Genomic DNA, 72,089 nt, shown 5'->3' on the forward strand with positions numbered 1-72,089 from the left:
ATGTGTGTGTGTAAAGGCAGGTGTCCCAATACTTTTGGTAATATAGTGTATATCACATAAGCAACATAAGATAAAAATCAACTCTGTGAGCAACCAATGCCTTTGCAAACCCAAATAAAAAAAAAAAATGGTGTGGAGGTCCCCCCATAATTCATAGCAGGCCCTTTACTAGCAGATATGGATTTTAAAGGGGACCCAACACATTTGTTTTTTAAATAAATTCCATGATATCCCCCCAAATTCTATACCACACCCACTGGGTCTGAAATATTATTATTATTATTATTATTATTATACAGGATTTATATAGCGCCGACAGTTTACGCAGCGCTTTACAACATTGGGGTAGACAGTACAATGCAATACAATTCAAGACAAGGGAATCAGAGGGCCCTGTATATACTGTATATACACTCACCGGCCACTTTATTAGGTACACCTGTTCAAGTGCTCAGTCACACAAATTACTAACCAGCCAATCACATGGCAGCCACTCAATGCATTTAGGCATCTAGACGCGGTGAAGACAACTTGATATAGTTGTTCAAGCCGAGCATCAGAATGGGGAAGGTAAAGGGGATTTAAGTGACTCTGAACGTGACATGGATGTCGGTGCCAGGCGGGCTGGTCTGAGTATTTCTGTGATTTTCACACACATCCATCTCTTGGGTTTATAGAGAATGGTGAGAAAAAGAGAAAATATCCAGTGAGCGGCGGTTGTGTGGAGGAAAATGCCTTGTTGAGGTCAAAGGAGAAATGGGGCAGACTGGTTCCAGGTGATAGAAAGGTGACAGTAACTCAAATAACCAGTCGTTACATCCAATGTATGCAGAATACCATCTCTGAACACACAAAACATCCAACCTTGAAGCAGATGGGCTACAGCAGTAGAAGACCACACAGTGTGCCACTCCTGTCAGCTAAAAACTGGAAACTGAGGCTACAATTGGCACAGGATCACCAAAACTGGACAATAGAAGATTGGAAAAAACGTTGCCTGGTCTGATGAGTCTGGATTTCATCTCCGACATTCAGATGGTGGGGTCAGAATTGGGCGCATGGATCCATCCTGCCTTCTATCACCGGTTCAGGTTGGTGGGGGGGGGGGGATATTTTCTTGGCACACTTGGGGCCCCTTAGTACCAATTGATCATGGTCTATACACCACAGCCTACCTGAGTATTGTTGCTGACCATGCCCATCCCTTTATGACTACAGTGTCCCCATCTTCTGATGGCTCCTTCCAGCAGGATAATGCACCATGTCACAAAGCTCCAATCATCTCACCACTGGACAATGAGGTCCCTGTCCTCCAATCATCTCACCACTGGACAATGAGGTCCCTGTCCTCCAATCATCTCACCACTGGACAATGAGGTCCCTGTCCTCCAATGGTCCTCCACACTCACCACATCTCATCTAATAGAAGACCTTTGGGATGTGGTGGAATGGGAGATCGGCATCATGGATGTGCAGCCGACAAATCTGCAGCAACTGTGTGATGTTATGATGTCACTATGGAGAGAAATCTCTGAGGAACGTTTCCAACACCTTGTTGTATCTATGCCACCAAGAATGAAGGCAAAAAGGGGGTCCAACCCGGGACTAGCAAGGTGTACCTAATAAAGGGGCCGGTGAGTGGATATATACAGTGCCTTGCAAAAGTATTCACCCCCCGGGCATTTTTCGTGTTTTGCATCCTCACAACCTGGAATTAACATGGATTGTTTGAGGATTTGCATCATTTCATTTACAGAACACGTCCCACAACTTTGAAGATTTTTTTTTTTTTACTATGAAGCAAACAACAAACAGGACAAAATAACAGAAAAAGTCAATGTTTATAACTATTCATCCCCCTAAAATCAATACTTTGTAGAGTCACCTTTTATCGCTATCACAGCTCCAAGTCACTTTGGATAAGTCTCTATGAGTCTTGCCACATCTTACCACTGGGATTCTTGCCCATTCCTCCTTGCAAAACTGCTCCAGCTCCTTCAAGTTAGATGGTTTGCGCTTGTGAACAGCAATCTTTGACCACCGATTTTCTATTGGATTGAGGTCTGGGCTTTGACTAGGCCATTCCAACACATTTACATGTTTCCCCTTAAACCACTCAAGTGTTGCTTTAGCAGTGTGTTTGGGGTCATTGTCCTGCTGGAAGGTGAACCTCCGTCCTAGCCTCAAATCACACACAGAGGGGTACAGGCTTTGCTCAAAAATTTCCCTGTATTTAGCACCATCCATCTTTCCCTCAACTCTGACCAGTTTCTCAGTCCCGACTGCTGAAAATCATCCCCACAGCATGATACTGCCACCACCATGTTTCACAGTGGGGATGGTGTTCTTTGGGTAATGTGATGTGTTGGGTTTGAGCCAGACATAGCGTTTTCTTTCATGGCCAAAAAGTTCAATTTTAGTCTCATCAGACCAGATCACCTTCCTCCATACATCAGACCAGATCACCTTCCTCCATACATCAGAGCAGATCACCTTCCTCCATACATCAGACCAGAGCACCTTCCTCCATACATCAGAGCAGATCACCTTCTTCCATACATCAGACCAGATCACCTTCCTCCATACATCAGACCAGAGCACCTTCCTCCATACATCAGACCAGATCACCTTCCTCCATACATCAGACCAGATCACCTTCCTCCATACATCAGAGCAGATCACCTTCCTCCGTACATCAGAGCAGATCACCTTCCTCCATACATCAGAGCAGATCACCTTCCTCCATACATCAGAGCAGATCACCTTCCTCCATACATCAGACCAGAGCACCTTCCTCCATACATCAGAGCAGATCACCTTCCTCCATACATCAGACCAGATCACCTTCCTCCATACATCAGAGCAGATCACCTTCCTCCATACATCAGAGCAGATCACCTTCCTCCATACATCAGAGCAGATCACCTTCCTCCATACATCAGACCAGATCACCTTCCTCCATACATCAGACCAGATCACCTTCCTCCATACATCAGACCAGAGCACCTTCCTCCATACATCAGACCAGATCACCTTCCTCCATACATCAGACCAGATCACCTTCCCCCATACATCAGACCAGAGCACCTTCCTCCATACATCAGACCAGATCACCTTCCTCCATACATCAGACCAGAGCACCTTCCTCCATACATCAGACCAGAGCACCTTCCTCCATACATCAGACCAGATCACCTTCCTCCATACATCAGACCAGATCACCTTCCTCCATACATCAGAGCAGATCACCTTCCTCCATACATCAGACCAGATCACCTTCCTCCATACATCAGACCAGATCACCTTCCTCCATACATCAGACCAGATCACCTTCCTCCATACATCAGACCAGATCACCTTCCTCCATACATCAGACCAGAGAACCTTCCTCCATACATCAGACCAGAGCACCTTCCTCCATACATCAGAGCAGATCACCTTCCTCCATACATCAGACCAGAGCACCTTCCTCCATACATCAGAGCAGATCACCTTCCTCCATACATCAGACCAGAGCACCTTCCTCCATACATCAGAGCAGATCACCTTCCTCCATACATCAGACCAGAGCACCTTCCTCCATACATCAGAGCAGATCACCTTCCTCCATACATCAGAGCAGATCACCTTCCTCCATACATCAGAGCAGATCACCTTCCTCCATACATCAGAGCAGATCACCTTCTTCCATACATCAGACCAGATCACCTTCCTCCATACATCAGACCAGATCACCTTCCTCCATACATCAGACCAGACCACCTTCCTCCATACATCAGACCAGATCACCTTCCTCCATACATCAGACCAGAGCACCTTCCTCCATACATCAGACCAGATCACCTTCCTCCATACATCAGACCAGACCACCTTCCTCCATACATCAGACCAGATCACCTTCCTCCATACATCAGACCAGATCACCTTCCTCCATACATCAGACCAGATCACCTTCCTCCATACATCAGACCAGAGCACCTTCCTCCATACATCAGAGCAGATCACCTTCCTCCATACATCAGACCAGAGCACCTTCCTCCATACATCAGAGCAGATCACCTTCCTCCATACATCAGAGCAGATCACCTTCCTCCATACATCAGAGCAGATCACCTTCCTCCATACATCAGAGCAGATCACCTTCTTCCATACATCAGACCAGATCACCTTCCTCCATACATCAGACCAGATCACCTTCCTCCATACATCAGACCAGACCACCTTCCTCCATACATCAGACCAGAGCACCTTCCTCCATACATCAGACCAGATCACCTTCCTCCATACATCAGACCAGATCACCTTCCTCCATACATCAGACCAGAGCACCTTCCTCCATACATCAGACCAGATCACCTTCCTCCATACATCAGACCAGACCACCTTCCTCCATACATCAGACCACAGCACCTTCCTCCATACATCAGAGCAGATCACCTTCCTCCATACATCAGAGCAGATCACCTTCCTCCATACATCAGACCAGATCACCTTCCTCCATACATCAGACCAGATCACCTTCCTCCATACATCAGACCAGAGCACCTTCCCCCATACATCAGACCAGATCACCTTCCCCCATACATCAGACCACAGCACCTTCCTCCATACATCAGAGCAGATCACCTTCCTCCATACATCAGACCAGATCACCTTCCTCCATACATCAGACCAGATCACCTTCCTCCATACATCAGACCAGATCACCTTCCTCCATACATCAGACCAGAGCACCTTCCTCCATACATCAGACCAGATCACCTTCCTCCATACATCAGACCAGATCACCTTCCTCCATACATCAGACCAGATCACCTTCCTCCATACATCAGACCAGATCACCTTCCTCCATACATCAGACCAGATCACCTTCCCCCATACATCAGACCACAGCACCTTCCTCCATACATCAGAGCAGATCACCTTCCTCCATACATCAGACCAGATCACCTTCCTCCATACATCAGACCAGAGCACCTTCCTCCATACATCAGACCAGATCACCTTCCTCCATACATCAGACCAGAGCACCTTCCTCCATACATCAGACCAGATCACCTTCCTCCATACATCAGACCAGATCACCTTCCTCCATACATCAGACCAGAGCACCTTCCTCCATACATCAGACCAGATCACCTTCCTCCATACATCAGACCAGATCACCTTCCCCCATACATCAGACCACAGCACCTTCCTCCATACATCAGAGCAGATCACCTTCCTCCATACATCAGACCAGATCACCTTCCTCCATACATCAGACCAGATCACCTTCCTCCATACATCAGACCAGAGCACCTTCCTCCATACATCAGACCAGATCACCTTCCCCCATACATCAGACCACAGCACCTTCCTCCATACATCAGAGCAGATCACCTTCCTCCATACATCAGACCAGATCACCTTCCTCCATACATCAGACCAGATCACCTTCCTCCATACATCAGACCAGAGCACCTTCCTCCATACATCAGACCAGAGCACCTTCCTCCATACATCAGACCAGATCACCTTCCTCCATACATCAGACCAGATCACCTTCCTCCATACATCAGACCAGATCACCTTCCTCCATACATCAGACCAGATCACCTTCCTCCATACATCAGACCAGATCACCTTCCTCCATACATCAGACCAGAGCACCTTCCTCCATACATCAGACCAGAGCACCTTCCTCCATACATCAGACCAGATCACCTTCCTCCATACATCAGACCAGATCACCTTCCCCCATACATCAGACCACAGCACCTTCCTCCATACATCAGAGCAGATCACCTTCCTCCATACATCAGACCAGATCACCTTCCTCCATACATCAGACCAGAGCACCTTCCTCCATACATCAGACCAGAGCACCTTCCTCCATACATCAGACCAGATCACCTTCCTCCATACATCAGACCAGATCACCTTCCTCCATACATCAGACCAGAGCACCTTCCTCCATACATCAGACCAGAGCACCTTCCTCCATACATCAGACCAGATCACCTTCCTCCATACATCAGACCAGATCACCTTCCTCCATACATCAGACCAGAGCACCTTCCTCCATACATCAGACCAGAGCACCTTCCTCCATACATCAGACCAGATCACCTTCCTCCATACATCAGACCAGATCACCTTCCTCCATACATCAGACCAGATCACCTTCCCCCATACATCAGACCACAGCACCTTCCTCCATACATCAGAGCAGATCACCTTCCTCCATACATCAGAGCAGATCACCTTCCTCCATACATCAGACCAGAGCACCTTCCTCCATACATCAGAGCAGATCACCTTCCTCCATACATCAGACCAGAGCACCTTCCTCCATACATCAGACCAGAGCACCTTCCTCCATACATCAGAGCAGATCACCTTCCTCCATACATCAGAGCAGATCACCTTCCTCCATACATCAGAGCAGATCACCTTCCTCCATACATCAGAGCAGATCACCTTCCTCCATACATCAGAGCAGATCACCTTCTTCCATACATCAGACCAGATCACCTTCCTCCATACATCAGACCAGATCACCTTCCTCCATACATCAGACCAGACCACCTTCCTCCATACATCAGACCAGATCACCTTCCTCCATACATCAGACCAGAGCACCTTCCTCCATACATCAGACCAGATCACCTTCCTCCATACATCAGACCAGACCACCTTCCTCCATACATCAGACCAGATCACCTTCCTCCATACATCAGACCAGATCACCTTCCTCCATACATCAGACCAGATCACCTTCCTCCATACATCAGACCAGAGCACCTTCCTCCATACATCAGAGCAGATCACCTTCCTCCATACATCAGACCAGAGCACCTTCCTCCATACATCAGAGCAGATCACCTTCCTCCATACATCAGAGCAGATCACCTTCCTCCATACATCAGAGCAGATCACCTTCCTCCATACATCAGAGCAGATCACCTTCTTCCATACATCAGACCAGATCACCTTCCTCCATACATCAGACCAGATCACCTTCCTCCATACATCAGACCAGATCACCTTCCTCCATACATCAGACCAGAGCACCTTCCTCCATACATCAGACCAGATCACCTTCCCCCATACATCAGACCACAGCACCTTCCTCCATACATCAGAGCAGATCACCTTCCTCCATACATCAGAGCAGATCACCTTCCTCCATACATCAGAGCAGATCACCTTCCTCCATACATCAGACCAGATCACCTTCCTCCATACATCAGACCAGATCACCTTCCTCCATACATCAGACCAGAGCACCTTCCTCCATACATCAGACCAGATCACCTTCCCCCATACATCAGACCACAGCACCTTCCTCCATACATCAGAGCAGATCACCTTCCTCCATACATCAGACCAGATCACCTTCCTCCATACATCAGACCAGATCACCTTCCTCCATACATCAGACCAGATCACCTTCCTCCATACATCAGACCAGAGCACCTTCCTCCATACATCAGACCAGATCACCTTCCTCCATACATCAGACCAGATCACCTTCCTCCATACATCAGACCAGATCACCTTCCTCCATACATCAGACCAGATCACCTTCCTCCATACATCAGACCAGATCACCTTCCCCCATACATCAGACCACAGCACCTTCCTCCATACATCAGAGCAGATCACCTTCCTCCATACATCAGACCAGATCACCTTCCTCCATACATCAGACCAGAGCACCTTCCTCCATACATCAGACCAGATCACCTTCCTCCATACATCAGACCAGAGCACCTTCCTCCATACATCAGACCAGATCACCTTCCTCCATACATCAGACCAGATCACCTTCCTCCATACATCAGACCAGAGCACCTTCCTCCATACATCAGACCAGATCACCTTCCTCCATACATCAGACCAGATCACCTTCCCCCGTACATCAGACCACAGCACCTTCCTCCATACATCAGAGCAGATCACCTTCCTCCATACATCAGACCAGATCACCTTCCTCCATACATCAGACCAGATCACCTTCCTCCATACATCAGACCAGATCACCTTCCTCCATACATCAGACCAGAGCACCTTCCTCCATACATCAGACCAGATCACCTTCCCCCATACATCAGACCACAGCACCTTCCTCCATACATCAGAGCAGATCACCTTCCTCCATACATCAGACCAGATCACCTTCCTCCATACATCAGACCAGATCACCTTCCTCCATACATCAGACCAGAGCACCTTCCTCCATACATCAGACCAGAGCACCTTCCTCCATACATCAGACCAGATCACCTTCCTCCATACATCAGACCAGATCACCTTCCTCCATACATCAGACCAGATCACCTTCCTCCATACATCAGACCAGATCACCTTCCTCCATACATCAGACCAGATCACCTTCCTCCATACATCAGACCAGAGCACCTTCCTCCATACATCAGACCAGAGCACCTTCCTCCATACATCAGACCAGATCACCTTCCTCCATACATCAGACCAGATCACCTTCCTCCATACATCAGACCAGATCACCTTCCCCCATACATCAGACCACAGCACCTTCCTCCATACATCAGAGCAGATCACCTTCCTCCATACATCAGACCAGATCACCTTCCTCCATACATCAGACCAGAGCACCTTCCTCCATACATCAGACCAGAGCACCTTCCTCCATACATCAGACCAGATCACCTTCCTCCATACATCAGACCAGATCACCTTCCTCCATACATCAGACCAGAGCACCTTCCTCCATACATCAGACCAGAGCACCTTCCTCCATACATCAGACCAGATCACCTTCCTCCATACATCAGACCAGATCACCTTCCTCCATACATCAGACCAGAGCACCTTCCTCCATACATCAGACCAGAGCACCTTCCTCCATACATCAGACCAGATCACCTTCCTCCATACATCAGACCAGATCACCTTCCTCCATACATCAGACCAGATCACCTTCCCCCATACATCAGACCACAGCACCTTCCTCCATACATCAGAGCAGATCACCTTCCTCCATACATCAGACCAGATCACCTTCCTCCATACATCAGACCAGAGCACCTTCCTCCATACATCAGACCAGAGCACCTTCCTCCATACATCAGACCAGATCACCTTCCTCCATACATCAGACCAGATCACCTTCCTCCATACATCAGACCAGAGCACCTTCCTCCATACATCAGACCAGATCACCTTCCTCCATACATCAGACCAGAGCACCTTCCTCCATACATCAGACCAGATCACCTTCCTCCATACATCAGACCAGATCACCTTCCCCCATACATCAGACCACAGCACCTTCCTCCATACATCAGAGCAGATCACCTTCCTCCATACATCAGACCAAATCACCTTCCTCCATACATCAGACCAGATCACCTTCCTCCATACATTTTGGGAGTCTCCCACATGCCTTTTCAAAAACTCAAAACGTGGCATTTTGTTTTTTACTGAAAGTAATGTCTTTCTTCTGGCCACTCTGCCATAAAGTCCAACTCTCTGGAGCGTACGGCTTATTGACGTCCTATGTACAGATACTCCAGTCTGTGCTGTGGAACTCTGCAGCTCCTCCGGGGTTCCCTTAGGTCTCTGTGCTCCTCTCTGATTAATGCCCTCCTTGCCCGGTCCGTCAGTTTTGGTGTGCACCCGTCTCTTGGCGGGTTTGCTGTTGTGCCATGTTCTTTCCATTTGGTTATGATAGATTTGATGGGGCTCCTAGGGATCATCAAAGATTTGGATATTTTTTTATTACCTAACCCTGACTTGTACTTCTCAACACCATTGTCCCTTTACTTGTTTGGAGAGTTCCTTGGTCTTCATGGCAGTGTTTGGTTAGTGGTGTCTCTTGCTTCGGTGTTGCAGCCTCTGGGGCCTTTCAAAAAGGTGTGTGTATATGTAATGACAGATCATGTGACACTTAGATTGCACACAGGTGGACATCATTTCACTAATTATGTGACTTCTGAAGGTAATTGGTGGCACCAGGGCTTTTTTATGGGCTTCATAACAAGGGGGGGGGGGGGGAATACATACGCACATAGGCATCGTTAAGGGGTGGCTAATGAGGCTTGAACCCTGAATGTGCGTCCAATAGCCCAGAGTGTCTAAGCGCCGGGTCCTGCAATAGGTTTGCCAGCTGTCCGGTTTGGACACGTGCCCGGTTTTCAAGCCACCTTTCTGTCAGCACCCCCCCCTCTCCGTCAGCACCCTCCTCTCTGTCAGCACCCTCCTCTCTGTCAGCACCCCCTCTCTGTCAGCAGTGCACCCCCCCTCTCTGTCAGCCCACACCCTCTGTCAGCACCCCCCTCTGTCAGCAGTGCACTCCCCTCTGTCAGCACCCCCCCCCCTCTGTCAGCACCCCCCCTCTCTGTCAGCACCCCCCTCTCTGTCAGCACCCCCCTCTCTGTCAGCCCCCCTCTCTGTCAGCACCCCCCTCTCTGTCAGCCCACACGCTCTGTCAGCACCCCCCTCTGTCAGCCCAGACCCTCTGTTAGCACCCCCCCCTCTCTGTCAGCAGTGCACCCCCTCCCCCCCTCTCTGTCAGCACCCCCCACTTCTGCAAAGAAGCCAATCAGCTTCCAGGTTTGATTGCCAAAGCTTAATTGAACAAGCCAAACAAGGTTAGAAGCTAATTGGTTTCCTTGCAGAAGTGAGCCAGATTTTGCACTCTCCAGCTTTAGTAAATCAGCCCCTATGTGTTCTACAGGAATCCCAAAGACATGGCACATACAAACTTACTTTGGTCCAAGCTGAAGCGATGTAGCTGTGCTAAAACTGCCATACCTGGAATTCAGCTTTCAGTAGAATTATAAAAAAAAAAAACAGCGAGCGCTTCTCTGCTACATAATCACTGATTTTGTTATGTTCTGTTAACCACTTGCTTACTGGGCACTTAAACCCCCTTCCTGCCCAGACCAATTTTCAGCTTTCAGCGCTGTCACTCTTTGAATGACAATTGTGCGGTCATGCTACAGTTTATCCGAATGACATTTTTATCATTTTTTTTCACACAGATAGAGCTTTCTTTTGGTGGTATTTAATTGCTGCTGTTTTTTTTATTTTTTCCAAAATAAAACAAAAAGTGACAAAAAATTGGAAAAAAAAAAACTGTTTCATAGTTTGTTAACATTTTTTGAAAACAGGTAATTTTTCTCCTTCACTGATGTGCGCTGATGAAGCTGCACTGATGGGCACTGATAGGCGGCACTGATGGGCAGTGATAGGAAGCACTGATAAGGAGGCACTAGTGGGCACTGATAGGTGGCACTGATAAGCACTGATAGGTGGCATCAGGGGCGGACTGGCAACTTATGGGGCCCCCAGGCAATCAGAGATTATGGGGCCACACAATATACACACACACACAGTGTACAATCACACAGTATACACAGACATGTTTCTATTGGCTGAGAAGGTACTGGAGAGGCGGGGCAGCTATAATCTCAGGATTTTTAGACCAAAAGGATGTTGGTAAGGGACATTTCAGAGACAGATATGAAAAAGAAAAACAGATTTTTACATACTGTCCCTGGTTTTACTGAGGCTGGCAACCCTGATGGGGCTCCCTAGTGGTCCGGGGCCCTCGGGCGGTGCCCGAGTGGCTGAATGGTCAGTCCTCCCCTGGGTGGCACTGATAGGTGGCACTAATGGCTGGCACTGATAGCTGGCACTGATGGCTGGCACTGATGGGCTCTGGTAGGCACTGATTATTAGACAGTGATGGGCATTGATTGGCAGCACTGGTGTGCATTGATGGGTGGCACTGTGGGCACTGGTAGGTGGCACTGGTAGATGGCACAGTGGGCACCAGCAGATGCCATTGGTGGACACAGCCACGGCTTTCTGAGTGAGCGGCCGATGTCCCTCTGACAGAAGCTAGCGATCAGCTTTTTTTCCCCCTCAAAAAAAATAACGATTATCAAGCTTCTGTTTAGATCACGTGATCAGCCGTCATTGGCCGACAGCTGATCACGTGGTAAGGGGCCGGGATCGACCCCTTACTCATCTCATAGACTCAGTGATCACAGCACGCTCTGCGCTTGCTCGGGAGAACGTCCAGGGACGCTCTCCCGGCAATTAAGGCCCACGCTGCAGCCGTCTTTCGGCTATAGCGCAGGCGCCAAGTAGTATGACCTGTAACAAGCCTTATACCGTCTGTTGATAAAGCTTTGTTAGTTCAATTCGTGAAGCTAACGTTTGAATGCATGTTTTTCCACCTGCACCAATAAAAAATTTGTGAAAGAAAAATCAACCACTGCACGACATTGCATGACGACGCATGCTCACACCGCATGCCGCCCGCTGAACCCTCAAACACAAGACTCTTCCGGTGTGACACAAGAATTGTAAAATGTTTATGACTCACTTCAGCTCCCCGTATGTGTTGTAAGTCCTATTTATTTCCCTTTTCTATTTATATTTGACCTTTTGAATGAGAAGCGTCAGACTCTATGGTGTCAAAGAACGCGGCGTCACTTCATCCTTCGCCTTCCCACAATGCAGCTCTGCAGATTATGAAGCCAATTAAGAGCTGAGGAATGACAAACAAGTCATAAAATCTTCTTTCTGTCAGAGTGGAATTATGACGTCTCAGGCGTGTCGTGTAATGTCCCGTCCCAGGAATGTGGGAAATTGTCGCAGCGCGGCGACTGCGGACACCTCAACGAGAGCCCTCACCTGGGAAAAATGCAGGCAGCTCTGGACAGCAGAGATAAGCACCAGTTTAACCAAGAACCAGAAGGATTTGCTCCCTTAAAGTGGTGTTCCACACACCAAAAAAAAAAAAAAAAGCTTAAAATTCCTAAAAAAAAAAAAATGTGGACATTTATTTTTTTTAACTCACCTCTAAATGACTGTTGCTAGGGGGTCCCTCGTAGTCTGCCTCCTTCAGTGCCTGGGCTGGTGACGTCACTTCCCCTTGGCACAGGAAGGGCTCAGCTCTGCCCCCTCCCTCCTGTCAGTCATCTGGGACACGTGACAGGTTCCAGATGACTGCGCTGAAAATCACAGCACGCGGCGCCGCTCGCGCATGCGCAGTGGGTGCTGTGAAGAGGAGGGGGGACGAGCGGGACTTCGTTCCCCCGCATCGCTAGACACTGGGACAGGTAAATGTCTGATTATTAAAAGTCAGCAGGTGCAGTATTTGTAGCTGCTGACTTTTTTTTTTTTTTTTTTTTTTTTTTTAGGGGGACTCCTCTTTAATGACCAGGCCAATTTTTTGCGATTCGGCACGGCGTCGCTTTAACTGACAATTGCGTGTGAAGCTGTACCCAAACAAAATTGACGTCCTTTTTTTTCCCACAAATAGAGCTTTCTTTTGGTGGTATTTGATCACTTCTGGGGTTTTTATTTTTTGCGCTATAAACAAAAAAAGAACAAAAATTTTGAAAAAACATTTTTTTATACTTTTTGCTATAATGAATATCCAAAAAAATAATAATTTCTTCATCACTTTAGGCCAAAATATATTCTTCTACATATTTTTGATAAAATAGCGCATATTGATTGGTTTGCGCAAAAGTTATCGCATCTAAAAAATAGGGAATAGATTTATGACGTTTTTATTATTATAATTTTTTTTTTTACTAGTATGTGATCAGCGATTTTTAGCGGGACTGCAATATTGCGGTGGACAGATCAAATGCTTTTGACACTTTTTTAGGACCAGTGACATATATACAGCGATCAGTGCTATAAAAATGCACTGATTACTGTATTAATGTCACTGGCAGGAAAGGGGTTAACACTAGGGGGTGATCAAGGGGTTAAATTTGTTCACTGGGAGGTGTTTTTAAAGCGGAGGTCCGCCAAATTTGTATTTTTTTAAGTCAGTAGCTACAAATTCTGCAGCTGCTGACTTTTAAAATATGGACACTTACCTGTCCAGGGCGCCCAAGATATCAGCGCCCGAAGCTGATCTGTCGCTCGGCTCTCGGGTGCTGCCCCTGCCATCTTCGGTAAGGGAATCAGGAAATGAAGCCTTGCGGCTTCACTTCCCTGTTCCCTACTGCGCATGTGTGAGTCGCGCTGCGCAATCCGGATGGTCCCTGCTGTCTCTGGGACCTGCATATTTTCCAGCAGACAGCGGGGGGGGGGGGGGGTCAGAGGCGTAGGCGCGGGAGTCTATGCCCGGAAGTAGGTGCAAATACCTGTATTATACAGGTATCTGCACCCCCCTCCCCCCTGAAAGGTGCCAAATGTGACACCGGAGGGAGGGTTCCGAAAAGCGGAGGTTCCCTTTTTGTGTGAACCTCCGCTTTAACTGTGGAGTGGATGGGACTGACTAGAGTAGGAGAGAGATTGTTGTTCCTGATCGCTAGGAACAGACGATCACTCTGTACTCCCCTGACAGAACGGAGATCTGTTTGTTTCCATTGACAGATCCCCTGTTCTGCCCCTCTGTGGAGTGATCGTGCATGGCCGGCGGCCGCGGTGTCCACCGGCCACGCGCGATCACTCCACAGAGGGGCCACGTGCATCAGTTCCCCCGCCGGGTAGCGGTCTCCTCCAGAGTCCACCTGCTCTCTAGTTTCCTCATCACCTCCCATGCTCAACCTCTAGGACTACTCCAGAGCTTCTTCCATCCTCTGGAACTCCTTATGCCGCGTACACACGACCGGACTTTTCGACGGACTAGGTCCGACGGTCTTCCCGACGGACTTTCAACGGAGTTCCGGCGGACTTTGCGAATGAACGAACTTGGCCACACACAATCACACCAAAGTCTGATGGATTTGAACGTGATGACGTACAACCGGACTAGAATAAGGAAGTTCATAGCCAATAGCTGCCCTAGCATCGGTTTTTGTCCGTCGGACCAGCACACAGACGAACGGATTTCTCGGTCTGGCGGAATTCCGGCCGGAAAATTTGAAACATGTTCTATTTCTAAAGTCCGTCAGATTTTTGGACAGCAAAGGTCCGATGGAGCCCACACACGATTCGTTCCGTCGGACCTTTGCTGTCGAAAAGTCCGGTCGTGTGTACGCAGAATTACCCCAATCTGTCCAGCTATCTCCTATCCTATCCACTTTAATGCCGCGTACAAACGATCGGAATTCTCGTCGGAAAAATCTCTAATGGTTTTCCCCGACGGAAGTCGGCTCAAGCTGTCTTGCCTAAATACACAGTCACACCAAATTCCGATATGTTTATAACGCGGTGACGTACAACACGTACGCCGGAACTAGAAAAAGGAAGTTTCAATAGCCAGTAGCCAATAGCTTCTGTCTCGTAGTTGAATCTGAGCATGCATGATTTTTGGCGTGTGGGAATTGCATACACAATTTCCGATAGAATTACCGATAGAAAGTTTTTCCTTCGGGAAAATTGAGAACATGCTATCAATTTTTGGCTGGCGGAAATTCGGACAGCTAAATTCCGATGGAGCGTACACACAGTCGCATTTTCCGATGAAAAGCTCTCATCTGTCTTTTTCTGGTCGGAATTCCGATCGTGTGTACGCGGCATAAGGAAATCTCTGAAAACTCATCCCGTCGGGAAAGACTATACCACATCTACTGAGCAGATTAACTTTTTATCCCCATGCAGTTAAGCTGCCCAAACACTAGTAGGATTTAGTAAATTTAATGTTTCATTTTCTAATGTTTACTAGGGTCAAATTTGATGTTCGTTTTGACCATAATGAGGAGAAAATTTGAAGGAGCGGGATGGAAAAAAATTTCTCACAGTGAATGCGGGGAAGTCCATTTGCCTCAAAACCAAATGTTAACCGCTTCCCGACTGCCTCACGCGCATATACTGTGGCAGAAGCGCACGTACAGGCAGAGTCACGTACCTGTACGTTGCCCTTTAAGAGACGGCTTCTGGGCGTGCGCCTGCCAGGAGCTCCCTGAGCATGATCGCGGGTCCTGTTGACTCGATGTCCGCGGGATACCCACGATCATCTCACAGAGAGGAAGAACGGGGAAATGCTAATGTAAACAAGCATCACCCCGTTCTGCCTAGTGACACTGTCACTGATCAGCTCTCCCTGTAATCGGGAGCAGAGATCAGTGTCATGTCACACACAGCCCCTCCCTCCCACAGTTAGAATCACTCCCTAGGACACACTTAACCCCTACAGCGCCACCTAGTGGTTAATCCCTTCACTGCCAGTCACATTTACATAGTAATCAATGCATTTTTAATTGCACTGATCGCTGTATAAATGTGAATGGTCCCAAAATCGCGCCAAAAGTGTCCGATGTGTCCGCCATAATGTCGCAGTCCCGATAAAAATCGTTGATCGCAGCCATTACTAGTATAAAAAAAATTAATAATAAAAATGTCATAAAACGATCCCCAATTTTGTAGACGCTAAAACTTTTGTGCAAACCAATCAATAAAAGCTTATTGTGATTCTTTTTTTTAACAAAAATATGTAGAAAAATACGTATCGGCCTAAACTGAGGAAAAATATTTTTTTATATATTTTTGGGGATATTTATTATAGCAAAAAGTAAAAAATAATGTGTTTTTTTTTTTTTCAAAATTGTCTCTATTTTTTTGTTTATAGCGCAAAAAATAAAAACCGCAGAGGTGATCAAATACCACCAAAAGAAAGCTCTATTTGTGGGAGGAAAAAAAGGACATCAATTTTTTTTGGGAGCCACGTCGCACGACCGCGCAATTGTCAGTTAAAGCTACGCAGTGCCGAATCGCAAAAAAAAGTGCTCTGGTCTTTGGCCAGCCAAATGGTCGGTTAAAAGCAAAATTTTTTGAAGTACTTCTGAAAGTCATTCGTCAAGTTGTTGAATGTACTGATAACAGTTTTTATAGAACTGTTCGTTTCAAAAATTTGTTATTATACGGCCATCATTATTACCTCTTGTACCACTCGCCCCTCCCTATTAGATTGTAAGCTCTTATGCCACGTACACACGATCGGAATTATGGTCGGAAAAAGGTCTGATGGTTTTCCTGACGGAATTCTGCTCAAGCTGTCTTGCATGCACACGCTCACGCAAAATTCCGACCGCCAAGTGACGTACAACACGTACGACGGGACTAAATAAAGGAAGTTCAATACCCAGCAGCCAATAGCTTCCGTCTCGTAGTTGAATCTGAGCATGCGTGAGTTTTAACGCGTCGGAATTGCATACACACGATCGGAATTTCCATCGGGAAAATTGAGAACATGCTCTCAAATTTTTGCTGGCGGGAATTCTGCCTTCCTATATTATAAAGCATTGTGCAATATGGTATATATATATATATATATATATATAAATAAATATATTGTCAATAATAATAATAATAATAAAGTGGCCACATTTCCCAGTGAAGGGAGGGAGCTGGTTGCCTCCTTTGGACCAAAACCGGTGGAGTTTGTCATACAATCAGTTTATGGCTGTGAGGCTTTTTCAGCCTACTTAATTTAGCAAGAAAATCACAGTAATAGCTCATCGGAAGGGGGATTTTCCATAGCTGAGTGATGGGTGAACGCGTTTGTACAAGAAGTGTCACCAAACACCTCACACCCCATAATGACTGAACTGGTTTACCTGCGATTAGGCTGTCACATCACACCCTCGTAGTGCCAGGATTTCACTGACACACTGCAGTCAGGAATGAATTCAGTAGGTCGTTAAACTCTGCCACTCTCATCCATGGAGCCAGCACGGAGTGCCGGGGCCACCTCGCCAGGCTCTTGTCTGATCTGTGTCCTGGCCTTCTTCATCGCTGGAGGTGAGTGCCCCCCTTCTTCATCCCTTTGTAGAGTCCAGAAATTCCCACCTCTTTGGTCTAATATACACCGGTCCATGATGGAGACAGGAGAAGTCTCCCCAGAAAAGTGTAGATTTAGGGCTAAAAAATTGCAGCTCAAATTTTGGTAAAATTATCAGCTTTGCTAGTATGGTGCGTTGCCTGGGCCATCTCGCCAGGCTCTTGTCTGATCTGCGTCCTGGCCTTCTTCATCGCTGGATGTGAGTGTCCCCCTTCTTCATCCCTTTGTAGAGTCCAGAAATTCCCACCTCTTAGGTCTAATATACACCGGTCCATGATGGAGACAGGAGAAGTCTCCCCAGAAAAGAGTAAATTGAAGGCCAAAAAATGTCAGCTCAAATTTTGGTAAAATTATCAGCTTTGGTATTATGGTGCGTTGCCTGGGCCACCTTGCCAGGCTCTTGTCTGAGCTGCATCCTGGCCTTCTTCATCACTGGAGGTGAGTGCCCCCCTTCTTCATCCCTTTGTAGAGTCCAGAAATTCCCACCTCTTTGGTCTAATTTACACCGGTCCATGATGGAGACAGGAGAAGTCTCCTCAGAAAAGTGTAGATTTAGGGCTCTGACAGACCTAGCCAGGACAGAGGCTGTTGGAGGGGACTGAATGCCAGCCTCTTGCCTTGCGATTATGGGCCCTGGCATTTGGGGGAACAGGGCTCTTTGTGAGCTGTATGCCTGGGGACCCCTGAGGTGTTACTTGGATTCAGGTCCATGCCGCCCCCCAAGACACACAGACTCTGGATATGTATTTGCCATATTAGCAATAGACTGAATCACACTGTTGGGACACAAACTGTTAGATGCTAATATCATCAACTCCAGCCACCTGTCTGTTGTGTAAATTAGTCTAGTCTGGCTTGTAAGAATATTCTACACAATGTTGTTATGCTAATTAACCCTATGTTGATGTTTATGGTAATGTGTATTGTTCAGAATTAACAACCTAAGAATAGTCTTTACATATATCCTGGGAGATACTGTGGATAAATATTACTTACATTTTACGTAATCCAAGATACATTTTCTCACTCACCCTGTACCAGGATGGCACAGGGTGACTTAGACATAAGAGTTGTATGGGGAGCTGAAACACGGGTTTTCCAACCTTTCCAAGGGATTCTGGGTTCCATGTGCCCTCCCGTCACAAGGGCCAACAAATTGCAGCTCAAATTTTGGTAAAATTATCAGATTCGGTAGTATGGTGCGTTTTTAGAAGCATGGCTGTGTGAAGTGTAGAGACCTTTATACTATTTGGTGGTATCACTCAGTTGTTCATTATAGGATGGTTATGTTATGTTGGCATGAGCGTAATGCCCTGTACACACAAGCAGACTTTCTGACAACAAAACCCTGTATTTTTGTTCGAAGGATGTGTGCTCCAACTTGTCTTGCATACACACGGTCACACACATGTTGGCCAACAATTACGAACGGCTCATCCTTGATTCCGAGCATGCGTCCGACGGACTTGTGTACACACGATCAGAAAGTCCGACAACAAACATTTGTTGGCGGAAAATTTGAGAACCTGCTAGCCAACATTTCTTGGTGCAAAGTCCGACAACAAATGTTTGATGGAGCATACACACAGTCGAACTTTCTTCCAACAAGCTCACATCCAGCATTTGTTGTCGGAAAATCCGATCGTGTGTACGGGGCATTAGTCTACAGAGGAATGGATTATACAGTATATGATCATGCTTGGGTATGCACATTGTAATTAGGTGGCATCTTATTTTTATGATGTAATCAATTTTTCAATGCTTCGCATATAATAAAATTTGAGAATATTATTTTATATATACAACGTTGTGCTGTTATGGAGTTTTTGGTAATTAATCTTAGATAGGATGAAAAGAATCTTGACTGATAATGAATGCAGGATTTTTTGTTCTGTACTTTTAATGAACTGCTCATACATTACTTGGTGGTTGGCAAATGATTCCTCAAAGGGGTCCCTTTAGTCCAGCAGACATCAAGTAGTCAATAACCATGAGAAAACCTTAGAAAGCTATCCTGCAAATGATTCAGAGTGGAGGGTGTGATTCACTCTGCTGGTGTATAATTAAATGGATCTCTTTATCTAGTTTACCCAACGAGCCCACTCTCTGTTCCACCAAGAGAGCTTCCCCTCTTTATTACTTCCTGTAAAATGGTGGACAAAGTCTCCCACATTGGTTGTGGGAAAATATGCTACAGGTTGTCTTAATTCTGCTTATCACTAATGCCAAGAAATGTATGTGTCCAGGAACTCCCCACAGTCCCAAGTTCCATTCCAGAAGGGACAAAACAGATCACATTCAATAGGGTACCTCTTCTGCTGACACAACACCTGCCCCCGAGGGAGAGAGATCCTCTATACCAGGGACAGACAGCCTGTCATATAGGGACAAAACACCTTCCCACTAGGGAAAAAGTATCTCCCTCTAGGGAAAGAGCATCTTCCTACTAGGGACAGAGACGCCCCACTAGGAAAAGGGCATCTTCCCACCACTAACAGATCACCTACACAACTAGAGATTAAGAGTCGCCCCCCCCCCCCCCCCCACTGGGGACAGAGGATCTCCTCTCTAGAAAGAGCCCCCCCACTAGGGACAGAAAGCCTCCCCACTAGAGACCGAGAGCCCACCCCCACTAGAGACTGAGAGCCCACCCCCCACTAGGGAAAAAGAGCTTCCTCACTAGGGGCAGAGCATCTCCCCTCTAGAGACAAAGAGCCTCGCCACTAGAGACCGAAAGCCCCCCCCCCACCACGCACATACACACACTAGGGACATAGAACCTCCCCACTAGAGACAGAGATCTTCAATACTAGGGACTGAGAGACCCCTCCCACCAGGGACCGATAACCCACCCACTAGGGACTGAGAGCCTCCCCTCTAGAGACTAAGAGCCCCCAACTAGGGACAGAGAACTTCCCAAATAGAGATAGAGAACTTCCCCTCTAGGGAAAGAGAGCCTCCCCACTAGGGACAGAGAGCATCCCCACTAGGGACAGAGAACCTCCCCACTAGAGACAGAGATCCTCAATACTAGGGACTGAGAGACCCCTCCCACCAGGGACCGAGAACCTCCCCACTAGGAACAGAGAGCCTCCCCATTAGAGACCGAGAGCCTCCCCACTAGGGACAGAGAGCCCCCAACTAGGGACAGAGAACTTCCCCACTAGGGACAGAGAACTTTCCCACTAGGGACAGAGAACCTCCGCACTAGGGAAAGAGAGCCTCCGCACTAGGGACAGAGAGCCTCCCCACTAGGGACAGAGAGCCTCCCCACTAGGGACAGAGAACCTCCCCAGTAAGGACAGAGAACCTCCCCACTAAGGACAGAGAGCCCCCAACTACGGACAGAGAACTTCCCCACTAGGGACAGAGAGCTCACTACTAAGGACAGAGAACCTCCCCACTAGGGACAGAGAGCCTCCCCACTAGGGACAGAGAGCCTCCCCACTTTGGACAGAGAGCCTCCCCACTTTGGACAGAGAGCCTCCCCACTCTGGACAGAGAGCCTCCCCACTTTGGACAGAGAGCATCTCCGCTAGGGACAGAGAGCCTCCCCACTTTGGACAGAGAGCCTCCCCACTTTGGACAGAGAGCCTCCCCACTTTGGACAGAGAGCCTCCCCACATTGGACAGAGAGCGTCTCCGCTAGGGACAGAGAGCCTCCCCACTAGGGACAGGGAGCCTCCCCACTAGGGACAGGGAGCCTCCCCACTAGGGACAGGGAGCCTCCCCACTTTGGACAGAGAGCCTCCCCACTAGAGACAGATAGCTTCCCCACTAGAAACAAAGAGCCTCCCCACTAGGGACAGAGAGCCCCCCCACTAGGGACAGAGAGCCCCCCTCCTACTAGGGACAGAGAGCCCCCCTCCTACTAGGGACAGAGAGCCATCCACTAAGGACAGAGAGCCTCCCCTCTAGAGACAAAGAGCCTCCCCACTTTGGACTGAGAGCCTCCCCACTAGGGACAGAGCCTCCTCTCTAAAGACAAAGAGCCTCCCCACTTTGGACTGAGAGCCTCCCCACTAGGGACAGAGAGCCTCCTCTCTAGAGACAAAGAGCCTCCCCACTTTGGACTAAGAGCCTCCCCACTAGGGAAAGAGAGCCTCACCACTAGAGACTGAGATCCCCCTCCCACTAGGGACAAAGACCCCCCCCCCCACTAGGGAAAAAGACCCCCCCACCAGGGGTAGAGAGCCTCCACACTGGGGGCAGAGAGCCCCCCCCCCCCACTAGGGACAGAGTATCTTCCCTCTAGAGACAAAGATCTCCTCCAATAAGGACAGAGAGCCTCCCCAATGAGTACCTTCCCATTAGAGACACCTACCTTCACTGACATTCGGAAATTCTTTTATTTCAATGGGAAAAGGTGCACACAGTAAATTTTTTTTTCATAACCTCCATGCACATTCACCTGACATTTACTGAACTCATTTAACCCTTTCATGACTAAGCCTATTTTTGGAATTTGGTGTTTACAAGTTAAAATCCATATTTTCTACTAGAAAATTACTTGGAACCCCCAAACATTATATATATTTTTTTAACAGAGACTCTAGAGAATAAAACGGCGATTGTTGCAATATTTTATGTCACACGGTATTTGCGCAGCGGTGTTTTAAATGCAACTTTTTGGGAAAAGGGACACTTTCATGAATTAAAAAAAAAAAAACAGTAAAATTATCCCATTTTTTTTGCATAATGTGAAAGATAATGTTACGCCGAGTAAATAGATACCAAACATGTCACACTTTATAATTGCACGCACTTGTGGATTGACGACAAAGTACGGTACCTAAAAATCTCAATAGGCGACGCTTTAAACATTTTTTACGGTTACCAGGTTAGCGTTACAGAGGAGGTCTAGTGCTAGAATTATTGCTCTCGCTCTGACGATCGCGGCGATACCTCATATGTGTGATTTGAACACCGTTTACATACGCGGGCGCGACTTCCGTATGCGTTTTCTTTGCTTTGCGAGCTCGCGGGGACGGCGGGCGCTTTAAAAAAAAATTTTTTATTTTTTTATTTATTTTATTTATTTTAAAATTACTAAATTGTTTAAAAAAAAAAAGAAATTTTGATCACTTTTATTGCTGTCACAAGGAATGTAAACATCCCTTGTGACAGTAATAGGTGGTGACAGGTACTCTTTATGGAGGGATCGGGGGTCTAAAAGACCCCCCACCCCTCCTTTACACTTCAGTGTATTCAGATTGCCGAAAACGGCGATTCTGAATACCGGATATTTTTTTAAAACCGGCGCCATTGGCAGCCGAGTAAACGGGAAGTGACGTCATGACGTCGCTTCCGTGTTTACTATGAGGAGACTGGAACGAAGCCGATTACGGCTTCGTTCCAGTTCCTCCCCAGCGGCCGGAGGCATCACAGCAAGAATCGGTGCTCCCGATCGAGCGGGAGCACCGGTAACAGCGGCGGGAGGCGGCGGGAGGGGGGGACGTCCCCTCCCGCTCCTCCGGCATAACAGCCGAGCGGCTTTTAGCCGCATCGGTTGTTATGGCTGGAAAGCCAATCGCCCGCTGTAAAAAACGGTACCGGGATGATGCCTGCAGGTGCGGGCATCATCCCGGTATACCCCCCCGGAAGCCGAGTACGCAGATCTGCGTACGCTCGGTGGGAAGGGGTTAAAAATATAATTCGCCAGGTTTGACATGTTGAAACATTGCATTTTAAAATGACACAAAAGACAAGAGTAATGGCGCGTACACACGAGCGGATTTTCAGTAGGGAAAAATCTTGGATGGTTTTTCCGACGAAATTCCGCTCAAGCTTGGCTTGCATACACACATCAAGAACGCGGTGACGTACAACACTACGACGAGCCGAGAAAATTAAGTTCAATGCCTCCAAGCATGCGTCAAATTGTTTCCGAACATGCGTCTGAATTTTTGTGTGTCGGAATTGCCACAGCCGATCGGAATTTCCGATCTAAACTTTTTCTGTCGGAAAAATAGAGAACCTGCTCTCAATATTTTGCTTGCCGAAATGCCGCTGGCAAAAGTCAGATGGAGCGTACACACAGTCGCATTTTCCGACCAAAGGCTCACATCGGTCTTTTGCTGGCGGAATTCGGGGGGTAAGAATGTATAGACTACAGTTGACTGTAGTCTATACATTCTGCAGCTCTGACAGCCTCATGTTTCACATACCTGGTTGGGTTAAGTGGTGAGAAAACAAGGCACACAAATGGAAGGCATGGCAGGGAAGACACTTTTCGTAGGCAGCTTGTGGCCTTTATAATTGCTATATAATATTTATTTGCCTGTACAATAAACCAATATTAATAATAATTAACCAATTAACCAATATTAATAACATTTCTTCTATTTCTACTTATGTAAGTGGAGTTTTTATGGATGATATTGATCTGAGTTTTCCATTCTTCAGGTAATGCATTGAAATGCTTTGAATGTAAAGATCTTTCTGGAAATCCCTGCGTGGGGGAATCTGTGCTCTGTCATAGTGGATCCAATGTGTGTATCTCCAGCCTGGTCCAGTACCAGATAGGTGAGTCCAGACCATCTTCTAATAAACTTCTGATGGAAGTCACAAGAGGGACTCAAAGCTCAACTCCAGTCTAAACTTTATTTAATTAAAACATTCCCCCAGAGATTTTAAAGAAAAAGATGCAATTTTGACTGCAATATCCACATTCAAGCTAAAGCTGGCCCCAACACTACCTCTTCTTTGCCACAAGATGTCCTCAGTCTTCCAGGATGAATGATGATCAGCAATCACTCAGCTCAAAAGACTGAAGAAAACCAGGGTGTCATAGCCAGGGCTGGTGCAACCATAAAAGCAGCTTGGGCAGCCGTCTTAGGGTGCCAGCATGGGGGGGGGGGGGGGCAGTACAATCTTAATCCCCAGACAATTTCTGGGGATTTTGATTTTTAACATGCTCCAGACATGTGCTTTTAACAAGCCGACTCTCAGCTTTCAATTTAGAAGTAATACGAGTATCTGTGAAGCCATTGATCACTTCCACAAGCACCTCAATTTGCCCCCCATGTGACCCCCAGCCATGTTCACCGGGCTCCGCTGTCCCACCTGCGGGCCCTCAATGGCAGGAAATGGCGTGTATGACCAACAGACCCTGGATGTCTCATAAAAAGATCCTGTCACATATATACCATTTTATATAGGGGCTATTGTTCCCCTAGGTCAGGGGTCTCCAAACTTTTTAACTAAAGGGCCAGTTCTTTGTCCTTTAGGCTTTAAAGGGGCCGGACTTTGGCCAGTGGGAGTAGATAATGTCGTAGTGTCAGTTGGAGTAAATAAAAGGTAAAATACTGCCCCATTATTGGTGTCACTAGGGGGAATTATGCCCCATTGTTGGTGTCAGTGGAACGAATCGTGCCCCATCATTGGTGTCAGTGGAACGAATCGTGCCCCATCATTGGTATCACTGGGATGAATTATGCCCCATTGTTAGTATCAGTGGAAGCAGCGGCGGCCAATCCATGCGGGGCATCGGACACATGGATTTTTATGGGGTTTTTTTTGTGAAGCACATTAGAGCCTGAGGCTCTAATTGGCTTCAAAATGGTTGGGCTCGGGGCCACCGAGCCCACCCACTTGTGACATTATGGAATGTTGATTCGCTATTGTCTTCCTGCTTCTCCTCCCAGTCTTGGGACCCGCTTCCGATTGGCCCCGGGGAAGCCGCCGAAGCCATCCACGAACTGGATGGTGCGAGTGGGCGTGGGGGGTGGGCAGTTTGTTTTCTGCCCACCCCACCCCCCCCCAAAATGAGAGCACCAGCTGCCACTGAGTGGGAGGAATAGTGCACCATCATTGGTGTCAGTCAGAGGAATAGTGCCCCATCACTGGTGTCAGTGAGATGAATAGTGCCCCATCATTGGTGTCAGTGGGAGTAGTAGTGCCCCATAATTGGTATCAGTGGGATAAATTATGCCCTGTTTTTGGTGTCAGTGGGAGGAATGGTGTCAGTAGGGGGAATAGTGCTTCATATTGGTGGAAGGAATGATGCCCCCAAGGGCCAGATAAAGGCAAGAAAAGGGCAGCATACAGCCAACGGGCCATAGTTTGGAGACCACTGAAAATGCACCAGCCCTGGTCATAGCCCCACCCCCTGATCATGGCATCCTGCACACACAGTCTATTGTTGCAGAGAGCAACCTGTCACATGACCAAGGTACCCCAGATGCACCCAACCCTTTTGTATAACTGCATGCTGCACCACCAACCTGTTACCCCAACTAGACCTTACCCAAAAAAATACCCTGACACAACCATTGGAGTAAGTTTATTTAAAACAAATAACAAATTATTTAACCATTATTTACCAAATAAAAAACATAACAATTTTTAAAGTTGCCGATCCTTGGAGGCATCAAGTATCAAAATTTTCCTTGTATCTGCGTAATTACTTTCACGGTCCCTGCCACACTGCTCCGTCTCGGGGACAAATCACAATCTCCAGATACCACCATTGTAACTACCAGTTAATCCCCCATAACTGGCATTCCACCGGGGACTCCATACCTTAGATGGGTCCCTAATAATCTAACGACAGCAGGTTGTTTTAAAAGGCCTCCAAAGACCCAACCGCCACAGGGCAAAGTGTGAAAACCTCACCCCTTTGTGCCCCGCCAAAAACGCAATGCCCTCTGTACTCCGTTTTGCAAACCTAGGGACCACAGATCCGTGGCCACCGCGTTTAGATGAACCCCGCCACTGCGGAGATACCGCCACGTAGCCACCTACAGTTCCCGGTGCCGTACTACGAAGCTGCCGTTTTGCGCTATGAACTTCCCAACCTCCTTGTTAACCTTTACTCTGGCCCTGTTCAACTTATCCACAGACCTGACAAAATGGCAAGTGCGACCTACAATGTCAGACCAAACCACCACAATGTGAGGAAAGGCCATCTGCAGGCGGAGTACATCAAATTTGACGTCTCAAATGAGGTCTCTGCTGGACTGAACCCCTAGATCAGCCTTTCTCAACCTTTTCAACACAGAGGAACCCTTGAAATAGTTCTCCGGTCTCGGGGAACCCCTGCTAAAAATTAGAAATCTACAACTCATGATACATTAGTGTGATGGTCAGTGGGAAGAATGTTCCTTACACTTGTGGTCATTGGGAAGAATTACCTCCTTAAAGATAGCTAAAAAGATCAGTGGTGTCAGTGGGAACTTATCTGAGAGGCAGAAATTGCTCAATGCTGAAGGAACCCCTAGCAACCTTTGGAGGAACCCTGGTTGAGAATCACTGCTCTAGATCATTGCCTCCAGCATGCAATACCAGGACGTCAGGGGTCCTGTTCACCTTCGAAACCACCCTGCTCCATAACAACCCCGGGACCCCTATCTACCTGATGCTGGCCTCTGACCTGGGGAATCCCAGCTGATGGCCATTGGGCCTGACATCAGCTTTCATGGTGATTACAGGAGGCACACACTGGTTGGTCTAAGCCCTTGTACACACGGTCGGACATTCCAACGGAAAATGTTCGATCGGACCGCATTGTCGGATAATCAGACTGTGTGTGGGCTTCATCGGACAAAGTTTTAGAGCTGGGCTATAAAACTTTCCGACAACATGGTCCGATCGGACTTTGTCCGATTGTGTGTAGAGAATTCCGATCGGACAAAGTGCCACGCATGCTCAGATCAAATTCCTAGACCAAAGCTATTGGCTACTAGCCTGAACGTAGTCCCGTCGTAACGAAATAATGTTGTCACGTTACGTACGATCGCATTTTCTGACAGCTTTGTCCGACCGTGTGTATGCAACACCAGTTTCGGACAAACGACGGATTTTGTTGTCGGAATGTCCGACCCGTATGTACAAGGGCTAAGACCTTCAGCTGTCAATGACATTGCATTTTCTGAACTAGCAGCTCAAGAAGAGGTCAGCTTTCTGGTATCCACCAAAAATTGTAAGCTTTCACTATTGAGCGAACTAAACCTTTATTGCCATCTTTATGCAAAGTCATTGTATGGTTTATGTATATAGGGATGCTTTATGATGATAAGAATAATACATTTAATGTAATGCATTGCCACATATCGTGTTTTTTGCATCTCACGGGAGATTTTACTTTTTTTTTTATACATGGTGTCTATTTTGAGATACAGGATCTTTGTGTTGAATTATGATGATGAGAACTTCTCATTTTGTAATTTTATTATTTTATCATATATCTAACCTGTGATGGTGTATATAATTTTTCTGTCCGTTTCTGAATATACAGAGCATCCAGAAAGTATTCAAAGTGCTACACTTTTTTCCACATGTTACAGCCTTATTCCAAAATGGGTTCAATTAATTATTTTCCTTAAAATTCCACAAACAAGACCCCATAATGACAACGTGAAAGAAGTTTGTTTGAAATCTCTGCAAATTTGCCTTTGCTCCATACCTTGGTGAAGCACATTTGGCACCAATTACAGCCTCAAGTCTTGTTGAGTATGATGCTACAAGCTCGGCACACCTATTTTTGGGCAGTTTCTCCCATTCTTCTTTGCAGGACATCTCAAGCTCCATCAGGTTGGATGGGGAGCGTCGGTGCACAGTCATTTTCCGTTCTCTCCAGAGATGTTCAATCGGGTTCAAGTCTGGGCTCTGTCTGGACCACTCAAAGACATTCACAGAGTTGTCCTGTAGCCACTTCTTTGTTATCTTGGCTGTGTGCTTAGGGTTGTTGTCCTGTTGACAGATGAACCTTCACCCCAGTCTGAGGTCCAGAGTGCTTTGGAGCAGGTTTTCATCAAGGATGTCTCTGTACATTGCTGCGTTCATTTTTCCTTCGATCCTGACTAGTCTCCCAGTTTCTGCCACTGACAAACATCCCACAGCATGATGCTGCCACCCCCATGCTTCACTGTAGGGATGGTATTGGCCAGGTGATGCCTTTTAGCAAACTCCAGGTGGGCCGTCATGTGCCTTTTACTGAGGAGGGACTTCTGTCTGACCACTTTACCATACAGGCCTGATTGGTGGAGTGCTGAAGAGATGGTTGTTCTTCTGGAAGGTTCTCCTCTCTCCATAGAGAAATGCTGGAGCTCTGTCAAAGTGACCATCGGGTTCTTGGTCACCGCCCTAAGGCCCTTCTCCACTGATCACTCAGTTCGGCTGGGTAGCCCGCTCTAGGAAGTGTCCTGGGGGTTCCAAACTTCTTCCATTTACAGATGATGGAGGCCACTGTGCTCATTGGGACCTTCAATGCTGCAGACATTTTTCTGTACCCTTCCCCAGATCTGTGCCCCTATACAGTCTTGTCTCGGAGGTCTACAGACAATTCCTTGGACTTTATGACTTGGTTTGTGCTCTGACATGCACTGTTAGCTGTGGGACCTTCTATAGACAGGTGTGTGCCTTTCCAAATAAAGTCCAATCAACTGATTTTACCACAGGTGGACTCCAATCAGGTTGTAGAAACATCTCAAGGATGATCGGTGGAAACAGGAGGCACCTGAGCTCAATTTTGAGTGCCATGGCAAAGGCTGTGATTCTTAAGTACATGGGATTTTTTTCATTTTTTATTTTTAATAAAGTTGCAAAGATTTCAAACAAACTTCTTTCACTTTGTCTTTATGGAATATTGTTTGTAGAATGTTGAGGAAAATAATGAATTGAATCTATTTTGAAATAAGGCTGTAACATAACACAATGTGGAAAAAGTGAAGCGCTGTGAATAATATCCAGATGCACTATATATGGGGCTGCTTTATGATGCCAATTCAATGTAATGTATTGCCGCATATCATGTTTTTTGCATCTCATGGGACATGAAACTTTTTTTTATACATGGGGTCTATTTTGAAACACAGGATCCTCATGGTGAATTGTGATGATGAGAACTTATCATATTGTAATTTTAATATTTTATCTAACCCGTGACGGTGTATATCATTTTTCTCTCAGTTTCTATACATACTGTATCTATAATCATTATATATCTTATATTGTTTTCATTGCTAAGTATTGTGAGAGTGCTTGTCACAGTGTTATGCCGCGTACACACGATCGGAATTCTCGTCGGAAAAAGCTCTGATGGTTTTCCCGACGGAATTCTGACGGGATTTCGCTCAAGCTGTCTTGCATACACACGGTCACACCAAATTCCGACCGTCAAGAACGCGGTGACGTACAACACGTACGACGGGACTAGAAAAAGGAAGTTCAATACCCAGTAGCCAATAGCTTCCGTCTCGTAGTTGAATCTAAGCATGCGTGATTTTTGGCGTGTTGGAATTGCATACACACGATCGGAATTTCCGATAGAAAGTTTTTCCGTTGGGAAAATTGAGAACATGCTATCAGTTATTTGCTGGCGGAAATTCGGACAGCTACATTCCGATGGAGCGTACACACGGTCACATTTTCCGATGAAAAGCTCTCATCGGTCTTCTTCTGGCCGGAATTCCAATCGCGTGTACGCGGCATAAGAGGAACTTGGGTGTCACCCAGGGTTCTCACCCATGCAGGTTGAGGAGCACTGGGACATGTATGTCTTTAGAAGAGAGCTGCACATAATCAATATTATGCAGCTATGTGGGTATTGAACACATCGAATGTTCATGTTTATATGTTTATTCTTTTGTTAAAACTTTAATAAAAACTATTAGAAAGAAGAGAGCTGAACTTCGAGTTTTCTCCAGAGTTGGTAAATCCTGGCATGGGTTCTGGAACCCGGAGGCTTAGTAGAGTATCCACTAGGACAGGTGTAGGTAACCTTGGCACTCCAGCTGTGTTGAAACTAAGAATCCCATGAGATATTGCAAGACTCTGGCAGCCACAGGTGTGAGTCCCAGAGCCAGAGGAATGATGGGATTTGTAGTCTCACCACAGTTGGTGTGCCTAGGTTGCTCACCCTTTTGGTAGGATGAAGCTTCTAACCCTGACTCCATCTTTTACTGGCAACCAGCATCCTGATTGTGCAGAAGGCCCATAGGTCAGGGTATGGACCAGTGATACAGTTAGCTGAAAGAGTTTTAGGCTCCATGCACACTGGAGCTCATAAACTGCAGTTTATTGGAGTTTGGGCGTTTTTTTAAAAAGCCCATAAACTCCACTCTATGTTAGCCTATGTGTCCATGCACACATGGACGTTTTTCAGCTTTATTGAGCAGTGGAGTTTATGGGCTTTTTTCTGAACGCCAGAAATTTGCGTTCAAAGTGCCGTTTTTCACCGCCAAAAAACGACAAGCGCTGATAAACGCTCATAAACGCTTATAAACGCTCATAAACGCGCGTTAATTAGTGTTCGGAATTCTATTTTTTCAATGCATTGTGGGAGTTTGGAATGTACTGTGGGATTTTTGGAGTGTCCTCTGTGTATTTTTATTGAAAACACCCATAAACGCTAACGCTAATAAACGCTCATAAACGCTAGTACAAAACGCTGTTAAAAGCAAGTTTTTCAACCAGCGTTTTCTGCCAGCAATCTGGCGTCCAGGAAAAGCTTTTTTGAGCTTCAGTGTGCATGGAGCCTTAAGAGAAGGTCTGGAGGGAAGGTCTGTATTGTATTCTTAAAAGCACTAAACCTGAGCCGAACCCACAGTATGTACTATATGTAACAGGATCATAGACTTGCTCTACTCCAGGGAGTAGTGATGTGTCTGCCCCCAGGCCCAAACTGGCCCTTGCCAACTCTTCCTGGAGGAAACCCACACAGACACAAAGTGAACATACAAACTCCATGCAAGCAGAGCTCTGGTAGAAACCATAACTCAGCTCCACAAGACTACAGAGGCACAATAAGTAATGGAGCAATTCTACTCTGGAGCAATATGCTGGAAATAAATATTGATTTTTTTTTTTCATTTTGTTTTACCTTCAACAGACCCCTCATTACCTGGAGCTCAGAATCTTGGCGGGGGTAAGTAAATAGTAAAATCAGTACATTTTTAAATGTCACATAGAATCTGTGTTGAATGCGGGCCACAGTCAGGTGATGGAAAATATACACTATATTACCAAAAGTATTGGGACGCTTGCCTTTACACGCACATGAACTTTAATGGCATACCAGTCTTCGTCTGTAGGGTTCAATATTGAGTTGGCCCACCCTTCGCAGCTATAACAGCTTCAACTCTTCTGGGAAGGCTGTCCACAAGGTTTAGGAGTGTGTCTATGGGAATGTTTGACCATTCTTCCAGAAGAGCATTTGTGAGGTCAGACACTGGTGTTGGGCGAGAAGGCCTGGCTCGCAGTCTCCGCTCTAATTCATCCCAAAGGCATTCTATTGGGTTCAAGTCAGGCCAGTCAAGTTCCTCCACCCCAAACTCGCTCATCCATGTCTTTATGGACCTTGCTTTGTGCACTGGTGCGCAGTCATGTTGGAACAGGAAGGGGCCATCCCCAAACTCTTCCCACAAAGTTGGGAGCGTGAAATTGTCCAAAATGTCTTGGTATGCCGACGCCTTGATAGTTTCCTTCACTGGGACTAAGGGGCCAAGCCCAGTCCCTGAAAAACAACCCCACACCACAATCCCCTCTCCACCAAATGATTTGGACCAGTGAACAAAGCAAGGTCCATAAAGACATGGATGAGCGAGTTTGAGATGGAGGAACTTGACTGGCCTCAACCCGATAAAATACCTTTGGGATGAATTCGAGTGCAGACTGCAAATCAGGCCTTCTAATCCAACATCAGTGCCTGACCTCACAAATGCGCTTCTGGAAGAACGGTCAAAAACTACTATAGACACACTCCTAAACCTTGTGGATGGCCTTCCCAGAAGAGTTGAAGCTGTTATAGTCGCAAGGAAATCGCGAGGAAGTCGCAAGGAAATCGCAATCAAGTTGCACAACTTTGTGTGAACCGAGCCTTACTTTTACATGTTCTGCAGCTGGCCCCCTTCCCGCCATCTTGGTCCCCCCTCCACCTATAGTGGTTAAATGCCAAGGCCTAGTCACAAGGGAAACCTTTGCAACCCTGGTAGATTTGCTACTGATCCCAGCCTATCAACCTATCTTGGATTCCCTTGCTGCTGACCTCTGCCTTAAACTTGGCTTCTTCTATCAGATTGCCACCAGCCTTGACCTTGGACTGTTTACAGGATTACAATTGCCCACTACCTGCCTGAATCATTCTCTGGATTATGCTACCAGCTACTGCCTTCCCAGACCACTACTAGCCTCTGGACTACTCTTCCACAGTGACCATAACTCTCCCTTGGCAAATCTAGGTTTCAGGTAACCTGTTATTGGTCCCAAATCCGTCTGGCCAGGAACTATAGCATTGTGTACTAAGACATAGGGGGTAACCAAGCACTGGTAGGCCTGCCAACTATAGTTCCTTCACAAACAGGTAGGTGCGGTAGTGGACCCCTTGTCTTCTGTAAAGTGAAGACTGCAGACAGGATGAAAGTAAGCACAGCAATGTTTCCACAATTTGGGTATGATAATAGCTTTCAAAGTACACGCAAAGAAAGTCAGAAGGAAGGAAGACGTTATATTACAAAGTTGCCTCTGTACAGGTTAAAAGGACTAATGTGTTTTAAAGGTCCAATTAGCATAAAATACTCGAAAAACATAATTTTAAGGTTTGCAGTATTTTGTTAGATTTTGCTGCCAAATTTCTTCCCTTCATTTGTCAAGTAAAAAAAAAAAAACTTAATTTGGTAGATGTGTGTGAAGGTGAACAGTACACAGTGAATGTTCCTTTTTGTGTTCCCTTTATGTTTTGTGGATTTCAGTTTGCCTCTTTCATTTTCAGTGCCTACCTGGCTATTTATGAGGGCCTGCGGGAGCTCGGATCAATGTTCCAGCATCATCACACTGAGGACCTCATATACCAGAATGGTGACCAGCAACCAATGCTGCATGAGCGACAACTGCTCGCCTCCAAAACCCCCAGGTGAGGTCTGCCAACAACTTGTTGCCCCGCACTTCCACAGCATTAGCAGTCTGTCAAAGACAGTTGTATGCACACTTCCACTCTAAGTTGCAGTTCTGGTTCATCCCCCAGGATCATTTTTTGATCTCCTGTCATTAAGTTAGTGCCGTGCAGCAGAAAAAAATCATCATAGCGCCTGACATTCAGGACATTCAGTCAATCAGGTATGTAGAGAAGGTGTAAACTTGGAGCACCACTCAAAGCTGGAAGGTAACGGGTGTCCCTATCGGTACTCAGAGAGTAGGAGCAGGTATGAGACACTAATTCAGAAGCCTGTGGAATAAGATGCCACTCAAACAAACCCAGGGTGTCAGATGTCTGTATGGCCTCAGCCAGTGCTGCTCCGGCCATGTTTTGCCCTGCCTGCTGGGGCTTAGTCACCTCTGTCTAAGCCTCGGCAGGCAGGGCGAAACATGTCAGGAAGCATGGCTGGAGCAGCGCTTGATGAGGCTGTACACAGCCATATAGACATCTTAAGCACTGGGTTGGTTTGAGCAGCGTCTTATCCCACAGTTATGTGAGAACTGGCGGCTGTTGCAATACTTTCTGTCACACCGTATTTGCACAGCGGTCTTACAAGCGCACTTTACGCCGCGTAAATTGATACCCAACATTTCACTCTTCAAAATTTGGCAACAAACTTTTATCCTTAAAAATCTCCATAGGCAATGTTTAAAAAATTCTACAGGTTGCATGTTTTGAGTTACAGAGGAGGTCCAGGACTAGAATTATCGCTCTCGCTCTACCGATCACGGCAATACCTCACATGTGTGGTTTGAACATCGTTTTCATATGCGGGCGCTACTCACGTATACGTTCGCTACTGCACGTGAGCTCGGTGGGACAGGGCACGTTTAAAAAAAAAAAGAATTCTTATTTATTTTACCTTTTTATTTTTACACTGTTCTTTAAAAAAAATGTATCACTTTTATTCCTATTACAAGGAATGTAAACATCCCTTGTAATAGAAAAAAAAGTATGACAGGACCTCTTAAATATGAGATCTGGGGGTCAAAAAGACCTCACATCCCATATTTACACTAAAATGCAATAAAAAAAGAATTTTTTTTTGTCATTTAAATGTTTTTTTTTTTTTTAAATGGTCCTTTAAGTGACGCTTTGACGTCGCTTCCAATCTGCAATTATATGGAGACGGGTGGGGGCCATCTTCCCCTCACTCGTCTCCATGCCACTGACGTTAGAGGATCCGATCGGCAGTGGCGGAGGGCACCGGAGCGCAGCGGGGGGGGGGGGGAGGGTTGCACCGATAAAAGGGATCTTGCAGTGAATCCACTTACAGAAACCTCTATTACCAGAAACCGGACCGCCGGCCGAAAAAGAGGATACCGGGGTTATGGCAGCTAGCTGCTGCCATAACAACGATATTCCTCTTCCAAGTTAGGACGTATATCGGCGTGCAGCGGTCCAGAAGTGGTTAAAGGAGAGTCATCAGCAATGCAGGCTGGGTTTAGAGAATGTGAATGACTCTAGTCATATAAAATCATAACATACAAAATTCCAACATAGCGTAATCCTGTTTTCACACTTATTATAAACCAAACCCAACCCCCATACAGAACATGTACAGGCCGTTAAAATCAATAGAGCATGTAACTGAAAAACGCGTTTCGTCATATCAGACTTTAGCCAACTTCAGTGCCCTTAGTTGAAGTTGGATATGACGAAACGAGTCAGGGAGTGACCTCTACAGGGACTGGAAGTGATGTTTGCGTGTCACAGCCAGCTGGATATTATCAGGAAGAAACAGCGCGGCTGTGTAATCCACACTGACGCTCTCCTGTACGGCGGACTGGTGACTACGTTTTTCAGTTACATACGCTATTGATTTTAACAGCTTGTAGTGTTCTGTATGGGGGTCGGGTTTGGTTTACCATAAATGTGTGAAAAACAGGATTATGCTATGTTGGAGTTTTTCTTTCCATGATTTTATATGACTGGAGTGATTCACATTCTCTAACCCGGCCCGCATTGCTGATGACTCTCCTTTAACCACTTTCAGACCGGACCATTTTGCTGGTAAATGACCAGAGGTCTTTTTACACTTTGGCACTGCGCTGCTTTAACTGGTAATTGCGCGGTCATGCAATGTTGTACCCAAACAAAATTTGCGTCCTTTTCTTCCCACAAATAGAGCTTTCTTTTGATGGTATTTGATTGCCTCTGCGATTTTTATTTTTTGCGATATAAACGTAAAAAGACCGCAAATTTTGAAAAAAAATGATATTTTCTACTTTTTGTTATTAGAAAAATCCAATAAACTCAATTTTAGTCATACATTTAGGCCAAAATGTATTCAGCCACATGTCTTTGGTAAAAAAAAAGTCAATAATTGTATATTTATTGGTTTGCGCAAAAGTTGTCACATCTACAAACTAAGGTACGTTTTCTGGAATTTACGCAGCTTTTAGTTTACGACTGCCTATCTCATTTCTTGAGGTGCTAAAATGGCAGGGCAGTACAAAACCCCCCCAAATGACCCCATTTTGGAAAGTAGACCCCCTAAGGAAATTGATAAGAGGCATGTTGAGCCCATTGAATATTTTATTTTTTTGCCTCAAGCGATTGAATAATGACAAAAAAAAAAATTTTTTTTTTTTTTTACACAAAGTTGTCACTAAATGATATATTGCTCATGCATGCCATGGGCATATGTGAAATGACACCCCAAAATAAATTCTGCTGCTTCTCCTGAGTACGGGGATACCACATATGTGGGACTTTTTGGGAGCCTAGCCGCGTACGGGGCCCCGAAAACCAAGCACCGCCTTCAGGCTTTCTAAGGGCGTAAATTTTTGAGTTCACTTCTCACTACCTATTACAGTTTTGAAGGCCATAAAATGCCAAGATGGCACAAAACCCCCACAAATGACCCCATTTTAGAAAGTAGACACCCCAAGCTATTTGCTGAGAGGCATGTTGAGTCCATGGAATATTTTATATTTTGCCACAAGTTGCGGGAAAATTACAAACTTTTTTTTTTTTTTTTTTTTTCACAAAGTTGTCACTAAATGATATATTGCTCACGCATGCCATGGGCATATGTGAAATGACACCCCAAAATAAATTCTGCTGCTTCTCCTGAGTACGGGGATACCACATATGTGGGACTTTTTGGGAGCTTAGCCACGTACGGGGCCCCGAAAACCAAGCACCGCCTTCAGGCTTTCTAAGGGCGTTACAGTTTTGAAGGCCATAAAATGCCAAGATGGCACAAACCCCCCCCCAAATGACCCCATTTTGGAAAGTAGACACCCCTAAATTTAGGGGTACACTAGTGAGACTAGGTAATAAATGGCGGGTGCCCTGAAACTATAAAAAAATAACTAACCAACCAGCGTCACCTGTAACAGTTATATGGTGATCACTGGTGAAAGGGTTAACTAGGGGGCAATTAGGGGGCTTTATGCGGTAGTATATGGGGGTCCCTGGCGCTATAAAAAGCTGCAGCGAACCTAAATACCTACCTGCCTAACTAGCGTCACCTGTGACACTAATACAGCGATCAGAAAAACGATCGCTTATTAGGCTGGGTTCACACTGGAGCGATGCGGGAACGCCACGAATGCGCGGCGGGTTCCCGCATCGCATGCCTCCCGGCGGCAGTTCACACTGCCCTATGCGAACTGCTGGGAGTGTCAGTGAAATGTTACTGACACCCCCAGATCAGTTCGCATATCGCAGTGCGATCTGCAAACTCGGATCGCATGGTGTGAACACCCATGCGATCCGATTCTGCTGCGGGCCAAAAAAAGGGTCCCGTGCGAATTTGCGGCGGGTGCGGCGGGTGCGACGAATGGCTGAACTCGAATCGCACAGAGATCGGATGTGATTTGCACTGCAGTGCGGTGCGAATCACATCCGTTCTCATAAACCGCTGCAATGTGAACCCAGCCTTAGTGACACTGGCGACGGGGGGTGATCACGGGGTTAAACCTTTATTGGGGGGGTTAGGGGGGTACCTTAGAACTAAAGGGGGCTAACCCTAACTGCCCTAACAGTTATTAGTCACAAATGACACCCGCCGGGTGATCAGGGGGTTAAACCTTTATTAGGTAATAAATGGCGGGTGCCCTGAAACTATAAAAAAATAACTAACCAACCAGCGTCACCTGTAACAGTTATATGGTGATCACTGGTGAAAGGGTTAACTAGGGGGCAATCAGGGGGCTTTATGCGGTAGTATATGGGGGTCCCTGGCGCTATAAAAAGCTGCGGCGAACCTAAATACCTACCTGCCTAACTAGCGTCACCTGTGACACTAATACAGCGATCAGAAAAATGATCGCTTATTAGGCTGGGTTCACACTGGAGCGATGCGGAAACGCCGCGAATCCGCGGCGGGTTCCCGCATCGCATGCCTCCCGGCGGCAGTTCACACTGCCCTATGCGAACTGCTGGGAGTGTCAGTGAAATGTTACTGACACCCCCAGATCAGTTCGCATATCGCAGTGCGATCTGCAAACTCGGATCGCATGGTGTGAACACCCATGCGATCCGATTCTGCTGCGGGCCAAAAAAAGGGTCCCGTGCGAATTTGCGGCGGGTGCGGCGGGTGCGGCGAATGGCTGAACTCGAATCGCACAGAGATCGGATGTGATTTGCACTGCAGTGCGGTGCGAATCACATTCGTTCTCATAAACCGCTGCAATGTGAACCCAGCCTTAGTGGCACTGGCGACGGGGGGTGATCACGGGGTTAAACCTTTATTGGGGGGGTTAGGGGGGTACATTAGAACTAAAGGGGGCTAACTCTAACTGCCCTAACAGTTATTACAGTCACAAATGACACCAATGCAAAAAAAAAAAAAAAAATGACATTGGTGTCACTGTGACTGGGGGGCAGGGGTAATTGGGGGGGTGATCGGGGGGTAAAGGGGGGGTGTGAGTGTGCCTGGCATGTTCTACTGTGTGTGTAGAGTGTTGGTGCAACTCACCGATCCTCTCTCCTCCGTGTCGGAACGAAAAATACCGACACGGAGGAGAGAATACATCACTTCCTCTCCTGTGTTTACATTACAGGAGAGGAAGTGATGTCACCGGGGATTTCTATTCGTCGGGAGCGATCGCGAGGGGGTGGCCATGAATGAATGGCCGCCCCCTCGTCCCGGATCGCTCCCGGACGAAAACCGACCGCCGCAGGCACCGGGCGGGGGCCCGATCGGGCCCCCGACCCGCGGGAGGCAAGGGACGTACATGTATGTCCTTATGCCTGCCCGTGCCATTCTACCGACGTACATCGGCGTGCGGCGGTCGGCAACTGGTTAAAGTCACATAAGGATTATCTTTAAGGCCTGTGATATACTAAGATCTGGTGAGTATAACCCCTTAGGGGAGTGTGCCTCACGTGGTGAAGATCTGGGTGTTTGGTGCACGCTTTGACAACTATTATGCCGCGTACACACGAACGGAATTTCGGCCAGCAAAAGACTGATGAGAGCTTTTCATCGTAAAACGCGACCGTGTGTAGGCTCCATCGGAATTTAGCTGGCTGAATTCCCGCCAGCAAAAATTTGAGAGCATGTTCTCAATTTTTCAGACGGAAAAAGTTTCTATCGGAAATTCCGATCGTGTGCATGCAATTCTGACTTGCAAAAACTCACACATGCTCAGATTCAACTATGAGACGGAAGCTATTGGCTACTGGGTATTAAACTTCCTTTTTCTAGTCCCAGCATACGTGTTGTATGTAACCGCCTTCTTGACGGTTGGAATTTGGTGTGACCGTGTGTATGCAAGACAGCTTTGTGTGTAATGTCTATCTGTTAGTTTATAACCTACAAGTAACTTAGCGCTGAGCAGTGTAGATATGCCGGCTTGTACGCTTAGTTTAACATTAACATTAAAGTTCACCAGATGACCAGGGTATGATGTAAACTGTAAAAACTAGAGGGTTGGGGATTAAAAAAGTATACATCCAACCTTGCAGAAAAAATTGGGTTAATGTTACTTCCTATTAGGAAAGTTGTCAGGACCTGAATCACCTGCTGGTGGCACTGTGCTTCCCTGAGTGGAAGGTTGTAGTTTCACTGTCCACAAGCAGGTGTTTCTCAGTTAGCAGATCCCAGTAAACAGTTTCCACCTGATGCTGGCTGCTGGGAGGGTATTTAGGTTCTCTCCTACTAGCGCCTCTTGCTCTGATATTTTTCCAGTTTATCCCATTTCCAGGGAGGGGGTGGCAACGGGGGTCTTTTTTTGCCGCCCCCCCCCCCCCCCCAAAATATACAGCACCAGCCGCCACTGTTACTGTATTTCTTTATGGTTGCGATTTGCTGGTGTTTGGATGGGTTTTGGTTTTTGTAGTACACCCCATGTAGGAACTGCAGATGAACAGGGATCCCCACTCCTGCACAGCCAGGCACACCAAATCTTCACAGGCACAAAGGTGCGAGAAAACCATCCGTAGCTTTGTTTTGCTTGTTATTTTAGGGGGTTAACAAGTTGGATAGGGATGGGAGGTTTTGGGATGCCCACTTGACATCAGGGACAGCTTCCTATATACATTTATATACAATCTCCTCTTCACTTTCCTCCTGCACAAACTTGCCAGCTTCTGCTGATTCACTCTTTCCAGGATCTGACCAACCCCTTGTCAGATCACCAGCAGCCCTGGTAGCTCCTGGAAGCTCAGATGTAGTGAAATAGCATGTAACCTTTTCCTCCTGTTTCTTCTGTGGCCACTGATCCCAGCACCACTTCATCAGGCATTTCCAGCCCACCTGGCTGCAATTGCCTCTTTCACCAGCCCTCCTGGCTGCCTCTCTACACCAGTCCACCCAACTGACACTTCACAGCCCACCCGGCTGACTATCAGGAGATCTCTTGGGGGAGAAAAGGCTGAAGACTTAAGCCCACCGCTGTCTACAAGGGAGAGTGGCTCCATGTGTCAGTCTTCCCCCTTTGTTAGTCCCCCAACAGTGTTGAATTACTCACTCTGTCCTCTCTTGCTCCCATATCTCCAGGAAGACCTCTTTCCATGAGTTTTGGCAGGATCTCTCCAGCACCTGAGCCCTGGCCCAAGGCAGGACCCCCCCCCCCAGACTACGGGGTACCCATCAGGGCCACTGACAGCCTCCTAAACACTGTATCTCCATCTTCCACTCAACTCTCTTGCTAGCATGGCTCATGTCTACTTATGTTATCTCAGCCCCCTGCTGGGGAATGGCCAAGGCCCATAAATATTCCAGGTAGCTCCTCCTAACCCCCACCCTCAAGTTCTAGAAGGATCTCCAACCTTCCAGACCAGGGAAGGTACCAGAGAGCTGACTAGATGAGTTACCCAGCCTGAGCTCTAATAAACCCTGACGCAATTAAGACTCACCAGTTTAAAATGTGAGTCAAAGTATGGTTAGCCTGCTCTAATCCAAGCATGCACTAGAGCAGTGATGGTGAACCTTGGCACTCCAGATGTTTTGGAACTACATTTCCCATGATGCTCAACTACACTGCAGAGTTACATAGTTACATAATTACATAGTTAGTCAGGTTGAAAAAAGACACATGTCCATAAAGAGTGCAAGAGCATCATGTAGTTCAAAAACATCTGGAGTGCCGAGGTTTGCCATTGTAACGACATATTCGGCGACCCATCGCAGTTTGCTACTGAAGTGACGTTCCAGTCTCCGCCATCTTGCTACACCCCACACTCATCCACAGTAAGGATACACTAAGAAGGGGGAAAGCGGACATGTTGTTACACCCACTTGAGTTTTGCATTTTACACGTATTTATAACAGTAAAGTGATATAGTGAAATACAATACTTAGAACTCCATCTGACTAGTTAAAAATTTTAAAAGCAGCGGCATCCCTGCTCATCTCACAGGTTTGCTAATCTCACAGAAGTTCGCTGCTTTTAAAATTCAACATCCCAGTCAGACGGAGTTCTTAGTACTGTACTTTACTATATAAATGCAGTTTACTGTTATAAATACATGTAAAATGCAAAACCCTGGTGGGTGTAACAACATGTCCGCTTTCCCCCTTCGTAGTGTATCCTTACTGTGGACGAGTGTGGGGTGTAGCAAGATGGCGGCGACGGATTATCACTTCCGTAGCAAACTGCGATGGGTCGCCGAATATGTCGTTACACCATCACTGTACTAGAGGGTGCTACATTACTTTAAATATATATGGTCTGGTCTTGGTTTCTTTAAGTGTAGCCACACAGGACTGGCCATCCCTGCTGCTGATTCCTGACAAAAGTACTACTAGGTATGAAATAGAATACAGAGTTTTTCTATCCGTGGCTTTGACTGTTCTGTTCATATTATGTTCTTCCTTCCAAATATCTAACCTAAAAATAACTTGTCATGATAGGAATATGACAGCTGGGTTGCCAACTTGTTTTTTGAACGTGTACATTTCAGGGCTTTCATCTTGATCTGGTTTTGAGGAAAATAAAGAAAGTAATAACAGTTCCCATAATATTATCATTTTTAGCCTTTTCAATTTAAGACATTTTTCATAAAAAATTTTCTTAAACTAATGCAATTTTAATTTAAAGCGGAGGTCCACCCTAAAGTGGACCTTCTGCTCATTGGAATCCTCCCCCCCTCCGGCGCCACAATTGGCACCTTTCAGGGGGGAGGGGGGTGCAGGTACCTGTACAGTACAGGTATCTGCACCCACTTCTGGGATGGCTCTCTGCGGAAAGGGGCGTAGATTACGCCCCTTTCCGAAAGTCCCCCCGCAGACAGCTGGGAAACACAAAGATCCCAGAGGCAGCGGGTCCATCCTTATTGCGCAGCGCGACTCGCACACGCGCAGTAGGGAACCGGGAAATGAAGCCGAAAGGCTCCACTTCCTGATTCCCATACCCAAGATGGCGGCGGCAGCACCCGAGAGACGATCGAGAGATCGGCTTCGGGTGCCGACATCGCGGGCGCGCTGGACAGGTAAGTGTCACTATTTTAAAAGTCAGCAGCTGCAGTATTTGTAGCTGCTGGCTTTTACAAAAAAAAAAAAAGGCGGACTCCCGCTTTAATGAATTGTATTTTTATAGCAATTTAATTTTAATTAATTTACTTTTTATTTAATTTTTTTAATTTTTCATTTATTTTTCATTTTGCACCATTGATTTTATATTCAAATTTTCTTTTTTCTTTTACATTTACTCAAACTATGTCAATGTTTTCTATGCGCTCAAAGGGTTTTGACCATCATTTTGAAAAAATAAATAAATAAAAATGGGGTCTTTTGTTTTTTTTAAGATTATGAGGGATGTGCGTTCACTTTTGGGTTTTTCGAGTACTTTTACACACAAGTTGAGATTTGGGACTTGAAGACGCTGATTAGTATTGATTATGACCGAGATGAAGATCACATTCCAAGAGCCATTTATCTCATGATCCAGAAGATTCCTAATGCCCTGTACACACGGTCGGAAATTCCAATGGAAGCGGTCCGTTTGTATTATGGTGTCGGAAAATCCGATCGTGTGTGGGCTCTATCGGACATTTTCAATCGGAAATTCAGACGGAAAAAGTTTGAGAGCTGGATCTAAAATTCTCCGACAACAAAATCCGATCTGACTTTTTCCGATCGTTTGTAGAGAGTACCGACGGACAGAGACGAAAGCTATTGGCTACTGGCCTCTATGTAGTCCCGTCGTACGCAAAGAACGTCACCGCGTTCAGAACGATCCGATTTTCCGACAACTTTGTCCGACCGTGTGTATGCAACACAAGTTTCGGCCAAAATCCGTCGGAAAAAATCCGACGGATTTTGTGGTCGGAATGTCCGACCGTGTGTAGGGGGCATAAGGGTTCAAATACTTTTCTGAGCAACACCATTTTAGTAAATGCCATGGCACTGCTTCTCATTTCTCCCATGTTTTTTTTTCCTTCCTAGTGATCAGTGAGCAGTCTGAGAATGGCCTGACCTGTATGGGATGTTTCAATGTTACGTCAGACTCGTGCCAGGAATACAAGTCCGTAAAATGCCGTGGCAGCGAGCAACAGTGCTTCACCTACTCCAACAAACACCTGGAGGGCGGTGGTGAGTACAAGGCAGATCTGTAATAAAGTAATCTACGACCGTCATTCTCAACCCCCTTAACACAAAGGAACCCTGTGAAATAGGTCTCTGGTAACCATTGGTAATAATTAGGGCTGGGACAAGGGGTGGGCAGAAGGGTCGGCTGCCCTGGGCGCAATACTTTATTGCAGGGATGGGGGCGCCCTGTGCCAGATGCTTCTGTTACAAGGCTGACAGAAGTAATGCAGATTCCCCCAGTTTAGATCCCTGATATCTCACCAAAGCTCCTTAAAAAAAATGTAAAAATAAAATAAAAAAAATTAAATTGTAAAAAATAATAAAAAAAATAAAAACTACTGACACCGTCCACTGCCCTACTGACACTGTCAATATATATACACATGTGCACACACACACACACACACACACATGTGGGGTGCACACCTTAATGCAATAGGCTGTGCACACCTATGCTCACTATACATAAATGTGATGGTCAGTGGGAAGAATGCCCCTTACATCTGTGGTCACTGGGGAGAATCCCCCTCTTACAGATCGCTAAAAATGTCAATGGTGTCATTGAAAAATGCATCTAAATTGCTCCTTGCATTAGGAGCCTCTAGCAACATCTAGAGCAGGGTTTCACAACCAGGGTTCCTCCAGAGGTTGCCAGGGAATCCTTGAGCAATGAACAATTTCTGTAATTCAGATACGTTCCTACTGGCACCATTGATTTTTTTTTTTTTTTTTTTTTAGGTACAGTGCCTTGAAAAAGTATTCATACCCCTTGAAAGTTTCCACATTTTGTCATGTTACAACCAAAAAAATGTAAACGTATTTCAACGGGATTTTATGTGCTAGACCAGCGGTCTCCAAACTTTGGCCCTCCAGTTGTTCAGGAACTACAATTCCCATCATGCCCGGTCAAGTCTGTGAAATGTCCGAGTTTTACGTTGTCTCATGGGACGTGTAGTTCCGCAACAGCTGGAGAGACGTAGTTTGAAGATCCCTGTGCTAGACCAATCCACAGCTCAGGTGGGAGAATCTGTCCACAGAACAACTATTAGTCGTGCTCTCCACAAATCTGACCTTTATGGAAGAGTGACAAGAAGAAAGACATCGGTGAGAGAAAGTCATAAGAAGTCCTGTTTGCAGTTTGTGAGAAGCCATGTGGGGGACACAGCAAACATGTGGAAGAAGGTGATCTGGTCAGAGGAGACCAAAATTGTACTTTTTGGCCTAAAAGTAAAACGCTATGTGTGGAGGAAAACTAACACTGCACATCACCCTGAACACACCATCACCACTGTGAAACATGGTGGTGGCAGCATCATGTTCTGGGGATGATTTTCTTCAGCAGGGACAGGGAAGCTGGTCAGAGTTGATGGGAAGATGGATGGAGCCAAATACAGGACAATCTTACAAGAAAACCTGTTAGAGTCTGCAAAAGACTTGAGACTGGGGTGTAGGGGTGCAACGGATCGGCACCATTCCGCGATCCGAACGGGTCACCCCGCTCGGATCGGCACACGCCGCGATCCGCGGAGCGCTCCGCGGTCTCGGCCTTAGGAAAGGCAGCGGCTTCGGCCTAGTTCCGGAGTGGCAGCCATCTTGGTACACCCGTCGGCGTTTACAATGTGATCGCTCCATCAAATGACGGAGCGATCACCTGTAAACAAACTGGCGTCATGATGACGCCGGTTCCTCTCTCCCCTCTCTGTACTGATCTGTACAGTGGAGGGGAAAAATCGTATGGCAGCCACAGCCATCCGAGCAATACCCTGCCAATACTCTGCAATACATACCCTGCCAATACTCTACAATACTTACCCTGACAATACTCTGCAATACTTAGCCTGCCAATACTCTGCAATACCCTGCCAATACTCTGCAATACATACCTTGCCGATACTCTACAATACTTACCCTGACAATACTCTGTAATACTTAGCCTGCCAATACTCTGCAATACCCTGCCAATACTCTGCAATACATACCCTGCCAATACTCTACAATACTTACCCTGACAATACTCTGCAATACTTAGCCTGCCAATACTGTGCAATACCCTGCCAATACTTACTCTGCAATACTTACCCTGCCAATACTCTGCAATACCCTGCCAATACTTACTCTGCAATACTTACCCTGCCAATACTTACTCTGCAATACTTACCCTGCCAATACTCTGCAATACTCAGCAATGCCCTGTCAATAATCTGCAATACCCAGCAATAATCTGCAATACCCTGCCAATACTCAGCAATACCCTGCCAATTCTTATCCTGCCAATATTCTGCAATACCCTGCCAATACTTACCCTGCCAATACTTACCCTGCCAATACCCAGCCATACCCATCCATGCTCAGCCAATATTACATTGGGGGAGATGACGTGATATTACGGTGGGGAAGATGTATATTGCAGTGGGGACTATATGGTGGTGGCATTTTCACAGGTTTTTGCAAATTCAATTATTATTTGCTGATCGGAAAAATGATCCGATCCATGACTCTGATCCGAGGAAGGATCCGATCCGTGAGTTTTTTGATCCGTTGCACCCCTACTGGGGAGGAGGTTCACCTTCCAGCAGGACAACGACCCTAAACATACAGCCAGAGCTACAATGGAATGGTTTAGATGAAAGCATATCCATGTGTTAGACTGGCCCAGTCACAGTCCAAAATTGAAAATTGCTGTTCACAGACGCTCTCCATCCAATCTGACAGAGGCTGAGATATTTTGCAAAGAAGAATTTGGCAGAAATGTCCCTCTCTAGATGTGCAAAGCTGGTAGAGACATCCCCAAAAAGACTTGCAGCTGTAATTGCAGTGAAAGTCAGTTCTACAAAGTATTGACTCCGGGGGGTGCCATACAAATGTACCCCCCACACTTTTCACATATTTATTTGTAAAAAATGTTGACAACCTCCACGAGAGCTGGTTTTCTGTAAAATGGCGGTGGAGATCATCACCAGTGCCGGCCCTGAACCTCTAGCGGGGGCTCTGGCGATTCTACGGGAATCGGGACAGATGCCAATTTCCTGTGATTTTTCCTGGGACAGCGTAAAAACAGAACAAGGGTCTGAATCCCGTGAATGTCCTGGGAAAATCTGGACTATTGGCATGCTACTGCCCACTGGTTGCTAGGGCCTCAGTGCCTGGTGTCTGGCAACCAGTGACAGCAGTCCACACCCTAATGCAGAGCGAGGCCAAGGCCCCAACATTCAAAGCGGAGGAGACTTTAACTTCTTCCTCCTCCCCCGCTCCATGCCTAGTGCTTTGGCATACTCTGAGTGAAGAAAACTCTCAAAAGTCACACTATGGTATCATGAGTTGTAGATATAGGATTTTTTAGCAGAGGGTTTCCTGAGGCCAGAAACCTAGTTAAAGGGTTCCTCTGCTGAAATTATTGAAAATGGCTGCTCTAGAGGAACCCAGGGGTTTAATGGAACGTTGGTTGAGTAATGCTGCTCTATGCTTTGCCTCTGACAATTAAATCATAGATATAAAGTTAATTTTTGGCTTCACTGTACTCAGTGACGTGGTAATCTGTTGCTAGGCCTGATCAGGGTTTCCTAAGCTTGGTGGTTGATCTCTCCTGTCTGCGTCTGGAACAAGTTTTCAGAACATAGAATGGGAGGATCAACTATTGTGTGATGAATATTTATCAGACCCCAGCAAATCCCTGGGAAGAGGGTATCCAGGAGGGGGCTAGAGAGGTGATAAATGTTTTGGAAGTCTGGGTAAAGTGGTCTGGGTTCCTCTTTTTCTGGGGCTGCTGCCCCAGACAGCTAGCGTGTGACATGAGCTGCAGTTTGGGCCTTGGCTGGCGTTGGGCTGGGGGCCTGGAAAAGATTGCAAAGCGACCTGCTTTGGGAGTCCTGGTCTGGAGAAGGATGTGCTGGTCCAAAACATTTGGTGGAGGGGGAATTATGATGTGGGGGTTTTTTTTTCAGGGGTTGTTATTGGCCCCTTTGTTCCAGTGAAGGGAACTCATAGCCCTTGTACACACGGTCAGAAATTCCAACGGAAAATGTCCGAACTGACCGCGTTGTCGGATAATCCGAGCGTGTGTGGGCCCCATCGGACTTTTTCCGTCGGAATGTCCAACCAACAAAGTTTGAGAGCTGGATATAAAATTTTCCGACAACATTATCCGATCGGACTTTGTCCGATCGTTTGTAGAGAATTCCAATTGGACAAAGTGCCATGCATGCTCAGATCAAATTAGGAGACCAAAGCTATTGGCTACTAGCCTGAACGTAGTCCCGTCGTAACGAATGAACGTCATCACCTTCTGAACAATCGGATTTTCCAACAACTTTGTCCGACCGTGTATATGCAACACCGATAGATTTTGTGGTCGGAATATCCGACCGTGTGTACAAGGGCTTAAGGCGTCAGCATACCAAGACATTTTTGCACAATTTCATGCTCCCAACATTGTGGGAACAGTTTGGGGGATGGCCCCTTCCTGTTCATACATGACTGCACACCAGTGTACAAAGCAAGGTCCATAAAGACATGGATGAGCGAGTTTGGGGTGGAGAAACATAACTGGCCTGCACAGAGTCCTGATCTCAATCCAATAAAACACCATCGGGACGAATTAGAGCGGAAACTGCGTGCCAGGCCTTCTTGTCCAACATCAGTGGCTGACCTCACAAATGCGCTTCTGGAAGAATGGTCAAATATTCCCATAGACACACTCCTAAACCTTTGTGGACGGCCTTCCCAGAAGAGTTGAAGCTGTTATAGCTGCAAAGGGTGTGGCTGCACTACTGCTGATCTCCTGAGCTCCAGTGAGGCCTACTGATCCAGGGAGCTTGATTACTCCCTATACCCAGAGTGGATGCAGGAACCTGGGGTGGACCCAGGGGAGGATCCCCCAGATGGCCAGAGTACCGGTCCTCCCATACCAGTGTTTGAGGACCTGGGAAATGGCCCAGCTAAAGGTGAAAGCCTGTCGGCCTACAGAAAGAAGGTCTGCGCTAGGATTGCGAGAATCGCCAAGGAGGAAGAGGTTTTGGCGAAATTAAAGTTGGATTTCAAGCATAAAAAAATTGCAAATGACCGGCTTCACAGCTCTAAGAGAAGACAGATGCGGCCTGAGTTGATGGCTTTGGAGGCCAAAATAGAAAAACAGAGTCGGCTGGTGGCCACATTAAAAGAAACCAGCGGTGCTTTCAAGGAGAAGTATGGCAATGATGATCGCTTCCGTACAATGCGCAGAGGGGCCATAGAGGCCAGTGGAGGGAAGGCATCACCAGAGTGTGAAGAACCAAGGTCAGTGCAAACCAAAAACATTTCTGTGGGCTTGGATTGTGTTTCTGGCCAGCATGCTGGAAAATCTTTGCTTCCTGTGCCAAGTATCAATATGCTGGCAGAAAATGGGGAAAGCTCTGGTGCACAAGCTGCAGGTGATCAGCAGTCAAATGTTTTGACTGGTAATCTGTCATCAGGCCAAGGAAGTTCTGTGCCCTTCTCACCGCAGCAGGAGGCTATGGAGCAAGATGATCCATCTGAGCCTGTGAAGGGAACAGGTATGTTAAAGTTCATTTCAGAAATGGAATCACCTTTGCATGGTTGCAAGTGTGTCATGTCTGAATCATCTGAGGATGAAGAAGAGGATAATGATGTCCCCCCAAAACCTTTGAAACATCAGATGACAGAAAAATCTGGTTTTTGTTCATGACTTGCCTGTACAACATAATGGAGGTGTAGTTCCTATGGATGGTGCAGTAGAGGGCAGCGGAGAGCAAGCGCATCTCCTGGCTGAGACTCCCACCTGTGTACAGCCAGTCAGTGAAGGGTGTGCAGACTCTGCTGTGAAGAGTGCTGATAAGGACATCTCCACTGTTGGTAACCCTTTAGTTATTGGTAATGAAGTAAGAATTACCAAGGGTAATGTAAATATTTCTTTGTCAGAAGTCTCTATTCCATCTGTTCCTGACAATAATGTTGTTACTACTTTATCTAAAGTGGGGTCTGTAACTAAAAGTGATGTAGGGGATGTTGCAAGGAGTGCAAATGTTTCCTATGCTGCAGCACTGGCTGCACCTGTCCCAAGGGTGAGTAGGGCCAGTTATTCTGCAGTCGCTAGGGGTGATGTGAGTGAAGTTCCAGCTGCTAATCTAACACCATCTGGTAACTCCTTTAAACGCCGCAATGTGGTCCAATTGAGGTGGACTGGAGAAGGCCCCCCCCCAAATAGGAGAGATGTGGTGGACCGTATTCTGGGGATGGGGTTCAAAGCGGAGGAGATTTTTGCACTTATCAGCCCAGTTGGGTCATATGAGTATGATCTCTCCTCTCCTTTGTCAAGGCGGAAGGGTTAGATATCTTTTGGGAGCGGTATGAGCAGAGGTGGAAGGAGTCCCCAAGATGGGCAGGTTTGTCACCCAAAGTAATTTCTCGCCAGCCATTATATAAGAACGTCACCCTTTTAGTACGTAATGAGTCTATTCCTGCTGCGGATCTGGTGGTGTGGTTGGGGAGATATGCGGATGTCCAAGCCCCCTTGAGGAAAGTTGTAGATGATAGGGGGATATGGACAGGAGGATGGACAGTGTTGGTAAAACTGCATGTCACGGGTAATGTTGTTAAGCACATCCCTTCGTCTGCCTTTATAGGTCGTGACAGGATTATTACCTTTTATGCAGGCCAACCAAAGCTGTGCCATCGCTGTGGGGAAAAGGGGCATTTTTCCAGTTCATGTTCTGTGCAGAAATGTTCCCTCTGTCAGGGCTTGGGGCATGTTGCAAAAGACTGCAATAGTATACGTTGTAATCTTTGTAACAAGTTAGGTCACCCCTATAGCCTTTGCCCTGAGGCCCTCCATAATCAGCCGGAGGTTGTGGAAGAACTGCTGAGGATGGAGGAGGAGGAACGTGGGGAGCAGCAGGGGGTTGGTGGAACTGTTTCAGCTAGTCCTGAGGGACCCCCCCAGGAGTCAGTTTCCCAACCTGAAGGTGTGACCCCTCTTGTGTCTGTTCCCCAGTCTGTGCTCCCTACTGTGTCCGTGTCTACTTCTGTTGTCTGTTCTTCCCCAGTGTTTCAGGTGCCCAGTGTTCCGAATGTAAACAAGTCATCCAGATTGGCTGAGGCTGCCAAAGGGGCAGATTCATGCAGATCTGAGGTGGCAGCTTCATCTGGGCCTTCCCTAAGGCAGCGTAAGACCTCTAGTAGGGGTTCTAAGATGAAGAAGGGGGAAGTTGTCACTGCTAATGATGTAGATGAGGTCTTTCAGGGTAATGTTTCAGGGGAGGAGGGAGAGTGGACCAAGGTGGGGAGAAGGAGGAATAAGGTAGTCCTGACCTCTGCCTCCTCGGTTTCCTCTTTAGAGGTAGATGACCTACCTCTGGGAAACCAAGTTTGGGTCCTTATCTGAGGGGGAGGAGGTGTCTTCCGTGTCTCAGATGGAGGAGGATGAGGTAGAGTGTTCCTTAAAGAGATTAAGATCTCCAGTAAGGGGGGAGGGAGCTCAGGCTAAGAAACGCCTACCTCAATCATCCTGATGGCAGTTCCCACTCCGATAAAGGTGGCAACGATTAATGTTGCCAGCATAAAATCTGTAAGAGCTTGTGATATGGCCTTATTTTTGCTCAGCGAGATGGATGCTGATATTTTATTTTTGCAAGAGACCCGGCTAAACAGCCTTGCCGATGTCCAACTGGCAAAGAGGGAGTGGAGGCGTGGGCCCTCCTTCTGGTCTCTTGCGGCTGAGCCTTACAGCGGAGTTGCAGTACTTTTTACTGGCATGGTAACGTGTCGGCGGGTTATCGAGGTAGAGATTGGAAGGTGTATGGTCCTGGACGTCTCTGTGAAGGGGCATGATCTGCGTTTAATAAATATTTATGGACCACAAACCAGATGGGAGAGGAAATGCCTCTTTACAAAGATTAAGCCTTTCCTTTTTACATCTCGGCAAGTTGTCTTTGGAGGTGATTTTAACACCGTTACTAGGCCCAAAGACAGGAAAGGCTCCACTGACAGTCTGAGATATGATAGCGTCTTTCTCAATACGATAGCCAGGGAAGCAGGTCTGGAAGATGCGCATATTAAGCGTTGCCCAGACAGCACGGGGTACACGTTTAAGCGAGGCAGTTGTGAGAGCAGGATAGATAGGTTTTTTTTTTAAGGGGGACTCTGCCTTTTCGGCTCCTGAGTGTTGTATGGTGGAGTTCTCTGATCACCTTTTGCTGTCTGTTATTCTCAATGCTTCAGATATGCCACCTAAAGGAAAGGGTATTTGGAGGATGAATTCGGCTCTGCTGGATGATGAGGAGGTAAGACAATCCTTTGAGGCTTTTTTTCAGGCTCAGGTAACCGTCCTGGATTTCTGCAGCAGTAAGTCGGAGTGGTGGGAGCTTGCCAAAAGCCGGATTAGTGGGTTTTTCAAGGCCATAGGAAAAAGGAAACAGCTTGGTAAGTACATTGCCTACCAGCAGCTGCGGAGAAAACTTGATCGCCTTGTCTCGAGTGGTGGAGATTCAGGGGCAATCTCTGAGGTGAAACTTCTCCTTAGGAAGTATCAGTATGACCGGCACGCTTCTTTGGTTCTGGAAAGGGACTATGGGAAATATCACTCGCCCGACCCTTATCAGAACTGCAAACAAAGCGCAGCAGTTAAGACGGTTGTTGGGCTAAGGGACAGTACGGGCTCTTTGACAAAATCCAGGTCAGGGATCCTGGAGGTCTCAAGGTCTTTTTATGTAGATCTTCTGGGAGAGAAGTACCTCGATCGGGCAAGGATGTCGAGTTTTCTGGATTCTACACCAGGTCTGGGAAATAACATTCCGTTGGCAAGTTTGACAGGGGAAATCACAGCAGAAGAGGTAGTCAAAGCTATAGATGGTCTGGCTATTAAGAAAACCCCGGGGCCAGACGGATTGACGGCTGAATTTTATAAGACTTTCAAATCCAGCTTGGTACCTTATCTTGTGGAGGTATTTAATGGCTGTCTGCAGGAGGGTTCACTCCCTCCCTCCATGAGACAATCTGCTGTGATTCTGTTGTCAAAAGGCAAGGATCCCTTGATGATTGAGAATTGGCGCCCCATTAGCCTTCTCAATGTCGATAGAAAGATTCTGGCAAAGATAGTTTTCTGGCGCTTGTCGTCAGTAGCAGACAAACTTCTTTCTCGTCAGCAGCACTGTTCGGTCCAGGGCAGAAGCACTTTTTCAGCGGTGTTAGCTGTCCGGGAGGCTCTGGAACATTGCAGGGCTGAAGGCTGGGGAAAGTATTTGCTGGCATTGGATCAGGCAAAGGCTTTTGATCGTGTCAATCATGAGTACCTCTGGCTTCTCCTTGACAAGTATGGCCTGGAGGGTGGGTTTATTGGATGGCTTAAGACTTTATACAGAGAGGCAGAGAGCTTCATGCTTGTTAACGGTTGGGTTGGACGGCCCTTCAGGGTTGGATCGGGGGTGCGCCAGGGGTGTCCACTGAGCCCTTTGCTATACGTGTTCGCAATCGACCCCTTCATCAGAAGGCTAGAGAGTGGACCATTGTGCGGGGTGCCGGTGGGCATTACTGGTGAGCCGCCCTTGAGGGTTGTAGCCTATGCTGATGACGTTTCTGTCTTTGTCTCTGGGACAGAGGAGGCGCAAGAGGTTGTCTCAGTTATAAAGCAGTATTCTGAGGCATCAGGCTCCAAGGTCAACCATGATAAGAGTGAAGTTTTTTGGATGAGCGAGGGAGGTGAGAGCTTTGCACTTCCGGACACCTTCCCCAGGCCTCAGCAGAAAGTCAAAGTATTAGGCATCGAATTTGGCCCTGATGATTACAGTAAGTCAAATTGGGAAGCCAGGCTGAATGATGCTGATGTCAAGGTGAAATGCTGGAAGGGGTGGCGGCTCTCCTTGAGGGAAAGGGTGGACTTGATTAAGACCTACCTGATTCCTACTTTTCTGTATGTCAGCTTTGTTTGCATCTTGCCAGAATCCTGCTATACCAGGATTTATAGTTGTTTCTTCCAGTTATTATGGGGGAACAGGCTGAATCTTGTGAAACGGAATGTGACTTACCTATCTAGGCGGAAGGGTGGCCTAGGGATGGTCAACCCGGTTGTATTCTTCTCTCTGATGTTTTTGAAGCACAATTTTGGTAACATGCTAGCAGAGAGACCGCCTGGATGGGTAGGTATTTTCCAGATCTGGTTTAGACCTTTTCTGGACTGTTGGGAGAGTGGCGGCCCAGTGAAAAGCCTAAGGATCAAGCATGGTAAGCTCCCGGCTTATGTTGCCCCGTGCCTGAAAATTCTTAGACGGTGGCATGTGACAGCGGAGGATATCAGGTCCCTTCCTAGGAGACTCCTGGGTGAGAGGATCGTGGGTACTGTCTTTCATGCGCCACTGGCCTTAAGGGATTGCCCAGGTCATATTATGAGGGAGGGTTTACGTTTAATAAATTCTGAGCGGATTCCCTTGAAATTTAGGGACCAGGCCTGGCTCGCTTTTCAGGGTAGGCTCTATGTGAGGGGGAACGTGAAGTGCCGCTCTTTGGACAATCGTGGTTGTCCAAGAGCGGAGTGTCAGGGTGAGGTGGAAACCATGGACCACTTCTTGCTTCAGTGCCCTTTCAATATAGAAGTCTATAAAAAGGTGGGGAGGGCTCTGAATATTCCTTTCCTGCCTAGCATGTCTTATGCTGAGTGGGTGTATGGAGCATTGCAGAATCGCAAGGGATTTGATTTGGACATTTTTTTTTTTAGTCAGCTTAGTAGTCCGATATTACACCTGGAATGCACGGTGTCAGGTATCCCTTCGGCAGAAAGTCCTTCCTGTTCCGGTGGTGGTGTGTGAGATTCTTGGTGAGGTAGGGAAAATTCGGGGTCTGGAGAAAGACAGATGGCGGCAAAGGGTCTGGATAAAGGCGTGGAGGAATATCAGGCCTGTAGCTGCTGTTTGTTGATCTCTGGGTGTTGGGTTCTTTACCTGTTTTCTCTCTGGACACTCCCTTAGATTTTCAAAGTTAAACATATTTTTTTGAAGAAAGGCTACATACACATGATAATCTATGTTTCTTGGTCTGAATGGTAATCAAATTGAGTAATGGGTATGTGTGTGTATGTATATATAATGTGTATGTGTATATATGGTATAATACAGAGATATTTCTCTTGGTTGGGAAAAACCTTTTTGTTTCCCGTATTATAGGTTGAAGTAAGCCTTTATTATTATGTTTGGTCGTGTATACAAGATGTTATGCATATGTGTGTATGTATATATAAAAAAAATAAAAAAAAATAAATGTATATATAATATTTATTTATTTTTGTATAAAAAAGTTGGAATGTGTTTCTTGTTTGCAAGATTCTCAAAATAAAAAATTGCCAACTCAATATTGAACCCTACGGACTAAGACTGGGATGCTATTAAAGTTCATGTACGTGTAAAGGCAGGCGTCCCAATACTTTTGGTAATATAGTGTAGAAAACATCACCGCATCCTCAGTACTCTTGGGAGGAGTTATGCAAATATCAGAATGCCTTGCTGGGTGGATGTCAGTCTGGAGGAGTGAGTGTTCCTAAAGCTCCATACACACTATCAGATTTTCTGCAGATTTTTGTCTTCAGATTTACCAAAACCATGTACAGTGGAACCTTGGTTTACGAGCAACGCGGTTAACAAGCGTTTTGAAAGACGAACAACTTTTTTTTTTTTTTTATTCTGACTCGGTTTGCGAGTGTTGTCTCGCAAAACGAGCAGAATTCAAGCTAATGGGCGGTGCAGTACCGCATTTGGCCAGAGGTTCGGGGGGCACCAGGGATACTCGGAATGGTTCGTAGCCGTTCGAAAATACTCGGAACTACTCGCAAACACTCGGAAATACTCTTTACGAGGCTTTCCGAGTTCAGCCGAGCTGTCCCCGAGTATTTCCAAGGCTCTCCGGCGCCCCCCCCCCCACCTCTGGCCACATGCGGTATTGCATGTAATAGAAGTCAACACGGAACAAATTATCTTTGTTTCCATTGACTTCTATAGGGAAATTCGCTTTGATATGCGAGTGCTTTGGATTACAAGCATTCTCCTGCAACGGATTATGCTCGTAATCCAAGGTCCCACTGTAATGTGAGATCAAAACTTAATTTGTATGCAATCAGGCAGGGCCCTTGCACTACATGGTTTTGGTAATTCTGAAGACAAAAATCTGCAGAAAATCCAATAGTGTGTATGGGGGTCTAAGTAGACCGCTCTAAGTAACACCCAAATGTGATGCTGAGCCTCCATGATTGAAATCCAATGAATGAGTGGCCAGAGACCATCAGGCTGGGTGGGAAAGAGCTAGATGATGCTGAACATCTTGCAGCCAGGAATTGGGGGGTGGGGAGTTCTATCACCCTGCGGATTCTAATGCACATGGTGAGAAGCTCACAGTGTGCGGTAAAATCAGAGGAAGCCATGTCAGTCCAGCAGAGGAGCCGGCACAACTGTGCCAGACTGAAGGAGTGCCCAATTATCGGTGTAAAATAAATATTACATGGATTGATGATTGACGTTTATTTTTCAAATGTATCAAAATGTTATTACATCAAAATCTGAATGGCTACTTTGTCTCTCCACAGACTCCATCGCCATGGCGGGATGCGCGACACAGACGGCCTGCGATCTGGACCTCGGCTATGACGGTATAAAGACGCAGTGCTATGGGGGATGCTCCAACAATCGCAGTTCTCAGATCGCGTCCTCGCTATCCATCGCTGCCTTCCTCGCGGTTGTTTATCTGGGCTGAGCCCCCTCTGCCGTGGTAGAATTACCTTTGCGCTCATCTCCACATCCAATCCATCAGGACCATGGGAGGTGCTTGTAAAAAGAAATCTCATGCCTGGAATTAACCTCGTTTATTGAAGGAGCAAATGACAACCATCGTAATTTAATTTGTATGTATGGTCAGAACTTCCTCTGGACTCCAACTTGTCTAAGACACACAAGAGACGCTTGTCTCAGTTTGAACCTTGGGGGTCTATTTATACAAAAATAAATAAAAAATGTGCTGAGACATTCGCACAGCCAACATGAGCAATCCCAATAATGTGTTTCATCAGTGTATTTCCTCAGATCGTCAGCTCCATCTAGTAGTCTATGATATGGTACTTTCCTTAAAAGTAGCAATTAGGAAAATATACCATTATGGCCACTAGATGGAGCTGATGATCAAAGAAAATACTCTTAATAAACACATTATGGGGATTATTCGTGAATCGGAAACACGCGTATTCAATAAAACGATGAGGATTATCCTGTAACAACTGTGCAAATGCTGAGACATTCACACAGCAAAGTTTTTATGAATAGACCCCTTGTTGCATTATGTGTATTTCTTCCAGATCTGTGCAGCAATCCAGTGTGAGACTTTACCTCTGTGCACATAAAGACTGGTCACTGCTGCGCTCTCCCCCTGTGCAGGGTGACCGGTCTTGTCTCCACCCCCTCCTATAGTTTCCTGCAGGCAGCCTGTAGTGGGTGGAGCCTGCTGGGGCCCTCCCACAGCTCTGCTCCCTCCCCTTGTGCAGGGTGACTGATCTTGTCTCCACTCCCTCCTGTAGTTTCCTGCATGCAGACTGTAGTGGGGGGGGGGGGGGGTCTGCTGGGCCCCTCCCACAGCTCTGCTCCCTCCCCTTGTGCAGGGTGACTGATCTTGTCTCCACTCCCTCCTGTAGTTTCCTGCATGCAGACTGTAGTGGGGGGGGGGGGGTCTGCTGGGCCCCTCCCACAGCTCTGCTCCTTCCCCTTGTGGAGGGTGACTGGTCTTGTCTCCACCCCCTCCTGTAGTTTCCTGCAGGCAGCCTGTAGTGGGTGGAGCCTGCTGGGGCCCTCCCACAGCTCTGCTCCTTCCCCTTGTGCAGGGTGACTGGTCTTGTCTCCACCCCCTCCTGTAGTTTCCCGCAGGCAGCCTGTAGTGGGTGGAGCCTGATGGGGCCCTCCCATAGCTCTGCTCCCTCCCATTGTGCAGGGTGACTGGTCTTGTCTCCACCCCCTCCTGTAGATTCCTGCAGGAAGCCTGTAGTGGGTGGGGCCAGTTGAGCCCCTCCCACAGCTCCGCTCTCTCTTTATCTACTTGAGCAGGGTGACTTGTTTGTCTCCTCCCCCCTCCTGTGGCTTTCTGCAGGCAGCCTGTAGTGGGTGGGGTCTGCTGGGCCCCTCCCACAGCTTTCCTCTCTCCCTTTGTGCAGGGTGATTGTTCTTGTCTCCGCCCCCTCCTGTAGTTTCCTGAAGGCAGCATGTAGTGGGTGGAGCCTGTTGAGCCCCTCCCACAGCTCTCTCTCTCCTTGTGCAGGGTGACTGTTCTTGTCTCCGCCCCCTCCTGTAGTTTCCTGCGGGAAACCTGTAGTGGGTGGAGCCTGTTGAGCCCCTCCCACAGCTCTGCTCTCTCTCTCTCTCTCTCTCTCTCTCTACTTGAGCAGGGTGATGGGTTTGTCTCCTCCCCCTCCTGTGGTTTTCTGAAGGCAGCCTGTAACGGGTGGAGCCTGATAGGCCCCTCCCACAGCTCTGCACAAGCTATGTACAGCACAGTGATGAGGTCACTGCTACTTTAAGTAATATCCATGACCATAAAATGAGAAAACTTGGGGTGCCACTACAGGTCCCTATCCCAATTGGGTCCAGTGACTGAAAAGGTGGCGGCGTAGAAAAGCCCACCCCGGCTCAATATGCAGGCGTGGAAAGGAAGAAAGACCAAGCACTGCACTCCGAAAAGGAAGCCCGAATGTCAGACAAGTGAAAGCAGCTTCAGCCCAGCTCCATCCAGGCCACACCCCGACACACGACACCATCCAGGCCACAAAACTGATGCGTTTCGCCCCCCAACCACAGGGCTTAGCCGTGAAGGACCATGACTATGCCCTGTGGGCGGAGTGAAACGCGTTAGTAGGGTGGCTTGCCTGGATGGAGCAGCTTCACTTGTCTGACACTCCGGCTCTTTTTGGAATGCACCATTTGGTCCTTTTTTTCTTTTCCAAGGCAATATCTGGGTTGGCAAATGGAGTGGATTTATATCCTTTTGCGGCTATCGAGGAATTATTTATGTAAACATTTTTTTGTACCAACAGTTGGTAAAGATTTACTATGCCTTTATGGTTTAAATGTAATCTGCTTCCCTTCCCTGGTCCCCCTTCTTCCCAGCAGTGTAGAAGTGAGCTGAACACTCAGAGAACACTTACTACAGTAACATTGTACTACTCTGGGGAAGTAATGAAGATTTTATTTTATTTTTTTTACACATTATGATTGCTTATACCGGTGAATTTTATTGGTATAAACAACAATTGTTACTGAATGAAAATGATTTATTCAGTGTGTGTTGTTGTGATTAGCTGTGATAGGCCCAGTCTGTACCATGTGCTCACTGTGACCAATCACAGCTCGAGACACAATTGCACACAATGGATGCATAGCTCCCAACTGTCCCTGATTTCGAGGGACTGTCCCTGATTTGGAGCCCTCTGTCCCTCTTTCCTCTTCATTTGTCCCTCATTTTGGTCTGATCTATATAGTTGTATATAAAATGCACTTTTTATCTTTCAAAAAGTGTTTCCCAGCGCTAAACCTTTCATCCAAATTCTAAATTGCTACATTTGTACATTTTAAAAGCCAATATAGTGGTAAAAAAAGCACTTGTAGATTTAAATAACCTTTTTTTTTTTGGTTATTTCCCCTTTAAGGGGGTGTGGCAGGGGGCGTGTCCTATGCCTGCATACATTTGCTAGTAGGTGTCCCTCATTCCCATCTCAAAATGTTGGGAGGTGTGGCGGATGACATGAAAGGAAGCCATCCATTGTTTACAATTGCCATGTGATCTGCTGTGATTGGTCACAGTGATCACATGGTACCGACAGCGGGCCAGAACACTGATCGCAATCTGTCACGATCACTTATCGGCTGTGTCCGGTGACAGATTGTGCCCCAGCGCGGCCCCCACGGCTGCATGCGAGGGAAGATCCAAGAGGACATTATGCCAAATGCAAGCTCACACTTTATAATCAGCTACATCAATCAGTTTTGTTTTTTTTTCTTTTGAGATTGAGGTTTTACATGAATAAATAAAAGCTGATCATTTTAATCACCCCTGCCAGTGTTAAGTGTTTTTTTTTTTTCCATTCATGTAAACTGATAAATTCTGCTGGAGAGCTTGTGATTTTGAAAAAAAAAAAGCAGACTTGCTGGCTGGATCGCCAGATGAATATAGAAGAAAGAAAGACTAAAAAAGAAAACGAATGCAGCCATCACATAAGTAAGATGAAATATAATAAATGTTTGCTTTTGGGTTCATTGCTGCTTTAACTGTATCGGAGCACCACAAACGTAAAAAAAAACGATTTAACCACTTGACCTGCGGAAGATTTACCCCCCTTCATGACCAGGCCATTTTTTTGCGATACGGCACAGACAATTGTGCGGTCGTGCGACGCTGTACTCAAAAACAATGTATTCTTTTTTTTCCCCACAAATAGAGCTTTCTTTTGGTGGTAGTTGATCACCTCCTCGTTTTTTTTTTTTTTTTTTTTTTTTGCGCTATAAACAAAAAAAGAATGACAATTTTGAAAAAACAAAACAAAAAAAACAATATCTTTTACTTTCTGCTATAAAACACATCCAATAAAAAAAATTATGTGTAGGGGTGGGGTGAGCGTGAAACACTGATACTCCTACAGAGGCACCATCCCAAGAAAATGTATAAATATAGTTCAAAAAAATACACCAAACAACAACCCAAAATAAATTCTCCGGATGATCGCAGCGATACCACATATGCGTGTGTTAGTTGGCCTAAATTGATGAAGAAATTAGATTTTTTTACTGTATATATTTCAAAAAAATCTTTTAGAACAGAATGGGACCCTGATTGTGTCTCGGAAGAGTATGAAAAAAAACAAAAAAACTGAAATTTATACAAAAGTAAACAAGTTTTTATTAAACTAAAAGACAAAGTTTAAAATACATTACAGTCTTTAGTGATTCAAATTTTGAAATCAGGGATGTGCTGGTTCCCAACCAGTTTCTACAATAGAATGGCCTACGTGTTTCACGGGTGAAACCCACATCGTCAGGGCCTTGAGAATAGCACAGATGAAAACGTCATGACGTTTTCATCTGTGCTATTCTCAAGGGCCTGACGAAGCTGTTTCACCCGCGAAACGCGTAGGCCATTATTTGTAGAAACCTGTTGACGGTTTCATCTGTGCTATTCTCAAGGCCCTGACGAAGCGGTTTCACCCACGAAACGCGTAGGCTATTCTTTGTAGGAACCTGTTGGGAACCAGCACATCCCTGATTTCAAAATTTGAATCACTAAAGACTGTAAAGTATTTTAAACTTTGTCTTTTAGTTTAATAAAAACTTGTTTACTTTTGTATAAATATCTGGGGTTTTTTTGTTTGTTTTTCATACTCCTCCGAGACACAATCAGAGCCCCATTCTGTTCTAAAAGATTTTTTTGAAATATATTTATACAATAAAAAAAAATTATATTTAAGGGTGCAAACAACTAACACACACATATATGGTATCGCTGCGATCATCCAGAGCAGGAGAATTTATTTTGGGTTGTTCTTTGGTGGAAGGTTATGGTAGTAACAAAAAATATACAGCTACATTCATTTTTTATTTTATTTTTTTACTATTTTGGCAAGTTCTTCTTTAATAATAAAAAAATCAGGAGATTTCCATTACCATTTACCACCAAAGAAAAGCCCAATTTGTCCTGAAAAAGACATGGTATAATCCACCTGGATGCACAAAGTAGTGGTGATGATATGTACAGTTTTACTAACACGTGTCAAAATTGTGCTTTGGCATTACCGTTTGTTTTACCCTTAGGAGCGAAGGGGTTTAATGAAAGCCGTCTGTAGGCAGGTGCAGTTAGCTAGTCTGCCACTAGGTGGCTCTGAGCCATAATAGTGCCTGGTTACACCAGACAGTGCCAACAGGGGCCTGAACCCTTTTAATTAGAGCCCTCCTGTAGTGATGTCATAGGTAAGTCAGTGCTAAGCCAGGTTGGGAGCAGTGGCGGCTGGTGCTCAATATTTGGGGGGGGGGGGTGGCAAACAAACCTGCCCCCCCCCTCACTTGCACTTACGTCACCCAACCCCCGTGGGAGACGGACGGCGGCAATCAGTAGCCTGCAAAAAAAAATAAAAAATTTGGGCAAAATTTGCCATTACATGGTTGACAGACTTCATAAGCTCGTATAAATAAATACTTTTATTTTCTTAACCACTTGCCCTCCGGAAGATTTACCCCCATTCATGACCAGGCCATTTTTTTCCGATACGGCACTGCGTTACTTCAACTGACAATTGTGCGGCCATGCAACGCTGTACCCAAATTAAATTTGTGTCATTCTTTCCCCACAAATAGAGCTTTCTTTTGGTGGCATTTGATCACCTCTGCATTTTTTTATTTTTTTTTAGCTCTATAAACAAAAAAAGACCACCAGCAATTTTTGAAAAAAAAAAAAAAAAAAAATTATATATATATATATATATATATATATATATATATATATATATATATATATATATATATATATATATATATTCTTTCTGCTATAACACATACCCAATAAAAAAATGTTAAAAAAAAAAATTTAATTTCTTCATAAATTTATGCCAATATGTATTCTTTTTGTATTCATTTTTTTCCGATACTGCACTGCATTACTTCAACTGACAATTGGGCGGCCATGCAACCCTGTAACCAAATGAAATTTGTGTCATTCTTTCCCCACAAATAGAGCTTTCTTTTGGTGGCATTTTTTTTTTTTTTTTTTTTGCTCTATAAACAAAAAAAGACCACCAACCATTTTGAAAAAATATATATATATTTTTTTTCTTACTGCTATAACACATACCCAATAAAAAAAAAAAAAAAAAAATTTCTTCATAAATTTATTCCAATATGTATTCTGCTATATATTTTTGGGGAAAAAAAATCCCAATAAGCGTATATTGATTGGTTTGCGAAAAAAAGTTATAGCGCCTACAAACTACGGGATACAGTATATACTGGGATTTTTATTTCTATTTATACCAGTTATGCACCCTTGACCCCCAGCCGAGCTCTCCCCTGCTCCTAAGACAGTAATAGCAATGACAGAAACGTGTGGAAAAGTTTAAAAAGAGAGAACCCGACCTCACAACCTTCATCTGAAAATCCGGCTTTCCTGTTTAAAGAGGTAATAAAACACGCTCTAACATGTGAAGAGGTCTACAGACTTACAGTAAGCCGACAGATTTCTGTACTGCATATACTAAATATATACTAAATAACTGCACTAATGCTGTAAAAAAAAAAAAAAAAAGAGGAAACAGCCAACAATGAAATAAAATAAAATAAAACCAGCAGTGTATGTAGGACTGTGCAGAGCATTGAGAATCCAAAATCATGCAAAGGCCAAACAAATTACTCCAAAATTAGTCCTGATACAGTAATGCATTTTACAGCTCCCTGCCCTTTTTGTCCTAACATACTGACCTCTAGGCTTGTGCAATTCGTTTCGTAACGAATCGAAATTCGGCCGAATTTTGCATCTTTCGGACATTCGGATGCATCTGAATGTCCGAATAAAAAAATAACAAATTACAACGAATACGAAAGAAATATAACGAATGAATTCGAATGAATTGGACATGATTCGAAATTATTTCAACCGCATTCGAAATTATTTCAACATGATTCGACCCGAGATATGTGGCCCCAAAATCGGGTCGCAAAATGATATTAGTTAATATTAAAATATAGTGTAGCGCTAAAAAAAGGAAAAAAAGTGACCTTACATATATCAATCAGTGATCACATAATGTTTAACCAGACATTAAACCCAAAATTATGTAACATACAAAAGATACACCTTATGTGCATAATTCATTAGTGTAAAAAATAGTCCAAAGAAAAAAAAAAAAAAAAAAAAAGTCTCTTTGTGAGTATTAATCCAATCCAAACGTGAGGTAAAAATCACCGTCCACCTTCTTTATATGAGACTAACATGCAGGACCCATGTGGTATTCCCATCACCATTTACGATATCAGCTTACCAGATGTATTAGATCCAAGCGAATATACATTCGAAGGATCACAAAGGCTTGTGCATTCGTATGCAAATTTTTCAAAGACAAACTCTCCAGGGAAGTTTCGGATCGGACCCCAGATGACGTCTTTTGAGGACGAAACGCGTCGGGACTCCTACTGTAGCAGTATTTTTATGGAATAAGCGCTTGATTCTCTGTTCATATGTAAGTTCATTACCTTTTTTATTAAATTTTTTCATAAACGGAATTACACTATTGTGGCCCTCATTTCTCTTTGTATGGGTTCAACAATTTGAGTTGGATTTTATCGCTGAAGATTTGACAATTGTTTTGGGTACTGGAATGGATTAGTCCGATCCGAAACTTCCCTGGAGAGTTTGTCTTTGAAAAATTTGCATACGAATGCACAAGCCTTTGTGATCCTTCGAATGTATATTCGCTTGGATCTAATACATCTGGTAAGCTGATATCGTAAATGGTGATGGGAATACCACATGGGTCCTGCATGTTAGTCTCATATAAAGAAGGTGGACGGTGATTTTTACCTCACGTTTGGATTGGATTAATACTCACAAAGAGACCTTTTTTTTTTTTTTTTTTTTTTTTTCTTTGGACTATTTTTTACACTAATGAATTATGCACATAAGGTGTATCTTTTGTATGTTACATAATTTTGGGTTTAATGTCTGGTTAAACATTATGTGATCACTGATTGATATACGTAAGGTCACTTTTTCCTTTTTTTAGCGCTACACTATATTTTAATATTTGCAAATGATTCACTGTTTTATATCCTTGTGATTGTGTTAGCAGCTTTATTTTTGTTTTTTTTTGGGATAGCGCAGTGTTACTTGGGAATAACGTAAAATGATATTAGTTATTAGAGCAGATAGAGCAGAGAATGACATTTTCTCGGGGTCACTTATAGCTAGAAATTCGAAATGATTTCAACATGATTCGACATTATTTCAACCGCATTCGAAAATATTTTGTGACCCGACTTTAGGGCCATGTATCTCGGGGTCACTTGGTGCTAGACACTTCAAATTTTGATATGTTGTAGATTTAGTATTATTGTGTTTGCATACCAAATTTGGGGTTTCTAGCTATAAGTGACCCCGAGATATGTGGCCCCAAATTCGGGTCGCAAAATGTCATTCTCTGCTCTATTAACTAATAACATTTTGCGACCCGATTTTGGGGCCACATATCTCGGGGTCACTTATAGCTAGAAACCCCAAATTTGGTATGCCAACACAGTGACCCCGAGATACATGGCCCTAAAGTTGGGTCACAAAATATTTTCGAATGTGGTTGAAATAATGTCGAATCATGTTGAAATCATTTCGAATCCGGTAGAAATATTTTCGAATTTCGTTGAAATATTTTCGAATGTGCCCGATTTTTCGAATTCGGTAGAAAACTAAACAAAATCCAAAAACGAATTTAAGGAAGTTAACTAATATAACTAAACGAAATTAATGAATTAACGAATTAAAACGAAACTAAACGAATCTTTTCCTTTTGCACATGTCTACTGACCTCTATAAAAAAAATTAAATAAAAAAAAAAGTATTTTTTTAAATTTTGTGTTTATTTTCACCTGTATACTGTTCTCTTTAACCATTTGTGCGGACCGCATAACTTAGTTACACGGTGGCACAGCGGCTCTCCTGCGCTGGATCACATACCTAGTACGAGATCCGGCACTTCCGGGTAGGGGTCACAGCGCTGCTGTGATTAGCCAACCCCTCCACTGATCGGCGAGGAGAGACACAGAACAGAGCTTGTAAACAAGGCAGAGCTCTGTTCTGCCAGCAAGGGGTTTGTTTTTTTTTTTTTTTTTTTTTCTGAGAAATCCATCACTTCCTTTAGTAAAAATAAAAAAAAAAAGCGTCCTTTTTTCCCCCACAAATAGAGTTTTCTTTTGGTGGTATTTAATCATCTCTGCGTTTTTTATTTTTTGCGTTATAAACAAAAACGTGCGTCAATTTTGAAAAAAAAATAGATTATTTTTTACTTTTTGCTATAATAAATATCCCCCAAAAATATATAAAAAAAAACATTTTTTTCGCTCAGTTTAGGCCAATATGTATTCTTCTACATATTTTTGATAAAAAATAAAATCGCAATGAGCGTATATATTGATTGGTTTGCGCAAAAGTAATAGCATCCACAAAATAGGGGATAGATTTACAGCATTTTTATTATTATTATTAATTTTTTTACTGGTAATGGTCTGCAATTTTTATAGTAACTCCGACTTTATGGCGGACACATCAGACAATTTTGACATATTTTTTTGGGACCACTGGCATTAATACAGCGATCAGTGCTATAAAAATGCCACTGGCAGTGAAGAGGTTAACACTAGGGGGCGATCAAGGGGTTAATTTTGTTCCCTATGTGTGTTCTAACTGAAGGGGGGAGGGGACTGAGTAGGGGAGATGACAGATCGCTGTTCATACTTTGTATGAACACACGATCTGTCACTTCTCCCCTCAGAGATCCCGGATCTCTGTGTTTACACACAGACATTCCGGTTCTCACCGTGCTGTGATCGATCGCATCAGCTCCGGGGGCGAGCTGCGGGCACGCGCGCACGCCCCTAGTGACCACCAGAGGGAGCGACGAAACATAACGGTGATTCACACGAGTCATGTTGTACTGCGGCGGCTGGTCGGCAAGCAGTTAAGCACACATTTCACCCTTTGATCATCCATGATGTTAACCCCTTCCCAGCCAGTGTCATTAGTACAGTGACAGTGCATATTTTTAGCACTGATCTCTGTATCCCAGATAGCAAGCAATTGTGCTGCAAGTTTGAAAATAACTTGCTAAGCTCTTGCTAGACTTGGCTTCACAGGTTTGTTGCACAGCTGCAGCAAGTCCACATTGCATGACTCCAGAACAACTTTGCAAACATTCTACAAGCCTGCTGCAAGTTTTGGTTCGGTTATGTTGTGCAATAGTCATCCCACCACAGGGGGGCACTGTGGCTGAATTTTCTTTCTGTAGACTTGCAGAGCTCTTGCTGTAGAATCACCACTGCAACTTTGCTCTTGTTGTAGACTTGCTATGCAAATTTGCTACAAATTGGAAAAGTGTCAAGTAGAACTTGTGCTTCAAGTGCTCTGCAAGTGTACAACGTGCCAGTGAAAATGTGCAGCAAGTTAACAGACTTACAATTCAACAATGCTACACATTTGTGGAAAGTTATCCTTCCTATCTGGGATGAGTGTCACTGGTCCCCAAAAAGTGTCAGTTTGTGTCCAATTGTCCACAGCAATATCGCAGTCCTGCCATAAGTCACCGATCACCGCCATTACTAAAAAAATTAAATATTCGGGACATTCCCGAATGGGTGGGGACGTTTCGAACGATCAGATTTTCTGACAACTTTGTCTGACAGTGTGTATGCAACACCAGTTTCGGACAAAATCAGTCGGAAAAAATCAGATGGATTTTGTTGTCAGAATGTCCGACCGTGTGTATATGGGGGCTTGGTGTTTTACTGGCAGTTTAGAAGCGCCTCAGTGTGAAAGGGGCCTAAGTGCCACCTATCAGTGCCTATCAATGCCACCTATGAGTGCTTATCAGTGCTGCATATCAGTGCTGCATATTAGTTCCTTTTCATCATTGCCACCCCATCAGTGCCCTTCAGTGCCGTCTCATCAGTGCCCATCAGTACCCATCAATGTAGCCTTTCATTGCCCATCAGTACCCATCAATGTAGCCTATCAGTGCCCAACAATGTAGTCTATCAGTGCCCATCGGTGCCCATAAATGTAGCCTATCAGTGCCCATCAATGTAGCCTATCAGTGCCCATCGGGGCTGCGTCATCAGTGTCCATCAGTAAAGGAGAAAAATTACTTATTTATAACATTTTCCACAAGAAAAACTTTTTTATTTCAAAAATTTTCTGCATTTTAGTTTTTTTTAACCACTTACAGACCGGACCATTTTGCTGGTCAAAGACCAGACCACTTTTTGCGATTCGGCACTGCGTCGCTTTAACTGACAATTGCGCGGTCGTGCGACGTGGCTCCCAAACAAAATTGACGTCCTTTTTTCCCACAAATAGAGCTTTCTTTTGGTGGTATTTGATCACCCCTGCGGTTTTTATTTTTTGCGCTATAAACAAAAATAGAGCGACAATTTTGAAAAAAACGCATTATTTTTTACTTTTTGTTATAATAAATATCCCCCAAAAATATATAAAAAAACATTTTTTTCCCTCAGTTTAGGCCGATACATATTCTTCTACATATTTTTTGTAAAAAAAAACACAATAAGCGATTATTGATTGGTTTGCGCAAAAGTTATAGCATTTACAAAATAGGGATAGTTTTATAGCATTTTTATTAATAATTTTTTATTATTTTTTTTTTACTAGTAATGGCGGCGATCAGCGATTTTTATTATGACTGCGACATTGTGGGGGACCCATCGGACATTTTTGACACATTTTTGGGACCATTGTCATTTATACAGTAATCACTGCTATATAAATGCAGTGATTCCTGTGTAAATGACACTGGCAGTGAAGGGGTTAACCAGGGGGTGGCAGTGTAGGGGTTAAGTGTTCCTAGGGGTGTGTTACTAACTGTGGGGGGGTTGGGCTTTCATTTAGTGAACACTGATCTCTGCTCCAATCACATGGAGCAGAGATCAGCGTCACTAGTTGCTAGGCAGAATGGAGAAATGCTGTTTACACGGCATTTCCTCCATTCAGCTGTCCCGTGAGACGATCGCGGGTATGCCCGCGGCGATCGAGTCCGCGGGTCCCGCGACCGGACTTACGGGCGGCGCTCTCCCGATGGCAGGGCGGCATTGAAGATTGGACGTACCTGTATGCCAATATGCCTGCCCGTGCCATTCTGTCGACGTACATCGGCGTGCGCCTGTCGGGAACTGGTTAAACAAAAAATAAAAAACCCCAGAGGTGATTAAATATCACCAAAAGAAAGCTCTATCTGTCTCATAAAAAATGCTAAAAACGTAGTTTGGGTACCAAGTTGCATGACTGCGTGATTGTCATTGAAAGTGCAACAGTGCTGAGAGCTGAAAATTGGCCTGAGCAGGAAGGGGGTAAAAGTGCCGGGTATTTAAGGGGTTAAGAAATGTGGCACAAACCCCTTAGAAGCAATCAGTTCTCTGTTCTGCAGTCTTTATGACAGACACAGAACAGCACAGAGAACAGGAGAGCTGGAGCTGCATGCTCCAGTCCCTCTGCCTGTTCCCATTCAGCTCAGAGCAGGAGGGAAGAGAGCTGTTAACCCCTCAGGCTTTGTTCATGTAGTGTCACCAATGTATCAGCATAGAGAGGGATTTGAGATTTCCGCTGAAAGTTCACATCCCGTACGCCAGGGTTAGACCTGGCGGGGATCTGCAGCGGTTTCCTATATGGAAAACTGCCGCATTCCCTCTGCGAAGTAGGAGCAGACCCTGTCCTAGTTTCTGTTTCACTTTTGGAATCGAATCTGGTGCGGTTGGCACAGATAAACCTGAAACAGATCTATCTGCTTAGTTAATGTGGCACATGCCCCTCCTGAAAATCAACTTAATTATTTCCCCACAATGTGTGTATATGGCAGAATATGGACAGATCTTGCTTATCCAAGTTTTTTCACCCAACTCTTTAAAAAGGTGTGAAAATGTATATAAAATAACCCCAAAATATCATTCTGAAAATGTGAAAGAATAAAAAATTTCCATATACAACAGAACTTAGAGTCATTTTAAATTTTTTTATTATTGGGAATATTTTTTTAAGTGCACTTTGTGGTATCTAACTATTTTAAATGTTATTGTGCTGGTGCGCTTAAGAATAATGCCCATCATCTAGGATGAAGTATCACTTCTTAATGGCCACCCGTATTTCCTCCATTATGTCCTGGATGGTTTTATTCATAATTTTGAGGACTTTCTCCTGGAGATCATGCAAAGTGCCATTGGGCACTGGAAGACAGTTAAAGTTATACTGCACATTTATGGGCTGACACTGTTCATTGGTGCTTGGCCTCGGCGTATGAGGCTTGTTGGGTGTTGTGCCATTTTGATTTGGTCTTCTTGTGGTTTTGATAATCTTATCACCTCTATTACCATCAAAAATAATTTTATTCCCAAAATCAGCATTGGCATTTGTTATATGAGCGGACCTTCCTAAGGCATTAGCAGTAGGTGGCAGTTTGGTGGGAGCTCTACTTTTTAGCTTTAGGGTTGCAGCTAAATTCATTTTAGTGGTAGGTGTACTTTTAGTAGTAGTTGGCCTAGTTTTAGTGACACGTGTGGTTTTAGTAGGAGTTGGCCTCATTTTTGTGATACGTGGCCTTTTAGTAGTAGTTGGCTTTGTTTTTGTGGTACATGTGGCTTTAGTAGGACTTGGCCTAGTTTTTGTGGTACGTGTGGTTGTAGTAGGAGTTGGCTTCATTTTTGGGATACGTGTGGTTTTGGTAGTAGTTGGCCTTGCTTGCCTGATAGGTGTGGCTTTAGTAGTAGTTGGTCTCGTTTTATTGATAGATTTGGTTATATTACTCATTGATGTTGTATTGATGGTTTTAGTAGTAATTGGTGTAATTTTAGTGGTAGGTGTGATTGTAGCTTTTGTAGACTTTGTTGTTTGATGGACCCCATTATTGCCCTTTCCGTCACTCTTCCTGAGCATTGCATTAGGCAAGTTATTATGCAGCGTTTGAGTTTCCTCTGGCTTTGCTTTTTCTGGTTGGTGGTGGTATATTTGTGACTCCTCAGCAGACCAGAAGAGCTTTTCCAGCAGCTCCAGGTCCCTACTAGGCTTTGACGTAGTCAGAGGATGACCACCAGGCGGATGCTTCACCTCCTCACGAGAAGGAGAAAAAATATTCTTCAACTTTTCCAGTAGCTTCTGACACAATGAGTCTTCAGTGACTACTTTATTTGCCGAGGTGGTTTGTGTAACTGGTAATGGAATGACATCTTCCGTCGCTAAAATAGAGTAAAAAAATGACTAATTAGGGCTGTTTCTGCTTAAAATTTTTGTGTTCGATTAATCGATTTTTTTTTTAATCGACTAATTTCCATTAATTATAACACACATACAGATCCAACTTCTTTTAGCTGATCTCCTTGCATTGCAACTCTGCATTAGTCAGTGGCAAATGTGGTATACACTATATACAATCACCCGACACTGTTACTTTCCACAATCCATGACTTAACTTCGCAGTTCACACAAATACGTTTTAAATTCAAACTGTGGCACTGATGTAAGTAATTTTTTTTTCCACAGTAGTGTGACAATCCCTCCACCTCCGGTCTAACTAATCACTCTCACCTTATGGCATGGACCCATGTGCAAACAGGTGGTCATGCAAGCAGGTATCAAAAGGGTTAACAGGGACCATACACTTCTCTCACGTCTCCTTAGATCTCAGCAAGGAAGCCAGGTCATGGGTAGGGATGAGCTCGGTGTTTGACTCAAACGCATGTTCGACTCAAACCTCGGCCATTTGTCTGTTCGGCAAATTCAGAACTTTGTGGACCGTTCGCAACAAATTTGTGTGGCACGAACGGCCCACAATGCACTGCATCGCAGTGCATTGCTGGCTTATGATTGGCCAAGCATGCACTGTGACCCCGCATGCTTGGCCAATCACAGCGCCGGCAGCGAGGAGAGCCATAATTGCCCACAGGCAGGATGTGGCCAATTATAGCTCAGGGGTTTAGTACATGCCCCACACTATATAAGGCCGCCAGTGCGGCGGCCTTGTGTAGTGTGTTCCGGTGTGCAGGGAAAGAGCAACAATGTTCTTTTCTCAGGCATCTGCAGGAGTTAAAGTGGGTGTTGTGTGCCTCCAGCACAGTATACACCTGTATCTACCCTTTTATGCTGGTATTCTCTAATACAGGCATCTGCAGGAGTTAGTGGGTGTTGTGTGCCTCCAGCACAGTATACACCTGTATCTACCCTTTTATGCTGGTGTTCTCTAATACAGGCATCTGCAGGAGTAAGTGGGTGTTGTGTGCCTCCAGCACAGCACAGTATACACCTGTATCTACCCTTTATTGCTGGTGTTCTCTAATACAGGCATCTGCAGGCATTAAAGTGGGTGTTGTTTGCCTCCAGCACAGTATACACATGAAGATAGCCCTTATTGCTGGTGTTGTCTGTTGCATATCTTGCATATTAGCCTTTAAAATGAGCACTTTTGATTTCGAACATTCGAGTCCCATAGACTTTAATAGGGTTCTAAAGTTCATACGAATTTTTGGTCCGTTCGAAGGTTCTGGTGCAAACCGAACCGGGGGGGTGTTCGGCTCATCCCTAGTCATGGGTAGAAAGCAAAGATCTAAGTGCTCACCGCTTAAGTATAAGATTAAATTTTTAAGTTCAAACACAAACTACTCACATAAAGATGATAAAAACACAGCATGTAAAGCCAACAATCGTGTTAGTTCCGTAGG

General features: G+C 45.5%; 2 protein-coding genes across 2 annotated transcripts in view; one reads left to right on the forward strand and one right to left on the reverse strand.

Moving 5' to 3' along the window:
• The first annotated feature begins 17,471 nt into the window (after positions 1-17,471).
• On the forward strand, positions 17,472-59,681 carry LOC143995895 (phospholipase A2 inhibitor gamma subunit B-like). Its single transcript, XM_077490644.1, has 6 exons — positions 17,472-17,688; positions 24,134-24,253; positions 31,560-31,595; positions 33,438-33,578; positions 43,486-43,632; positions 56,183-59,681. The coding sequence occupies exons 1-6, from the start codon at positions 17,610-17,612 to the stop codon at positions 56,347-56,349; spliced, it is 690 nt and encodes a 229-aa protein (XP_077346770.1). The 5' UTR covers positions 17,472-17,609; the 3' UTR covers positions 56,350-59,681.
• A 9,734-nt stretch (positions 59,682-69,415) lies between these two features.
• LOC143998186 (uncharacterized) overlaps positions 69,416-72,089 on the reverse strand; it is a 7,159-nt gene continuing 4,485 nt past the window's right edge. The window contains exon 2 of the mRNA XM_077493913.1: positions 69,416-70,610. Within this exon, the coding sequence (XP_077350039.1) occupies positions 69,502-70,610 (1,109 nt within the window). The 3' untranslated portion in view covers positions 69,416-69,501. The remainder of the gene's footprint in view (positions 70,611-72,089) is intronic.

The sequence above is a fragment of the Lithobates pipiens genome, unplaced genomic scaffold (genome assembly GCF_037356315.1).
Source record: "Lithobates pipiens isolate NorthernLeopardFrog02 unplaced genomic scaffold, aLitPip1_a1.2 Scaffold_19, whole genome shotgun sequence".
Classification (NCBI taxonomy): domain Eukaryota; kingdom Metazoa; phylum Chordata; class Amphibia; order Anura; family Ranidae; genus Lithobates; species Lithobates pipiens.

Excerpts from the sequence above, each read along its gene's own strand:
- LOC143995895 (XM_077490644.1), top strand. The coding sequence starts at position 17,610 with ATGGAGCCAGCACGGAGTGCCGGGGCCACCTCGCCAGGCTCTTGTCTG. Across the intron at positions 17,689-24,133 it reads GGCCTTCTTCATCGCTGGAG|GTAATGCATTGAAATGCTTT; the intron begins GTGAGTGCCCCC and ends TCCATTCTTCAG. Across the intron at positions 43,633-56,182 it reads CAAACACCTGGAGGGCGGTG|ACTCCATCGCCATGGCGGGA; the intron begins GTGAGTACAAGG and ends GTCTCTCCACAG.